The sequence below is a fragment of the Ochlerotatus camptorhynchus genome, unplaced genomic scaffold (genome assembly GCF_037179485.1).
Source record: "Ochlerotatus camptorhynchus isolate MF236.1 unplaced genomic scaffold, CSIRO-AGI_Acam_v1.1 ptg000011l, whole genome shotgun sequence".
In the NCBI taxonomy this organism is placed as follows: Eukaryota; Metazoa; Arthropoda; class Insecta; order Diptera; family Culicidae; genus Ochlerotatus; species Ochlerotatus camptorhynchus.
The window spans coordinates 146599-218687 of record NW_027040503.1 but is presented as its reverse complement, the minus strand read 5'-3'; the positions used below and the strand labels follow the sequence as shown (position 1 = coordinate 218687).

Here is a 72089-nt window from a genome sequence, read left to right as displayed (position 1 = left end):
CTTCATTGTCAACTGAATGTATTCGCTAGTTGGTGCAGGTTAAACAGAATGGTAGTGAACACAGCCAAATGCTCCGCTATTACGTTCTCGCGAAAACAACAACCGATAATATTTAGCTATGACTGCTTGGCTCGACAATCGAACGCGTGAATCAGGTGAAAGACTTGGGTGTGATCTTGGATTCGCAGCTTTCATTCAAGCAAAACATTGCATATGTTGTTGATAAGGCGTCAAGAACTTTAGGGTTCATTTTTAGGATAGCTAAAAACTTCACTGATATCTACTGCCTAAAATCTCTCTATTGTTCGCTTGTTCGATCGACGCTTGAGTATTGTTCAGCGGTTTGGAACCCAAACTACAACAACGGTGCCGAGAGAATTGAATCTGTTCAACGTCGCTTTCTTCGTTTTGCGTTGCGTAGATTGCCTTGGAATGATCCGTTTCGATTACCAAGTTACGAAAGTCGTTGTCAACTTATCGACCTAGAACTTCTCCGGACTAGAAGAGACACAAGCAGAGCCCTAACCGTGGCCAATATCCTACAAGGAAGGACAGATTGTGAGGCTATCCTGAGATAAATTGACCTGAATGTTCAACCCCGACCGCTTCGTAATAACCTTATGCTAAGACTGCCTCTACGTCGCACAAATTATGGAGCGTACGGTGCGATTTGCGGACTGCAGAGAACATTGAACAGAGTTGCATCTGTTTTCGACTTTCATCTCTCCCGTGATGCGCTTCGTCGAAAGTTTTCTTCTGTTTTTCGTCGGCAGGAGTTAAGATATTGACTATAAGATATACGTTTTTTAATGTTTTTTTTTTATGTTATGACCATGCTTGAATGTATTTTTTTTTACCATAGTTGATAAGGTTAAAATCATTGGGGCTTCATCCAGCCTGTTGATGTAAAACAACAATAAAACAATAAAACAACAACAACAAGAAGAAGAAGAAGAAGACATGATTTGTTTACTAAACATGCACAAGTTTTGAGCGAAGACTTCGAACGTGTCGTAGAACCAAATTCAAGGTCCAGCAAAGGTGTTGCTGTCTTAGAAATGACCCTTAATCTTCGGCTCGAAGGCATTCAGTTTTATGCTTAATTCAAATGTATAACGCTAAACCGGTAAAATTTTCAAATTCCAGAGAAAAATGGGAAAACCGGGAAATTGATTGTTGTTTATTGTTGTTGTTTATTGAAAAATTCAACTGACAATTACTGTCTAAATGAATAAAACTTAAACTAAATAGTTACGGTCAACGGTACGGAAAAGGCCAAGAAGCCGATGACGAAACACGTCAGCTGATACATTGAAGTCGAACATATAAAAAAAGTTGTTGAATTGCCGGCTGATTGCTCGAATTGGCTCGTGTTGTGTATAATTCCGGCTCCGTGGTTCCAAAAACAGAAAGTCGCGTTGACGAAGAGACCTCTCAGGGGCATACATATTTAGCTGTGACAGCAGTGTTGGGCAGTCAATGTCACCTGTAAGCAGCTTTCCAGCGAACATAGATTGAGCGACCGTCCGTCTCACCTCTAATGGCTCGATTCCCAGGAGACGGCAACGCTCCTCGTACGGTGGCAAGTTCGTTGGGTCACGCCAGTTGAGGAAACGAAGAGCATATCTCACAAACTTGCGTTGAACGGATTCAATTCTAGTGATCCAGCTAGCATGGAAAGGGCACCAAACAACTGAACTTGACTCCAATAAGGATCGCACAAGCGAGCAGTAAAGTGACCTGAGACATAGCGGGTCACGAAACTCGTCGGCAATTTTGAAAATAAAGCCCAATTGTCGATTAGCTCTGGAGATGATGTCATTGTAGTGGATTCTGAAAGTGAGTCTGCAGTCCAAGGTAACGCCGAGATCTTTTATGTGCTCTACACGAGCAAGACAGCGTCCGTAGAGAACATAGTGAAACATGATTGGTTCGATTTTTCGGTGATAGGAAATAATGTTACATTTTTCTATGCTTAGACTCATAAAATTTCTTGAGCACCAGTCAGCAAAAATACCTAACATATTCTGGAGATCCCAGCAGTCCGTGAGGCTTTTAATAATTTTGTAGTTTTTCGTATCGTCTGCATAGAAAACGCGGCATCCTGATGGTATCAGCAAGCCGACATCGTTTAAAAAGATCGAAAAAAGTAGCGGTCCTAGGTTACTGCCTTGCGGGACTCCCGAGTTGTTTGAGAAAACATCCGATTCCGACGCGCCAATCTTGACATGTACATAGCGATTCACCAAGTAAGATCTGAACCAATCCACAGCAGTTGACGAGATGCCAAGTATCTCCAGCTTGGCCAGCAAGATATTATGGTTCACCGTGTCAAATGCAGCTTTTAGATCCATATACGCAGCATCGACTTGCCATCCTGAATCCATGCATCGCAGACAGTTAGAAGTGAACTGCACCAGGTTCGTGGACACGGAGCGCTTCGGGTAGAAACCGTGTTGTTCTGTATCGATATAATTTTTGCAGCGTGCGAACAGTTTTGAGCAGGCACACAGGGGGGTGATTCCACGATAATTTATGACATTGCGTTTATCTCCTTTTTTGCGCACTGGGAACAGATAAGAAAGTTTCCAGCGGCAGGGGAACTCACATTGCTGTGCCGAGAGATTGAATAGCCTCGCAAGTGGAAGGCAGAGATTGGCTACACAACGTTTTAGAACGTGTTGCGGCTATCACCATGTCTTCTGAAATGCCCGGAATAACGAAACTAAACACATCACGTGGCATCCCAACAGTAGCATCCAGCACTTGTGTTGGCGAAGCGGAGAAATCGTGAAACACTTGCTTGAAATGACGAGCAAACAAGTCGCTATAAGCCGAGTCATTCCCGAGAAACATGGAACAAGGCAACCCGGATTCCTTCCGTTTGGAGTTGACAAACGACCAAAAACTTTTCGCATTCGTGCGAAGGTTCGCTTCCGTGCGTCTCTCGTGTCGATTATAGAGAAAACGATTGTATTTTCGATAACTACGACTCGCCAAAATTGAACAGTCGTTTGTAGTACGGCGAGCGAGAGTTACAATACTTTCGGAGGGCGGCAGAGCGTTGAAGTTTTAGCACGCGTAGGCGTGGGGTAGAGCATGCAGGCTTTAGCGGAGGTCGTCGAGCTGGGACAATGCGGAAAATAGCATCTTCCAGTGCAGCACTGAAAAAATCCACTGCATCATTCACGCTAGCGGCAGTTTCGATAAATTGCCAATCAATTTCCGCAAGCGCATTGTTCAATGCAACATAATCGGCCCGGCGAAAGTCCAAAGAGTAGCACTCAGATGACGGCGTAAAAAGAATCGGCTTAGGTAAACTAAATGACACGACGAGAGCGGGATGATCGGCATCTAGATCAATCAGTGGCTCAACCGGCAAGGAAACAGAAGTGCCCGGTAGTGCGGAATCATTTGCCAGGACAAGATCTAGCAAACGTCCATTTTGGTTCGGAAAAGTATTCACTTGTGTGAACCCGTAAAAGTTAAAACCGCCCAAAAGAGCACAGCAAGCAACCGGCATATGCGAAAACAGTGGATCAATTAATGGTGTGCCACTGTCTGTAAAGCGCCACTGCAAAACAGGTTGATTGTAGTCACCAAATACGAAAGCGGGAGAGCAGGGACTTAATTGTGACGAAATTGACCATATGCTGACGGATGATCGTGCAGTCGTATTTGCGGTCGGGAGGCAGGTAGATTGCGCCTACACTAAGCTTGCTTTGTGGATGTTCTAAGACAACCCACAGCTGTTCCAGTTGACTGGAAATGGGTGACGTACTTACGTAGCTGGCTAGTCTAGTAGATACTGCAATCAGGACTCCGTCACCGCGCGATTTTTGACTGTTTAGGGCAGACCGGTCAGTTCTGAAGACGGAATAGAGTGACCCGAAAAGTTGCGATGAGTAAATTCGGTCGTCCAGCCACGTTTCCGTCAGAACAATCAAATCATATTCGGCCTCCGCAACAGCCAGGAAAAACGAGTCGATGGTAGTAGATCCGGAGACCATTCGAGGAGCAATCACGGGAACTAGAAATCGATAGGACATCAGGTACCGAAAGCTCGGAATCGCTAACATACTCGCCTGAGGTTGCAGGCCGGAAGCCCCCGATACCATCACCGACCACAGGACCGGGACGATGACGATGGCGGATGTCTGCAGCAAGCGCGACTGGGTCGGGAGGTTTGGGAGGTTCGGAAGCTTCCTCAGTGCCTGTTTTAGGGTGTCCCGGATCCGAGGAAGAGCAGGTGGTGGCATAAACCTGCTGGTAGTTGGCAGGACGGATGCATGGACATGATGTGGCTAGTGTGGAGATCGCAGAACCGGAAACACAGCTAGAAGTTGAAGCGGTATCAGGCAAAGGAGAAGCTGAATCGTCAATATACTTGCCAGTAATAGCTGGTTGAAAGACCCCCGACCTACATCTACACTCAGGGCCTAGACGACTATGCAGAGCGTTGGCTGGAGTAAGCGCGACTGAGGCAGAGAAATCAGGGGCTTTTACAGTGCTATCCACGATGCGTCTCGGTGGTGATAATCGAGATTTGATGCAATGAATTCCGTGTGCGCTATCTGCTTCTCCCTCCCAGCTTGGGACTAGCATTCATCCTCAGTGTTTAAGGTGAAAGTTAATGCTTTTCTGTTGATACTGAATCAACACCCGTTCGAACCACACCCAAATTCAAAATGCACCAATACCAACAAGCATTGCAAATTAGGAAAATGAGAAATATCGCAATTTTGACCATATTCTTAAACACAATATTCTTGTATAATTATAATAATTCTACTGAATGACAACTTCAATTCAAAGATTCCAAGTTCAGGGAAGTCCTACTTATGCTCAGGGAAGTCTTGCCGTAATCTCTCTAATAAAGTTAAAAAAAAAATCTTGCCGTAGTTCAGGGAAGGCCTGCCGATCTTCAGCGAAGTCCTGATGAAGTTCAGGGAAGCCCTACCGAAAGTCCTGCCTAAGTTCAGGAAAGTCCTTCCGAAGTTCAGGGAAGTCTTGCCGAAGTTCAGGGAAGTTCTGCTGAAATTCAGAGAAGTTCTGCGGAAATTCAGAGAAGTTCTGTCGAAGCAGCGTTGCGATATTTCACGAAGTTCACCAAGGGAAAAGTTCGCGAGTCATAGTGAGTTTTGGTGAACTTTTCCAACACTGTGCCGAAGTTCATGAAAATCATTCCGAAGTTCAGGGAAGTCTTGCCAATGTTCAGTCACCTGCTGAAGTTCAGAGAATGTCTGCCGAAGTTCAGGGAAGGGCTGCTGAAGTTCAGGGAAGTCCTTTCATTTCAATTCTTGGAAATCAGGGAACTCATGCCGAAGTTCAGGGAAGGCTTGCCGAAAGTCCTGCCTAAGTTCAGGAAAGTCCTTCCGAAGTTCAGGGAAGTCTTGCCGAAGTTCAGGGAAGTCTTGCCGAAGTTCAGGGAAGTCTTGCCAGTGTTCAGGGAAGTCCTGCTGAAGTTCGGAGAATTTCTGCCGAAGTTCAGAGAATTTCTGCCGAAGTTCAGGGAAGTCCTTTCATTTCAATTCTTGGAAATCAGGAAGTCCTGATGAAGTTCAGGGAACTCATGCCGAAGTTTAGGGAAGGCCTGCTGAAAGTCCTGCCTAAGTTCAGGAAAGTCCTTCCGAAGTTTAGGGAAGTCTTGCCGAAGTTCAGGGAAGTTCTGCTGAACTTCAGGAAATTTCTGCGGAAGTCCTTCCGAAGTTCAGGGAAGTCCTCCTGAAGTTTAGAGAATTTCTGCTGAAGTTCAGGGAAGGGCTGCTGAAGTTCAGGAAAGTCCTTTCATTTCAATTCTTGCTGGTTAAAAATCTCAAAAATAAAGTTTAAAAATAAAAACTTTCTTGTTATTTATGGTCGTCTGGGAGGAAGTTCGCGTCTAGTGCTTTCCCCAGGAACCGTTCGCGGCCACCAGTTACACCCCGTCCACTCTTGGGCGTATTCAGTGAGGCATCCTTCAGATTGCTCACAATCTCCGACGCGGGCGAGAGACCAGCAGCAGAGCACTTGCTGATTCGCGGCAACGTTGGCCACCGAATCACCACCAAAACTTCGATTGTAGCCACACAATAATTAGATATGATTTACTTTACCTCCATATCATCTTCATCCCCGCTTGATTGGAACTTACATCACCGACGAACCGACATGCCACAGGAGCATTTCGTTTGTCCACAATTCGATTTATCAAACGAGCGATTCGCTCTTTCAAACGGGCGATCAGATCTATCAAACGAGGTGAGACGCAAACCATGGCAATATAAATTCTACGTGGGTTCGTGTCCTCACTCATGATATGACGCGATTGGATGAGTAGATGGCGGTAGTGTTTAACGTATTTTAAATATGGCGTCTTTGGCAAGAATTTGAATTTTGCTTGTATGAGCTGTCACGTCGGTTCGTCGGTGCTTTCATCACCAATCTCGGTCATTCAGCCAAAGGCCTACCCAAATAAAAACATTGCTAAACGACGTGTTTTGGGTATCATCCAAACCATTTGTGGAAAAGTTGAACTATTTGGGTTATCGTTCGTTTATGGTATTTGTGTATTAGGAAAGCTCAAACACTACATGATCGAACGTGTTTTCTTTATCTATTCAATGGATCTAATGGATCAACGCGTTCACAGAGGTCAAACAAAGGGAAATGTAAAAGCGTCGGTGATAACACTGTCAAAAACAAAAACTCCCAATCCCTCGAGTTCAAAACTAGTAATCCCTATATACAGAGATAAGCGGAAATATTATCAGACGACTTGGCAACGTGATTTGGTTTGTTTACAAAAGCTGCAAGCACTTGCAGCGGAGCACACTGTGTCAGCTTTCTGCGTGACTCAGTGAACTGGTCAACTATGTTTCCTTAAATTTCAAATAACATTTATGGAACATAAAGTGCATTGCCATGTTTTGCCCTAATAGCGGTCGTGGAAGAACCGACAAACCGACAGGAAACTTAAACTTAACTCTTGATCGAGAATCCATAACGGCCGATTCAAATGTACAGCGATCCCATCTGTCATAACCATAGAAATGTTTTATCTAGATAAAAATAATTTGTCCGAAATAGATTAGACACGAACCAACTCATAAATTTTGTACGCGTGTTCGTGGCTAGGATACATATTTTCCGCGAACACGGCGGCAGATATCAGTTTAGTGCTTTGATCAGAAATTTCTTTGTAATTTGTATGGTCATTCATGTCGGTTTGTCGGTGGTGGAAGTTTAACAAAGTGAGAATTTTCCTACCGTCGGATTTTTCCCTAGTTGATTCTATGCGTTTGTGCAGTGTACGTTACAATGATAATTAATTGGTGGAATCTAGTTAAAATGTACTGCTTCGAGGACCCTAATAAACAAATACTCGACCCTTGTACCATCCATTGTTACGGTACAGGAGGGAGACGGTTTAAGTTTTGGCGATTATCTGTGAAGGAACATGATCGCTTGGGTTTTCGAGGCGTTGATTTTGATTTTCCACATTGTGGCATAATCAGTAAAGGTGTCAAGGCATCGTTGGAGCTTGTTCGTAATTTCACGAGGCATCCTACCCTTGACGGCTATCGCGGTGTCATCTGCGAACAGGAAGAACACGCAACCGTCTCCTAGAGTTAGTTGGAAAGTTGGAGTTACAAAGCTTGTAAATAAGTCCGTCGTGCCAGACATTGTCAAACGCCTTTTCGACGTCTAACAAGGCCATGGCTGTGGACTTGGATACAGCTTTGTTACTTCGGATGTTATTCATCACCCGCACTAGCTGATGATTGGTGGAATGCCCCTTACGGAACCCGAACTGTTCCGGAAGAAGAATGTCATGTTCCTCCACAAACTTGTTCAGTCGGCTGAGGATCAATTTTTCGAACAGCTTGCTCAGCGCTGAGAGCAGGCTAATCGGTCTGTAGCTTGACGGTAGTGAAGGGTCTTTCCCAGGTTTGCGGATCGGGATGATCTTTGCCACCTTCCAAATGCTTGGAAAGTAGTGCAGCTCCAAGCATCTGTTGAGGATGGCAACCAGCAGCGAGTGCACCCTCGGGCTGAGATTTTTCAACGCTAGGTTGAATATTCCGTCAAACCCGGGAGCCTTCATGTTCTTACTGTATTTCAGCGCTGAGCAAATTTGTTCCTCTGTAATCCGTTCTTCTGGAGGGACGGCACAAGGGGAGGCATCTAATGTCTGGACGCACTGCGCAACCTGGTTCTCGAGTGGACTTGGGATTGTGGAGCCAAGCAAATGCGACTGGGCAATGTGCTCCCCAATCGCATTGGCCTTCTCTTCGTTGGTGATAAGCCGTTCGTCATTGACTCTAAGTGGTGGAATGGGCTTGGGGTGAGACTTCAGCACCTTGGCAACCTTCCAGAATGGTCTGGAACGGTCGTCCAGGTTCTGAACGAACCGCCCGAAACTCTCGTTCCGGATTGAGACCATTCTGGAAGCGATCTGCCGATTCAGATCGACCATTTCGTATTTACGCTGCAGATCCCCAGTCCGCTGAAACTGGCGTCTACGAACATTTCTGAGTCGAATCAAGAGTTTGGTGTGGGAATCAATTGCTTGGAACTTACCCCTCACAGGAACTCGTCGAACGCACTCTTCGTCAGCCACGGATATGGCTTGATGGAGACCCTCCAGGGCCCGGTCGATGTCCTCCACTGTGTCGAGCGGTGGGTTGTCGTCGATGTGGCGGTCGACCACGCGCCGAAACTGGACCCAGTTGACTCGATGGTAGTCCTTCCGCAGGCACGGTGCAGGGGCCACGTTGCAGCCCAGCTCGGTCAGCACCGGTTGGTGGTCCGAACTCAGGTCGTTGACGGAAACCGGCTTGGCTAATCCGGTGTTTGCCAAGAACAGGTCCAGCGTCGATGGGTTGCCCACCGGTGATGTGAAGGTTGGTTCGTCCGGAAACCAGACGGAATAGAGACCATGCTGGGAATGGTCGAATAGCAGGCGGCCGTTCTGGTTCTGCTGGTAGTTCCGCCAGGCCTCGTGCCGGGCGTTCAGGTCCCCTCCGATTACGAAGCGGACATTGGTGCGGGTTATGATGGCAAGGTCGTTCTTGAACTGCTGTGCTGTACCATTGCTAACGGTACATTGCCGGGGGCAGTAGGCGGCGATGAACCGGACGTTTCCGGTCGATGTTTCCACCTCTACGCCGACGGCCTTGATGATGGAAGAGCGATAGTGGGGTAGGGTGCAGTACTTGATGATGACCGCGACACCGCCCCCCCCCCTGGAGCTGGTGCGATCAAGCCGGACAATGCTGTGGTCGGGCAGCCAGAAGCTGTCACCGGTCTTGAGGTGGGTCTCTGTGAGAAGGCCCACGTCGATGTCGTTCTTGCGGAGGAAGTCTGCAAGCTCAATGTTTTTCGCCCCTACGGAGCGAGCGTTCCAGTTGGCGATCTTTATGGCTTCACGGTCCATAATTAGCGACGAAGGAGATGATAGCTTGGAGCTGTTGTGTTCTTGTAGCGCAGGTGCGCTTGATGATGATGGCCTGGGCCAACAGTGTGACGATCTCATCCGTTGACAGTGGAGAATCGTCTGTAGCTTCGCCGGTTGTACCGGCCAATCCCGGAGCAGGGGGATCCGTCGATGGCCCGGAGGCTTGACCGGGTACTGCAGTGGCAGCCGACTGGGCAGCAGCCAACTGTTGGTTGAGCGGAAGCGGCGGCAACACTGGAATTGGCCGTGGTTTTCCGGAACCTTCTTGCGACCGGGGCCGGATGAGGCCTTCTTCCGGATCTCGGCGTATTCGGCCCGCTTCGGACAGGCCTTACTCGTGGCCTTGTGGGCGGCACCGCAGTTGGCGCATGTGGGAGCGGCTTTCTCGATGCTGTCGATCTTGTGGTTTTTGCCGCATTTGATGCAGCGGCTGGCCATGCGGCAGTTCCTGGTGCCGTACCCGAACAATAGGCAGTTCGAGCACTGAGTGACGCCACGGTGGGTCGGCTTATACCGCTCCCACTTCACTACGATGTGGAACAGTGTGCGTGTCGTCTGGAGATCCTTCACGGTTGTGGAGTTCTTCTCAGGATGGACCAGGTAGAGCTGGTCACGATACTTGATGGCCTTGCTGCGGGTCATCTTGTGGATTTCGACCGGCTTGAGGCCGTTCGCCTTAATCTCGTCCATTAAGGTGGCGGTGTCCATGTCGTGGAGCCCGCGCAGCACCACTTTCAGCGGCTGGGTGACCTCGACGTCGTGGGAGAAGCACTCCAGCTTCATCCTGTCCAAGAGGGCCTGGACTGTGTTGTAGTGTTTTTCGGCCGGGACCATCAGTTTGTAGCCTTCCGTGCACCGTTGAATGGTGCAGCGAAGGCCCTGCTTAATGTAGAAATCCAGCTGCTCCCATAGCCCGGGAGGGAAGCCCTTCACATAGAAGGGTGGCAACTTAACTTTTTTCGGCACCGTCTCAGGGTCCGACTGCGGCTGGGCTCCGTTCTGCAGGGCGGAGAACGGATTGTTGCTCAGCAGCTTTTTTGCTGCCGATGCGGTGGCGCTGCTGTCTTCAGGTCTGGGTCGTTTAGTTCCGGGAGGCCCCGGTTGCGGGTCCGCAACGCCCGTCGGGACGGGCAATGGGGTTTTCTTCTGCTTCTTCTGGACTGGCTCGGTGGTCGCGCCGTCTCCTGGGAGAGGCTGTTTTCCCGGTAAACCGGCACTCGCGTTACCGCGCGATTTCTTACCCATGGCTGGGTCAGCGAGAGCGTCACTACACAACGCGAACGAACGAACGAACGAAACGAGAGAGAATAAAAATCGACTGGACTGCTCAACAGTCCAACGAATGAAAAAAACAAACTAATTGGCAAATCAAAGTTGGCACTCGTGGAGAATAGAAGAACTATGAGAGTGATGATGGTTTAAAATTTTTCCACGGGGAGGTATACGAGTGCAATCTTAAAATGCTTTTATTTTGCAAATGGAGCATTTTATTTAAATCCGGTTGCTGCTACAGTTGTAGAAAAGCTGAAATCTATGTCTACACATAAAAATCTGAAAAGAAATTATTTAACTATATTATAAGTCTATTAAGTAGTCCTTAAGTTTTCTACTAGCATAGCATCAACCAGATTTAAATAAAATACTCCATTTGCAAAATAAAAGCATTTTAAGATTGCACTCGTATACCTCCCCGTGGAAAAATTTTAAACCATCATCACTCTCATAGTTCTTCTATTCTCCACGAGTGCCAACTTTAATTTGCCAATAGCGAATTCGTTTATTATTCAGTTCTAACCTGGATCGGGTATCAAGATTGGGCCTGCTTGTTTTCTGACAAACGTCAGTTCGATCGTTTGTTTTCAAAACCCAGCTCAAGTTGAGGTTCGCACTGACAAAAAGTTCGGTTTCGCACTGGGTTGGAACTGGTTCCAACCCCGATAATAAACGAATTCGCCATAAGTAAATTTTTTTTTTTTTTTTTTTTTTTTTTAACTCTTTATTTGTTCCAAATTCAAAATAAATTACATTTCATTTTAACCTAGGTGCTCCAGTTACTGCAGTAACGTACCAGCCTTAATTGTTATGATATATATCTAAGTGTTTTTACATTGTTCATGTCTTGGCAATTCAGTATTTTAAACAGGTTTTTTAACCTGCATGTCAGTATAACAATTGATATCTTAAAACTAAAAACTAAAACTAAATCTTATCTAAGTATAAAGGGAATTAATCGTTGCAATTGAGGATTGCAACGATTTTTGCCTGAAATTATTAATTATTTTGTTGGACATTTGTGCTAAAGTCTCAACATTCGAAATTCTATGTACTTCGGTTGTACTGTACCAGGGAGGCAACTTCAAAATCATTTTCAGAATTTTGTTCTGAATCCTTTGAAGTGCTTTTTTCCTGGTAGTGCAGCAACTAGACCATATTGGCACAGCGTAAAGCATGGCCGGTCTAAAAACTTGTTTAAATATTAGAAGTTTATTCGTCAGGCAAAGTTTGGATTTCCTGTTTATAAGAGGATACAAACATTTTATATATTTGTTACATTTGGCTTGAATGCCCTCAATGTGATCTTTAAAAGTTAATTTATGGTCAAGTATTAATCCAAGATATTTCACTTGGGTTGACCAGGAAATTGGAACTCCGTTCATAGTGACTATGTGACTACTACTAGGTTTCAAAAAGGAAGCCCTGGGCTTATGTGGAAATATTATAAGTTGAGTTTTGGAAGCGTTGGGAGAAATCTTCCATTTTTGTAAATAAGAAGAGAAAATATCTAAACTTTTCTGAAGTCTGCTGCAAATAACACGAAGACTTCTTCCTTTAGCGGAAATGCCTGTGTCATCAGCGAACAAAGATTTGTGGCAACCCTGAGGCAAATCAGGGAGGTCCGAAGTGAAAATGTTATACAATATAGGCCCAAGAATGCTACCCTGAGGAACTCCTGCCCTAACAGGTAGTCGATTAGATTTGGAATTTTGATAATTTACTTGAAGAGTTCTGTCAGTTAAATAATTTTGAACTAATTTCATAATATAAAGTGGAAAATTAAACTTTTTCAATTTAGCAATCAAACCTTCATGCCAAACACTGTCGAATGCTTTTTCTATGTCTAGAAGAGCAACTCCAGTTGAGTGGCCTTCAGATTTGTTTGAACGAATTAAATTGGTAACTCTTAAGAGTTGATGAGTAGTTGAATGCCCATGGCGAAATCCAAACTGCTCATCTGCAAAAATTGAGTTCGTATTAATGTGAAGCATCATTCTATTCAAAATTATCTTTTCAAAAAGTTTACTTATTGAAGAAAGCAAACTTATTGGACGGTAGCTAGAAGCTTCAGCTGGATTTTTATCCGGCTTCAAAATTGGAACAACTTTTGCATTTTTCCATTTATCAGGAAAGTATGCCAAATGGAAACATCTGTTAAATAATTTTACCAAGAAAGACAAGGTACTCTCTGGGAGTTTTTTGATGAGGATATAGAAAATTCCATCATCACCTGGAGCTTTCATATTTTGAAAATTTTTAGTTATAGACCTTACTTCGTCCAAATCAGTCCCCCAGGAATCATCAAAAATATTTTCCCGAGAGAAAATATTCAGAAAATCCCGAGCAACCTGATTCTCAATAGGACTAGTAAGACCCAAACTGAAATTATGGGAACTCTCGAATTGCTTAGCAAGTTTCTGAGCTTTTTCCAAATTTGTGATCAAAATTTTACCACCTTCTTTAAGCGCTGGAATAGGCTTTTGAGGTTTTTTCAAAATTTTTGTGAGTTTCCAAAAGGGTTTGGAACTCGGGTCTAATTTAGAAATATTATTTTCAAAAGTTTTGTTCCTCAGGGCAGAGAATCGCTTTTTAATTTGTTTTTGCAAACCCCGCCAGATAACTTTCATGGCAGGATCGCGGGTTCTTTGATATTGTCTCCTACGGACATTTTTAAGACGGATCAAGAGCTGAAGATCATCGTCTATTATAATTGAATCGAATTTAACCTCGCATTTTGGTACTGAGGCAGCTCTTGCTTCAACTATAGAAGTAGTCAGAGATTCAAGAGCATAATTAATTTCATCTTTGGTTTGCAAAGGAATGTTTGGATCGAAGTTATATTCCATAAATGTTCGATACTGCTCCCAATCAGCTCTATGGTAATTGAAAGTAGAGCTGTTGGGATTACAAATTATTTCTTGGGATATTTCAAAAGTTACTGGAAGGTGATCAGAACCGAAGTCAGCATGGGTAACCAATTGGCTACAAAGTTGACATGAATCAGTTAAGACCAAATCAATAGTGGAGGGATTTCTTGCAGAAGAAAAGCATGTTGGGCTGTTTGGATATTGAATAGTGTAATAACCTGCAGAACAATCATCAAACAGAATATTACCATTGGAATTGCTTTGAGCATTATTCCATGAGCGGTGTTTTGAATTAAAATCACCAATAATGAAGAATTTAGACCTATGACGGGTAAGTTTCTGGAGGTCACCCTTGAGAAAATTCTTTTGCTGGCCTACGCATTGGAATGGCAAATAGGCAGCTATAAACGTAAGTTGTCCAAATTTTGTTTCAACAGAAACCCCCAAAGTTTCAAAAACTTTGGTTTCAAATGAAGAAAGAATTTTATGTTTGATTCGTCTATGAATAATGATGGCAACGCCACCACAGGGTCCATCAAGACGATCATTTCTATAAATCAAGTAGTTTGCGTCCTTCTTAACCTTATGGGCAGGTTTAAGGAACGTTTCAGTTATAACGGCAATATGCACGTTATGAACTCTTAAAAAGTTAAATAGCTCGTCTTCATTATCTTTAAGAGATCGAGCATTCCAATTTACAATATTTAATACTTTAAAATCCATTACTGAATTTTAAAGTCATGACAATATTATTTGCAAATTTTACTCCAGTTTGAATAGCATCAAACATGGAGTTAGATTTAAGCATATCAGAAATCATGTCAATTAATGAATTCTGTAAAAATTCCATTTTGGGGGCAGTAATGCTTCCTAAGTCAAAATTGTCAAAATTTCCATTAGAACGTTGGTTAGTATTTTGATTTCTACCCGCTGCAATAGCAGCATAGGTAGCTCCATTAACTCGCTGAACATTGTTAGCAGCGAGGGGAGTAGGTACAGATGAAACATTTGAAGCAGGGGAGATATTTGTACCTACGGGTACGAATGTAGAATTTGTTCCTCGCTGACCGTTGTTAACAGCAGAGGAATTTGTACCTGGTCGGAAACGTGGAGCGTTTCCTACCTGACGGTTAGAACGAGATTGTAGGATCGCTTTGCGAGTCTTACATTCCCAAAAATTGGATTTGTGGTTTTCACCACAATTTGAACATTTAAATTTCTTAGGATCTTCCTTCACAGGACAGTCGTCCTTTGCGTGAGAGGAATCACCACAATTCATGCATTTAGCTGGCATGTAGCAATTTTTAGTTCCGTGACCCCATCCCTGGCACTTACGGCACTGGGTGAGGTTTTGGAAATTTCCTCCAGTCTTCCTGAAGTGTTCCCACTTCACTCGGACATGGAGCATAAGGCTAGCTTTTTCTAAGGCCTTAAGGTTGTTTAGTTCACTAGACTTGAAGTGAACTAAATAAAAATCATTAGAAATCCCGTTGCGCGAATCGCCAGGACGGGATTTCATTTTCATTTTGATTACTTGGAGTGGCACAACTCCAAGTAATTTTGCCAGTTCATCTTTGATCTGATCCAGGGATTCACCACTGGGCAGTCCTTTCATGACAACCTTGAACACACGTTCAGTTTTGGTGTCGTAAGTAAAAAATTTGTGCTTCTTCTCAGTAAGATACTTGAGAAGACATTTAAATCCGTCCAAGGTTTCAGCCAATACACGGCATTCACCCCGACGTCCAATTTGTAGTGAAAACTTAACTTTCACGAAATTCAAAAGTTCCATGCGAAGAGCATGGAAATCGGTAGTGGTTATCACAATAGGGGGAATCTTTTCCTTCTTGGCATTAAGCCGGGAAAGTTTACTAGAATTTTTCTTGGATGATGGATCATTCTCATCATCCGTGAGCAAATCAAATTGATTACTCAAATTAATTTCATCAGAAGGGGGGTCAAGAGTTTGCCCCTTTCTTTTGCGTTTAGGCGCCATGGCGGCAGTAAATTTTTATCCAAATCGACTTCCAAGCAGATTACTATAAGAATCTGAAGGATCGAAGAGGAATTTTCCAAATCGATATCCAAGAAGGATTACCTCGGGTAGGGTCCAAACAAGGATCGAAGAGGAATAAGAGTTGAACAAGGTAGAAATTTTTTACAGGTTGAGCACTGAAAAGTGCTGTTAAAATTTGTTGTAGCTTTAGGTAGTAGTAACACTTCCTTCAGCAAAAAGCAAATAGATCCGCACGGCAAGAGAGCACGATGCGGACTGACCATAAGTAAATCATTTTCTTTTATACACTGCCTACTACGGTATGAGCTATATAGATCTTTTTGACCTTTAATCGTCTTTCTCTATCTAGCACACATGGATGGATGGACGGTTTGTTTTCCCACTAATCTGTTTCCCACTTGCTCGCACTCGTTCGATTTAAATGGTGCAGTAGTGTGCGCCGATTAAACGTCATAAAGCTCTATAGGTTACGTGAGGTTACGTGCATGCAAAGAAAACCAAGGCATTGTATGCACAGGTGAAACGAGAACCTTATTTGTACGATGGTGCAAACATTATCACGCATACGGTACACTACGGTATAATCCAATAATTGCACCTCCGAAGTTCCCAAGTGGAATACCGTTGAGGCCAACATCTGAGCTATTCGATTAGGTACAACACTAAATACATAGGGGAAACAGTCCTATTGTTGCGATACGTTAGAAGCGCTAGGAGCCTATTGATGTGTATGAAGACCTCCATACACAACAATAGGCTTCTAACGCTTCTAACGTACCGCAACAATAGGACTAGTTCCTCTACATAATTTTCACTGACAATGGACGAAACAAACTTTTAAAATTTTCAATCTACTTACTTGTTTTGTTCCCCGCCGCTACGCTCTAGTCTTTATCAACTGAATCAGCTTCACGTCAAATGCCTTTGCAATCATGGAGTAATCACATTTCACAAATATATATTCACTCAGTCATAAGACAAAATGCCGCCTAGCTAGAACCAATTTCTGACCGTGTAATCAGTGGGGAGATGATTCAATGCTATTTAGTTTTACTTGCTCCATAAGTAATCGGAAAGAACCAGCTCCCGAGATCTAAAGAATTATCCAAAAAAACACACACACATACATACGCAACAACTGCCAATGATTGTAACAATGGGAAGGGAGAATTATTTTAATCGTTCTAATCATGTAACACAAATGAGACTACGTTACTATTTGTACATAAACCCAAGACAAACAAAAAACTATAAAATTTCAAATCATTTCACAAGAAATAGAAATTGAAAAGGGAGATTGAGAGGTTCGAAATCGCGTTATAGCCAAATTACGTCGTAGGAGGAGGAAGAGTAAACCTGCTGCATCAGTGGGCTTGATTGAATTGCACCGTATATTCGTGGAGTTCTCGAATAGTTTAGGAAAATGAACAACAGCAACAATACGGATAGTTACGGAGTTGTAGGTCAAAGATGGTTGAGGAGAGCAATGAGCATCAGCGAATTACGACAGCGGGAGGGCAGTTAACAAGAACAAGCATGTGCCACGATCTGAATGATACTGAAGGAAGTCGTGTATACAGCACGAGCACGCATCATAGGTCGATCATTAAATTCAGTATCTGCATTACATTTAAAGTACTCTAAATTCAAGACAACTAGGTTTAAGTGGTTTAAATTAGTTAAAGGGAAATATTACAACAATTCAAATCGGTTTTAATCGAACTGAACAACATGTGAAAAAAAAGGTTAAACGATATCACTCTTACTAGGAAGTTTATTGTAACGAAGCATAAGGGAGACATCAAGAATTGAGTTGGAGGAATTTTAAACATATGAAATTACAGCAAAGAGAAAAAAAAAGACGTTCGATGATATCCAAGTTTCCAACTATAACGAGAATTGAATTATACACACAGCGTCTCATACGCAGACGAACATTTCAGTACACTCTCACACTCATTCTATTGTAATTTTCAAAAGGGACATGTGAAATAAATCTTTTTTTCTTATACAAATATACATGAACAAAAAACGAATAACGGCTCGACTGTCTTTTAATGGCTGCCTACAAGGAAAGAACCCAAATCCGCATTGTTGTCGGTAATAATTCACATCTTCTTTATTGAACAGTTGATACAATCTTATTCTCTATGTTACACTTAGGGGAACAAGGGGCAAGAAGGTCACCCTAACGATAGTGCGTTGTTATATGCGATTCCGTGAATATTTATAGGAGTTTGTGCACCGAATTGCAAGTTTATAACCTTGTCTTCTAAAAAATGCTATTGGGCAACAGGGCCATAGGTCTAAAATGAAGTAAAACTGATAAATGTTCACTTATAAACAACAAATTACCATTCTTAAGGATGGTTAAGCAACTGCTTTTATTGTTTATTCCACAAAAATATTGACTTATCCACATGGTATATATTGACCAAAAAATATAAACCATGTGCGCCAAAGAATTCAAAGGGAAACTATGTTTGAGATACTATTTTTTATACAGTTTGTTTTCCAACATTTCACGAAAACAATGTATATTGCAAACATAAATACCCCATTGTGCTAATTTCTGAACATTTTTATACAATTTTACACATAAATGTAGGGGTGGCACTCTTGCCCCGAATAAAGTTTATTTTTAGTAATATAATTTTTCATCAATTAGAGAAAATATTTAATAATTTATTGTTATGATGCCGTTGCCTATTGTTATTTTATGATGCCTTATTCTTATAAAAAAAACTAGCTTTTCAATACATCACCACAAAATGATTTTTTGCATTTTTTTTACGACTTCGATTCGGACAGAAGTTTCTGCAGAATGCTTCATAGGAATACCATGCATTGATTCATGGTAAGATAGGATTGAAATGTTTTCATTATCAAGATATATTGAGGGTGGCACTCTTGCCCCTAGTTCCCCTATCGACGTAAAACAAATTTGGCGCAGAAAGCTGTCATCTAAAATTAGCGAAAATATTTCACATTTCACTGCTTACACGGACTTACAGAGGTACCTACTGCCGAGAGCCGCAACGCATCCACACAACAGAGACCTGTCTTCTGTTCCGATCACGTACCGGACAATGATTTACTGTGACAGGTGTGGATTTGTCCTTTCTTGCGTTGCGTTCCTTTGGCAAAATTTTGGTTTAATAGTTTTTTACATTTTATAAAAATATTTACGATAATTGTACTTACAGTAACCTAACATCATTACACAGCAATATGTGCATTAAACCTTTCTTATAATCCTAACAGTATTACACAGTGACACTTAGTGTACTTGTTCGTACTCAAAAATCGCTTATTCAACTACGCAAAAAAAATAATACAGTCACGTCTTTTTCAGGTTCGGCCGGAGGCTTGGCCTCCAGGAAACCAGGACTAGTACTCTATATCTCTCTCTCTCTCTTTCTCTCGTTTTAGATCTAGTTCTAAAGCTAATCCGGCTCATCGGGAATTGGCCTTCTGCTTCTGCATGGCAAAGTAGATGATGGTGGCGCCCATGTTCGTTCCACCCCATTTGGCGCACTCGGAGATCTGTTTGTTTTTGGGACGAGAAGAAAGTAAAAGTGGGTGGTTAGAAAATGGATGCCTTTCTCCCAAGTTTTGGCGTCGGTGAATGTGAAAGCGGAAACGTTATATGCGCACAGTTACTGGGTCAGGTGGGAATTAAGCGATGTCCAGCAAACATTGTAGATGAAAGTTCAGCGGATTTTCTAGCTGACTATTCAGCTATCAATGTTTGTTGGGAGCGTGTTTTGTGGAGAGGGTTAGATTGGATACAGCCCAACGTACATTTGAAGCCGAAGGAGTTTGAGTTAAATTGTATCTACGGCGATTTAGTTCAAAGTTCATAGCGGTTATACTTTTGGTCAAAGTGCAAACGCTCATTTCGCATAAAAACATGTAACTACTTGTTAGTTACAAAGAGGTTTGAGTCATTTCCATTTGGTGAATTTTCATTTAAATTCGACAGATGGGACATTTTCCTATAATCCTGCTATTCAACCAGACTTGTTTCTGACAGACAAGGAATCAATTTTGACAAACACCTTCTCGAAAATCGGCCAATCAACAACTGAGGAATTGTCGAACGTTTTAATTTATTTTCGAAGTGTCACATTTATGTGAATTTTCACCAAATGGAACACAGCCCAAGAGTCACAATCAGCGATTTTGTGATCATTGAGTGAGTGAAAATTGATAAAATCGCTGAATACGACTCTCAGGAAGCGAAATTAACAGGTTTTATGTGTCAAACACATACTTTGCAACGTCTTCTTGTAACTTACAAATAAAACATGTATTGATTACATCTGGGGGAAGACGGGGTAAGAACACCCGGTGGAATACGGACCACAGCCAGTTCTACCCAGAGACGTTGAATAGATACAAGCATAGACTGAAGCAAGAAGAACCAAACGAACCGACAAACGCTGAACAACGTTGCCGCGCACTTCATTTTTATTCAGTTCCGGTCGAACGTTCAAATTTTCCCAACTGTATTGCCGCGCTGTATGAAAGTCATTTGAAGCAACTCGAAGAAACATGGTTGCCAGTGACATTGCCAAAAGATACCTCATAAACCGTGCTGCTGTTTGGACAGAAATTTTCTTTGCGCGTTTCTATCAACGTCTCTGGCAGTGTTGCCAGATATACCGATTTATCGGTATTTATACGAGTATTTATACCGATTTCCGAACTACCGTATGCGTGATAATGTTTGCACCATCGTACAAATACGGTTCTCGTTTCACCTGTGCATACAACCCAACTAACAATTTTAGCTGCAGATTAGCTTATACAGCCAAAAATTGGCTTATACAGTTAATTTTTGCCTGTATAAGCTAGTCTGCAACTAAAATTGTTTGTTGGGAATGCCTTGCTTTTATTTGCATGCACGTAACCTACACGGTAAGAAAAAAGTACCCAACGGCCAGTTCACTTTTACCTACTTTTGACTAGTTTGTCTCATTTTCTCCTTCTAATGTTGTCAAAAACGGAGTAGCAAAACCACCCAACAGGGGTAGTAAAGTGTGGGAACCCAACGTTGAGTATAATCATATTTACCTACTGTTGGGTACAACTAACTTACTTTTGGTTAAAAAGCCAGTGGAAAATTCCATACGAACTGCACACAAGTAAATGAAAATTAACTTGACTCGCTTTACCTACTTTTGGGTTCCTGCACTATAGTGCCGAGATGAGTGAAAAGAACTTAATTTTGGGTACTTTTTTCTAACTGTGTATAGCTCATACCGTACACGGTTAGAAAAAAGTACCCAAAAGTAAGTTCTTTTCACTCATCTCGGCACTATAGTGCAGGAACCCAAAAGTAGGTAAAGCGGGTCAAAGTAGTTTTCATTTACTTGTGTGCAATTCGTATGGAATTTTCCATTAGATTTCAACGCAAAAGTAAATTAGTTGTACCCAACAGTAGGTAAATATAATTATACTCAACGTTGGGTTCCCACACTTTACTACCCCTGTTGGGTGGTTTTGCTCCTCCGTTTTTGACAACATTAGAAGGAGAAAAGGAGACAAACTAGTCAAAAGTAGGTAAAAGTGAACTGGCCGTTGGGTACTTTTTTCTTACCGTGTAGTAGGCTGTGTATAAAAGAAAATGATTTACTTAGTTTGACAGTTGCACCATGACGAAGTGGCAGCGTATTCGTGATTTGTCCCACGCGCAAATGTCGCAAAAAGACATTTCAATCGCCGTGGGAGTGTCCCGGTGGACCGTCAAAAGGGTTTTAGACCGAGAAAAAAAGGACAACTATCCGCGAAGGTGGCCACAGGTCGTCCGAGGTCAGCTCGGGTTCTGAGGGTTATCGCTGCTATCAAAAGGAAGATTCGGGTTCGATAATAAGGAAAATGGCAAAGGAACACGGAATCAGTGACTTTACGACACGGAAGATCGTAAAGGAAGATTGCGGGGCGAAGTCGAGGGCACGGAAAAAACTCACATCATTACCAACCGCATCCGGGAGCTACGAGTCGAACGATGCAAGAAAATTTTGAACTTCCTTAAGCGAAAAAATCCGGTAAACCTGTTCACCGACGAGAGCATGTTTACCGTCGATCCCGTATCAAATTCCAGAACCGACCGGTATATTAGTTCTCTTCCGGTAAAAGACGTGGCCGACGAGCACAAGAACGTGTATCTGACCGAGCATCCTGCTAGCGTTATGGTGTTTGGATTGGTGGCTTCCGATTGCAAAAAAATGGACCCGGTGTTCGTTCCAGAAGGCGACAAGGTCAACACGGAGGTCTACATCGGGATTTTAAGTAAGTATGTTCTTGCGTGGATCAAAGGACAGTACGGTCCGAAGCCAAATGTTGTATTTCAACAAGATGGGGCTCCGTGCCACACCTCGAACCGCACTCAGAAGTGGTTGCAGGAACATTCGAGGGCCTACAACGATCATAGTTCAAAAGCTTCAATTTTGCTTTGATTAACGGCTTTCTTAGTCTTAAAACACTGCAACGACTAAGATGTAATCTGCCCGACATTTCGGCCATGGGTTGTGGCCTTTTCCAAATGAAAATATTGTTTGTCGTTATTGTCAATAGTTTAGTCGTTGATGTGGCTGATTTTCCATATTTCGGTTTAATTAAATGATATTTAATTGAAAACAACTACTTGGTCAAAATTTCAATCACCATTTGAGGACAACGATAATTTTAAAAATTAAATTAAAAAATTAAAGAGTGATTGAAGACTGAGAATGCAACAAAGCAATTGCCCGTTAAACAAAGCAATTGCCCTCAAGTCCCATTGTTAAAATTGTTGCTTTCGAAAACTGCAAAAAAATATTAATTAAATAGTTAATACCGATAAATACCGATTTTTTAATACCTTCGATACCGACAAGCTTTAAAACAATCTGGAAACGCTGGTCTCTGGTTCTACCGTGGACCTCCGTTAATCTGAACGGCACTTAGTGCAGACAACGGGGTTCCTTTTTAATTTGATCTTCTAGTAACCCTACGGCCATCAGAAAACACGAGTATCTGGTAGACCTATTGCTGTTTTGTTTTGATTTTGCGTTCCGTTTCGCATCATTCCATTCGCTTCACTGTATTCCATGTGCTAGATGAAGTTTGAGCAATTTTTAGTTTGCGGGGTTCAAACTAAAAAGTGTGCAGATTAAAATTAGGTAATCCTTAAGATTCTTGCAAATTTTCAATACAGAATAGATTAGCAATCTCCCTTATTCTGCGCCGCGAGTGAGGTGAGGTGACTATAGTCGCTATATTTATAGTCTGGCGGATAGAATTTCGATCTATCAAAAAGCGGAACCAATTGAATATATTGTAGACCAACTATTGAAAAGGTACTATCATTTTTTTTATAAAAAAAAAAAACGTTGATTATTCTTTCCTCGCCAACCGAACGCAAATTACCAGCATCATCAGATAGGGGAAACTTTCTCCAACCCAAAGATGGTGTTTGTTTTCGTAGGCGAGCCGTGATTCACGAGAAAACGGTTTCCGAAGTTTTGTTCACAATAGCTGATGTGCTCTTTTCTGTTGTTGGTCGTGATTTGCTCGATTGGTACCGCTATTTGACAGCTCAATTGGTTCCCGCAATTTTATCCACCAGACTGAATATAGCAACTATAGAGGTGACTCGCTGTCACTAGTTAGGTGACATAAGTCACCGCGAGTGAGATGACTCTCCGTTCAAATCAAATGGAGAGTCACCTCACTCACGGTGACCATTGTCACCTCACTAGTGACAGCGAGTCACCTCACCTCACTCGCGACGCACAATAGGCTTCAATATGTTTTTATCATTCTGAAACACCTTTGTAGTGCCCAATCTTACAAAACATCAAAACAATGAATCAAAACAAACTTCTCGTTCAGTGAGGCTTTTCATGAACTTATTTTTGAAAACAATTAATCTAAGGATTTTTGGTGAAAAAAACCAAGAGGTGTTCAACTCAGCACATCTCAATCTGTGCCGAGTAGATTATATGTGCCGAAAGCTGGGTCAAGCGTTGTGCCGAACGTGGCGAAGTATGACAATCAAGGTATCAGTCTCAGTATCCCATGAGTTTGGCATCCCTGCATTTATGACTTTTGAGATTTATTTGTTTACAGTTTCAAGTTCTCGCAGATGAAAAACGGAAAAAATTGAGAAAAATAAATTTCAATATTAAACGAACTCGTTGCCAGTCATCCGATTCAAGGAAGTGACACTCGAAATGCAGCCCCTTCGTGAGAAAGAGAAGTGCACTGAACGAAAACATCCGCAATACATCAACTGATTATTGTATTGCTTGAGCCCTTTAACAATATGCTGCCGAATTTCGGATGATTTCGTTATGGTTGAATTCGTCATCAACTGATGAGCATCCATATGACTGTCCTCCAAATAAAGAATGATATTTATTTGAAAATTGGATGTAAAACTACAGGGCTCAGAGGACAAGGATAGGATAGCTTGCAAATGCTTTAAATTAGATTATTAATTCGATTGTTTACATTTCCATATTGAATAGCCATGAATAGCCATTCATCATGGATACAACAATTCCTTGTTGGTTGGTAGAGGAAACTTCCTCCACCTGTAGGGTTCTACCTTAGAGTTAAATGGGTTGTCCCTCGGAAAAACTGTATTCTAGTGATGAGCAACATCGGCTGGAAATGCCATAGTTTTAAGGTGGCAAGACATTGAGAGCGTAAGTTTGTAAGACGAGGAAATTCAGACGATATTAGAATTGCTTAAATCGGGACTAACAATGGAGCTTCCCATTCCATACCGTGTCATCGCAAATGAACTCTGTGCTGTAGGAGAGGTGTTGTTGCGCGTAGATCGTCCTAAAATTAGCTCATGAGGGTCATCCTGGCAGCAGGATGATGAAAGCGCACTTGCGCATTAAGGGCCCATGCATTAATAATTATGTCACGCTAAATCGAGCAAAAAATTACCCAGTCCCCCCTATCGTGACGTTTTTCCTATACCTAATGCATTGCTTGTCACAAAATCTTAGACCCCCCCCCCCTTGACCGATCAGGATGTTGGAAGATTTGTAAAGTGCTGTCGAGGATGTTCTTTAGTGTCAGCCCCAGAAGCGCCGGAGCCAATGGAACTTAGAGAAATGCCGTCGCGACCGTGGCAAGATGTGGCTGTAGGCTATTGGATCTATTGGTGGTCGTGGACTATTATCATAGAGGTAACTCTAAGACCAGAAGGTCCCGAAGAAACGAGCTCAACTTTTTGGCTCAGCTCTGGTACTATCTTCGGTCCCAAGCTAATCGATTCACCCCTCGAAACATAAGAAAATCTACTAACCCTTCATTGTATCTGTCAAACTTTCACAGCGAATCAAAACAAACATTGGAATTTATACAAGAATGGGGTACGTTAGTCGATTTGCTTGGGACCAATAGGCTAGTCAAGTAGTGAGCCAATTTGAAATCGTTAGTTTCGTATTTATTGTTGCTATTATAGTCAATATATAGCAATGAGGTACAGAGAGAGGTGAAGCAGATCGTGAAATATGGTTGTATTAGTAAACCAAAAAATCAACGTAAATGCAATTAGTGACGTTACTAATTGCTTGTATCGTACAGGGGTTTTACTCACACACCTCAACCGACGGCTTCACCTCGGTAATCCAGCTCATTGGATATATAGAGGTTCGAGAGATGATGTTGACAAACGCAAAGGCTACAATTCAGGAATTAAGTGCTATTTTTGCTTTGTTTGGGCTACCAGTAACACTCAGAGAAGACAATGGACCACAGTTTAGCGGAGAATGCGATGGGTTCAAATCTTTTTGTCGAGATAATGGATCGATCCTTAAGCGTCTTAGAATAGCACAAGAATTAGGACACGACTGGAGAAATGCACTTAGTCGGTATTTGCTGGTGTATCACTCCACAAATCGTTCCACGACTAGGAAAGCGCCTTCTGAATTGATGTTTGGTCGGCGAATTCGTAATAAGTTACCGTCAGTTCCATTTTCACGACAAGATGACGAAGAAGTGCGTGATAAGGATACATTACAGAAGGAAAAAGGGAAGGAATATTCCGATGCTAAATGAAAGGCTCATCCTAGCGAGATAGCAGTGGGAGTTCGCGTGATGGTAAAACGAATGAAGAAGACAAATAAATTAAATGCAGATTTCCTAAATAAAGACTTCATTGTAAAGCGTAGAGAAGGAGCAGATTGTACGGTACAATCGAAGCTGTATGGGAAAGAATATCGCCGGAATGTCGCACATTTGAAGCGACTGCAACATGATGGTGAACCAGACTTGGTGTTAGGCGATAAAGAGCAAGTTGTAGAGGAGACAAACAATGGGGCGGATCCGGAATCGGTGCAACCCTTGGAGGTGCCTCATACTGTACAACTGTAGGGTCACGTAAAAGAACGTATCGAGAACCACGACATTTCGAGGATTACGGGACTTGTAGGGTTCTACCTTAGCGTAATATGGGTGTTCCCTTGGAAAAACTGTATTCTAGTGATGAGCAGTGAGACTGGCAACCCTGGAGGGTGGTAGAGTTTCAGCAGAAGAAAAGAGTTTGGCGAGACAAGGAGATAAAAACCGTGCGGAATAAAAGAGCAATGAAAGTTATTTGAAATCGGAGTTTTATTTGGGAATTTGTAAGCACTACACACCATGAAATAGACAATTTACGATTTCCACGCTTTACCACCTCTGATAGCGATGGCTATGCTTCCACCTCGTTTGTCTGCTCAAAGCAACAAATGACGTTCGATAGAATTATTTACATCATCGTTTTGAATGATTTGCGTTAAGGGGCTGCGCCAATACCAAATGCATTTCAAATTAAAATGTCTAACATTCTGCAGAGAGCATTATGCATTCCAACTGAAGGCCCTATCGCTTTTCATAACAATGGTCATCCTGGAAAATCATCTGATTTCAAAACAACCGTCATCCGGTTTCAGCTATCATTCGAAAAGGCGATTTCGATGTTTCGATTTGAATGGTCTGAGGTTTCATTCGAACAGAGGACGGTGGTTTGGTACAGTGTGTGACTTATGACCAGGGTTGCCAAAACTACAGAATAATCTGTATTTCTACAGATTTTCCGGAGATTTTTTAACTGTATTCACAGATTATACAGATTTTTTATTAAATTTAAAGTAGAAGTTCCACACCTGGAACCTACCTATCGACCCATCAACTCATGAACCGGGGACCAACGGCTTTACTTCCCTTCCGAAGGAAGGCGTTATGCCTCAGAACATCCCGGCGGCGCCGACTGGGATTGAACTCAGGCCTGCTGGGATGAGAGATCATTACGCTTACCACTACACCATAGGCGCCGCTATGATTAAACATTCAAAAAAGGATGCTTAATTTGTTAAATAACCCAACTTTTATATTTGCTTCAGTACAATTTTCATGAAAAGGGAGTGAATCAGATTGTCTCCGTTACCTGTGTGGCTACTTTTACAATTCTGTTAGAAGCATCTTTCTTATTAGTGCTGTTGCCGTCAGTGAAACGAACACCCAGTAGCGAATAAGCGTAGAAAGACTGTGAACCGGTAATACGGGATCTACTGACTCCATCAGCCTCAACAGTCATCGTTCGGCAGGATTGTTCGGCACCGGGCTGTTATTGATATCGTACATGAGCCCTGCAATCACCGTTCATAAGTTAATAAAATTCGTATGCATTAAGCTGGGTTTAGAACACAGGACTGCAACGCCTGTTATCTGCGAACAACTCGAGTGAAGCCAAATTTCTCTGGTGCTCTGGTGCTAATTTGACAGCTCCTCCTTTTCCTCTATATACCTTTTTGACGTTTAATCGTCTTTCTCTATCTAGCACACATGGATGAATGCACGGTTTGTTTTCCCACTAATCTGTTTCCTTCTTGCTCGCACTCGTTTGATTTAAATGGTGCAGTAGTGTGCGTCGATTAAACGTCAAAAAGCTCTATGATTAAGCTAACTACGTGTCGCGCCAAGTTACGGAAAATAGAAAGAGTTTTCTAGATAACGTTACAGGAAAGCATGATTCACGCAAATTGTGCTCGGCAATTCGAAAACAACTAAATCATTTATTAATTGGTTATGTAGGCATTACATTTTTTGACACCTTGACGCATTTAATGTTACATGAATGGAGCTTAAATATGTTATGGATCGCCAGCGCTGCTAATGTTTTCGGCAGTTTCAAGAACTGGATCGCATTGCAGGGGATTGGTTTAGACTAGGCAAGTCAAATGATCAACTCAGTTGAATTCAATTGGCTTGAAAAGTTGAGCCTGGTTCAACTTTTTTCAATTCATGTGAGTTGATCAAGTCAGTTGAATGTCATGGTTTACAGGATTAATTCGCATTCAAGTCACTTGAATTCATCTGACTTGATAAATTGACTTGCCCTGTCTAAACCCAGCTTTAGGGTTTTGTAATGCCCTCAAAGGCAGAACAATTATTATCGAGAAAATCTATCCAAGAAAAAATCGAATAAGTCCACGTACACAGTACCACTAAACTGTCGTCTGATTTAGGTTATCCCCGGCTGTGCAAAACCATATTAGAGGATGTTCCTGAAATATACAGTCAAACAGCACGTATTATTGTGCACAACTTCAAAGACAGCTGTTCAGCAGTGCTCCCATTTAATTGCATGAAGAATCCAATGCCTATGAGATTGTGCCCAAGCTGTGCCAAACCTACTTTCGGCACACTGTGCTGAGTGACTTACCCCTTGATTTTAGCTCAAATTTGTACACATTAAATAGAATCCAATCTAAATTGATTGATGAGCGTGTAGAATAATTGTATTCCTTTTTCGTCGGTTTTTCCTATTAATTCTACTACTTTTGTATCACTTTCACTTTCATTCTTTACTTTCACTATCACTTTGAACTATAACAGATACGTATTTCGTTTGCTACTTGCAAACTTCTTCAGTAGTCTATGACAGCCGAAGTGAATTAGTGAAAGTGAAAGTGATACAAAAGTAGTAGAGCTAAAAGGAAAAATCGACGAAAAAGGTATAGAATTCAATACGAACTTCCACATTCGGAAGTACTTTCTTTTGTAAACAAACACGTCAATCACCGATTTCTCGCGAATCAAAGGTCAATTTCCAGAACAAACTATACCAAATGATAAATGAATCATTCCTCTATCAGTTTGTGTTGTTAGTTTATTAGATTAAGTTTTTAATTTGCGAGAAATCGGTAAATTACGTTATTGTTTACAAAAGCAATGGACGGCTAAAAATATCTAAAATTAGGATTAAAAAAAATTACACCCTAATCTCCAATTTCTCCGGAACTGTTATCACACGATTCCACCCAAGGCTATCCAGTTGGAGCTAGACGAACTGAACAACAAATTCCCATACGTCAATGGCTCGTTTCCAGAAAGAAAGCTTTTGTTAAGTCGATTCTGAGAAATTGCTTATCGGTGCTATGATTTCTCATTATCGCGATATAGATAACAGCTGTATTGCTATCGCAAATGCAGCTATACTGCCCATAATTGCATATCAGTCCCATATGGATAGGAAATCAAGCAAAGATGGGACTGATATGCGATTATGGGTAGTATAATGCAACGAAAGTGACCCACTTAAATTACAAGTGGATCCTAACTGAAGATTTTTTTTTCTATTCGGAATTGAAAACCCCCACAGGTGTCGAACAAACCATGGTTCAAAGGGTTGGACATGAGCCGCGACTTTATACACCTTATGTCAAGGCTTATGTCCAATCACTGTTCGCACTTCTATCGAATTGGGCTCTCAGGTAGCAATTTATGTGCGTGTGGCAGTGGTTATCATGCTATCGAGCATGTTGTTTGGTCATGTACTCTACACCGTGTTGCCAGATCTGAGTTATCCACATCCCTTAGGGCCAGAGGAAAACAATGAGAGATGTCTTGGCTAGCCGAGATTTCGAATACATGAATTTAATGTATGTGTTTCTGAAATGGATCGATTTGAGGATTTAGTAGTTAGTGTCATCTTGTGCTCTCCCAAGTTGTTAGCTTTCCATCGGTGTACTCCAATGTTTGTCTTTTCCTCCAGTATGTCGCATAGTTCGAGATCAAGAGTACATTGCTCGACAAAACCTTGTGTTCTCAATCCCTACCCTGCCATCCGTTTGTTACAATTTTTTGCCCCTATCCTCGAGATAGCCGCGAGTAATTGGCCCCCGCTTTACTAACGTTAGTTTTAAGTAATTTTCTACTGTAAACGATAAATATCGGCTCCGCAAAGCTACGGCAAATGAGCCTGGAAAAAAATAAACAAATTATAAAAAAAATTGAAAACCCCGAATTCAATGCGTAGATTTGTATATTATTCCCATGGCATCTTTAGAAAAGTGAAGTGCGTATCCTTGCCGAATGATAGTTTTATGAGCGAAAGGCAATAAATTGTATCTAATTTTACAACCCTTCCGAAAAACATAAACCATCCCCCAATGCCAAGGGCCGCCATCCGAGGAAGGGCTCTCAGGAAGAGGCAATTAAGCCGAAATTATTACATCTCCCTCAAGGTCTATTTACATATCTGCCTGCTGGGAAATGGCGTGCCACACTGCTTTCGGATACGAAAAACAAGCGTAACGCACTGTCGAGATTAAACAGTTGTTGGCTGCCTGATTAAAACGAATTAAGAATCAAAACACACGCCGAATACATTCCCCCGCTTTTCCAAACCGCTTCTGACCGGTAATCAGCGGTCGGTATGTAAACTGGAGTACTACGCAATTCAAAGCATCCACGTATAGGTATGTAGGTACAAGTCTAAAGGTACGTAGAAGAGATAGAGCCGCTATCGGTGAACTACTTCTGCGTATGATCTTCTGTGCGAAAACAAATCTATAAAGCTAAATGTTGTTGATGGCATCCAGCTGTGCCGGCTGCTGCTAGTTCGTTGGTTCAAGTCTCGTGAGCAATCTGAATTACATGCTCTACTATCATGAATGCGAAGAAAACAATCATCGCTCACAGGTATTACGTGTTTGCAAGGGTGCGACATCAGCTATTATCGGTAGCTCCATTGGGGCTATATTTTGAATCAGATGTCACGGTCTATCACCTTGTCTCGGTGATAGGAAGTTCGTTATTATAGATATGAATTGCAGGAATTTTCCGAACTGCGGCAAAAAATTCCAGTAGCGAAAAACAAGTCCTGATTCTGGAATGTGCGGGTTTTTGATCTGTCGTCTGCACGTGTCTCCATATTTCGACCGTTGCACTTCTGATGACTGAGCGATCCGCTGTCGCGCAGTAAGTCAACAGCGCGGTACTCTGATTTATTACCTTATGTCAGGTGTGAACGGTGATTACTACAGAGTTCCCTTCGCGTGTAATTGATAACAACGAGTCTCGCACGTACATCGTTACCCACAATTGTATGCACTGCCTCCATATGCATCGATGGCGGTGGTTTGACGGTGGTGGGCGGACCAGAAAAGGATGCTACTTCAATTGCGTCGTTGGACTAATCCTCCTCCGAACGAGGGTTCTCAATTCGAACGAGCACTGGCAAGCTTATCTTATCTGAGGCCGTGGTGAGAGGTTGCTCAGCAAAAAAAAAAAGTTAATATTTGCAACAATAGTACATTTCCAAACTGACTGCCATAAATTTGATATCGTTTGATTGGAAACTGATTACAAGCCCTAGGTGGTAAATTTAGTTTGTCGGAATTTTTCCTATTTTTGAAGCTGGGTTCTATTTTCAAACATCGCCACAATCCACGCTGGGAAAAGATGTTAGCCACAGATTCGGGACAAATCCTATCGATTTTCAATCCGGACGAGTTAAAAAAGAAGGTTTCATATATAGAAGTTAGTCGAGGAAGAGCCTACGATGAAAACCGCCACCCGGGTTTAAATGTCACAGAGAAGATAGAGATCAAAAAAGAAATGTGATAAAAACCTCAATTCATGTCTGTTTGTTTGATGCGGTTCTCAAAAGTACGTCTGCGATCCATTCAGTGCCTCTTCGAGCCGTTTCAACAGTACACTTACTTGTCGCTTCCGGTTGTCCTGTGGTCGGTCACCGTACCGGCAGAATTCGGCAAAGTGCTGACTGTTGTGGAAGGCCATCTTGGTCTTCGTGGCGTATTTGATCTGTCAGAATGAAAATCGCCACTTAGGTGAGAGAAATCGACTGGTGGTGGGATAGGGTGGACAACGAACCTGTGCCAAGATGTCCTTCACGTTGTGCGCCTTCCTGGCTTTGTCGCAGAGGTTGTTGATGCGAATCTGGTAGCCCTGCTGCCACAGCTGATCCAGCGAGGCGTTGTAGATCTTCAGCCGCTTGTGGCTGTCGGACAGCTTCACCGAATATATTTTAATGTTCTCCGCCGTCGGTTTGGCCACTGAAATGAGTTGAGGATGGGAAAGATTTGGAGGAATTAGTCATGTGTCGTTTTTTTTTCTTAATTAAACATAGAATCATAAGGGCCTAACTGCGACGATCGATTTTCGTGACTAATCTATTCCGTGAAAATTATTTTTATCTAGATACAAATTTCTATTGTTTTGACAGATGGGATTTGAATGGACTGTTATGGATTCTCAATCAAGTAGTTACCTTAATTTCGGAAAATTGATTCAATCAACTTCCGTAATGCGAAGAGAAAACCGATGATGAGAATCGACCATCGCAGATAGGCCCTTTTGAGTCTGAACGCTGGAAATATGCATGTTTCAAGATGGATTTCTTTACAAATTGAACGGGACATAATTTGACCCATTCATGGAACTAAAGGGCGAACACGAAATTATTGCGACACCGAAAATGTCATGCCAATTTTCTTATAATGTTTAGAATCAAACCAAAATTTTAGGGTAGTTTTATACATATATTTACTTCAAAAATCAAAAGAAAAGTTAATCGATGGAGCCTTGAGTGTAAAATTGAACGCATTTTCGCTTGATGCCCTCCATCAAAGTCTTTACAGTGTCATCCGGTACCAGTTTCTCAGTTTTTTTTCCATTTTATTAACATGTCCTTCTCGTCTTTGACTGTCTTCTTGCTCTTCCGAAGTTCCCGCTTCATTATTGCCCAGTACTGCTCCACCGGGCGCAGCTCCGGACAGTTTGGCGGATTCATGTGCTTTGGAACAAAATGGACAGAATTGGCCTCATACCACTCCAGGACACTTTTAGAATAGTGGCATGATGCCAAATCTGGCCAAAATAGCGTAGCTTTGTCGTGCTGCTGCAAGAACGGCAAAAGGCGCTTCTCGACGAACTCAGATTTGTAGATCTCGCCATTTACTGTGCCCTTTGTCACGAAAGACTCACTCCTCAGTCCGCAAGAGCAGATGGCCTGCCAAATGAGATATTTGGAGGCGAACTTCGACATTTTCTTCTTCTTAAATTTGTCGTCCACATCGAACTTGCTCTTGCCGGTGAAAAACTCCAACCCCGGAATTTGCTTAAAATCGGCTTTTATATACGTTTCGTCGTCCATCACACAGCAGCCATATTTTGTCAGCATCTTCTCGTAGAGCTTCCGTGCCCGAGTTTTAGCCGTCGATTGTTGCCGCTCATCGCGGTTTGGGAAGTTCTGTACCTTGTATGTATGTAATCCAGCTCTCTTCTTTGCATTCTGGACGTAGCTCTGCGACATGCCGATCTTTTTAGCCAAATCACGACTTGAGACGTTGGGATTTGCTTTAATCATCCGCTTCACCTTTCCCTCCGTCTTTTTGTTCTCCGGTCCCGGTTTTCTTCCAGCTCCTTTACTGTGGTCCAACGTCAACCGCTCCTGGAACCGCTTCAACACTCTGGAGACGGTTGAATGGTGAATGTTCAACATTTTTCCCAACTGCCGGTGCAACAGGTAAGGAAATTCCAGGTGTTTGGAAAGAATTTGTTCTCTCAACTCGCGTTGGCTCACCTCCATTTTCGTTGAATCGAAAAACACGACTTCGAGTTTGACAGCATGTACACAATACACATCAATGAGAAAGTGTGCAAAATTTGGTTGATTTTTACCCAATGGTAAAAAAGTTATGCCCTGTTGAATGTGTCGCAATAATTTCGTGTTCGCCCTTTATGCCTCTAGGGGGGTTTTAAGGGATTTAGTTTGTATTTCATCAATATGGAATTAAGATGGACGCTAACAACAACAAACAATACTACCAGAAAATATAAACGCAAAAGCCTTCAAGGTTTCGCTTGCATGTGTCGGTCACAGGGAACCGAACAAGGGGCACGCACTAGTCTTTCAATACTACGCAGCCTACTGACCAGATATTTAAAAACTTGTCATTACTGCTTTTATTACTTTAAATACACTCTAAATTGCAATAAATACTTTAAATACTGACAATATTTGATTCTTAAATTATTTTCAAAACATTTAAATTATTTTCCATTAAATTAATTAACGTTAATTATATGTTGATTACTTTCAATACCGCTAAAAGCATTTAAAATCAAATGATTACTGTCCTCAAAGTATTTAAATTACTACGATGTATTTTAAATATCACGCACTCATATCTGGTAGTGCGCGCCCCTCGGAACCGAAATTTACATGACTTTTTCGTGGTGTGTACGAAACGAAAAGTTTGACAGTTGTCACAAATTGCATCAAGATGTCTAACCGACAAATACGCTTACTCAGATCGGGTTTTTCCGCTGCCGCTGCCGTTCCGCTTCCCCTGTCATTGCGCTTGGGCCTTAAGGTTCTACAAAGGGTCATTATTTTGTTTACTTCTTCTTTTTGAAATATTCTTCGATCATCATTTTCTAAATGTATTGGTAAGATTCATTGGAAGTGCATGTCCCCACGCCAAAACTGCCCATTTTTCATAAATATCAACTGGTATGGTGAGGAAAACTTAACCATCTCTTTTCTTCCTTCATTTCAATACAACAGCAAATGTGATGTCACACTATCTAGTGGATAAGAATGTAGCAGACAAAACATAAGCACTGCCAGACTGCGCTGTATGCAAGTTTGTTTACACCCCTGAGCGGGAAAGTGTATAACAGGCTACGTGCACTGCTGTCATCAACCCTGTTAGTGTTGAATTCAATCTTCTGTGACTTTTTTAATTGGACCGGTAAAATGTTTAAAATGGTCATTTATGTTTTATTTAATCAGTTTTTGATATTTATCCACCATTAAATACATCCACTCATCTATGTTAATAAGGCAGACTTCGCAATTAATTGTTTAAATAAACTTAAATTCATTGCTAGAGGCAATACATCTGGCACCGCTGTTTCAATGATACTTTCACGATTGCTAGCAAAGCAGTAAAGTAGAAATGGTTTTCTTTGTGATGAATTTTGTTCACCAAGAGTTTTGTGAAGCAGTTGTTTTGAGTTTCGTGTATTCGATTGCGTTTAATTGTGCTATACTTCGACGAACACAAGTAAGTAAATGCAGTGAATGTGTTTTACCCAGGAAATTTTCATGTTTTACCCACGAAATACATGTTTTAAATTTTCGTATTCATAATATATGAATGTATGTGTAAACTAATGATGATGATTTTATGATATTTAAAAAAGAAGAAGAACACAAAATTACTTACCTTAAAGAGAAATTCAACGTAAATAAATTGTGAATTCCAAGTTTATGCCGGCCACCGCGGTGCTATAGCCGTAGCGATGATGTACTTGAGATCATTTGTCAAATTGATACCAAATACGAACAGAAAAGTAGCGCCGAATGGTAAGTAAATCTTAAGTTTTAAATGCAAAATTATTGAGATTTCTTCAAAATGAAAAATATGTTGCTACTAGCAACAAATAATTTTTACAATGGTTTTACAGGATTCAAGCTGAGAATGCAATCTACAGGATCATTGGATTAAATCAATTAATTTTTGCAACAAAGATTTCAAAAACGAATTCCATCCAACGAACATTGTTCTCCAGTACACAACGAAAGGCTGGCCGCAAGCAGCGAGCTGCAGGCCACATGAGCGTCCATTCACCAAAGAAGGAGGAAGAAGCCGCACCGCTACTGATCGTATTCAGTAGCTCTTCGTGAGTCGCTGTGGGCACTCTATGCCAAGCGCGTCACCCTCGTTCCAAACAACATACAGCTCGCCTGCCTCATCCGTGTTGAACACCCTAATAGCATAGAGGTAACTCTAAGACTAGAAGGTCCCGAAATAACGTGCTCAACTTTTTGGCTCAGCTCTGGTACTCTCTTCGGTCCCAAGCTAATCGATTCACCCCTCGAAACATAGGAAAAACCAATAACCCCTCATTTTATCTGTCAAACTTTCATAGCGAATCAAAACAAACATTGTGAAGTACTAGAATTTCGACTAGAATCGGGAACGTTAATCGTTTGCTTGGGACCAATAGGCTAGTCAAGTAGTGAGCCAATTTAAAATCGTTAGTTTCGTATTGATTGTTGCTAATAGCTCATCATTACTCAACCATCACGACAAAACGGTTCTTTTCAGGACCACCATTGTTGTTTGAAAGTTAATACCCTGGTTAATTTTCATTTATCGTTTGCTCGCTTTGCTGCCAGCCACATCACCCCCAAAGCTCTTTGATAATGCACCCAGAAACCAAATGCACAACATTATTGAAGTGAAGAGCTTTGAGTGTGTTGGTTTATTTCCTTTTAATTCCGTTATAATTGCTTATCTTTTGACGCGTATCTGCCAAAAGATAAGTAATTATGACGGAATTAAAAGGAAATAAACCAACACACTCTAAGCTCTTTATAAAGGGATTCCGTTAAGAGGATCGACAAATTTAAAAGATTGTGAATCGGAGTGGTACATGACAATTCTCGTAATTCCGGAGAACTTTGTGATTTGGACGTAATTTCTTTTTATAAACAAACACGTCAATCACCGATTTCTCATTTTCATTTTCATTTTGCAGCGTTTGGTGGGGCAATGGGAGCGCAAGTCAATCCAAAGCCGAGGATAAAGGACGGGTAATGGCTGAATAGTCTATGCGGACCACTTGAACGCCATGGGAAAAGGAAGGGATTGAAGAGGCCGGTTATTGGGGGGTTTTGAGGAAATGACACATAGTGATGCTAAATGTAAAGAAACCGAAAATCCATTTCCCACTGATTCATCCTTTCACACATATACCAAAAAGATATTTTAAAGCAATAATCAAAATAAACACACAATACATGAAAAGGCTACTTGCCAGTTGCTTTAAGGCTCAATCCACCTCGATGCCCCCCGGAAAATTTCGAAAGAAGCCCCCCCCCCCCCCCCGACGCACTACTCCAGACTGCAAAAAGCTCGCACTACTCGATTCCTTTTGATATTTTACACAAAATGACGCGAGCCTCCCGCAATCCAAAACAACGCGCCGAAAAAAACCGCTCCCAAACCTCCAAAAAATGCATCAAAGCAAATTTAACCTTAAAGGTTAGTTGCCTCCCTAAGCGGACCCTCCGCATCCTAACTCTTCTGTTAATCCACTTAATGCTACTAGGCTGTCTAAATTTTCTTATTTAAGTTCGTTTGATGATTATGATATCTCTAGTCTAATTTAATAAATAATTGAAATCTCTAATCTACCTACCATGCTTTATATATTAAGTACATGCACTTGTCAATGTAAGCAACTATGTTCACTATGTCGCACCACAAAAATACGTATGAGAATGTCACAATAGAAGCACGCCACAGTGAAAATCCCGGGCCATAGTTCAAACACTTATCCCAAATCAAAATGAAGCACATATAAGATTAGTTGCAATACCATGTACAAAAATGGTGTTTAACATTGTTCCCTGAGTAATACCTCAATGAAAACAACAACGAAAGCTTGTCACGCAAGTAGAAGGAGCACTGTTGGGCACTTTCTGAAATATTTGAATAGTATAATTCCCTTGCAAACCCAAATAAATCTGCGTAAAAATAAATAAAATAAGAGTGATTTGCGGCAAAACCCGCCAGTATCGCACCCAACGTCAGTGCCTATACGCAAGCGTACTACAACGCGGCTTTCAAATAAAGGAGTAACAAGTGTGATACTATCACTGCTGTACTAGATCTTTGTTTTTCTCATGTAGTGGTTCATCAGAGAGGGGAAGTTTAGTAATCCTTATTGCCTGCCCATGGCGCCATTCTATCGCGGCATGAGCCAGCAACGCCAAAAATAAACCTACCGTCTCCAACACTCCACTATAAAGCATGAAATTAAGCCCGCCCACCAACAGCAAGGTGCAAAAACTAGCCAAGGGAAGGGAACAAACACGTCAATCACCGATTTCTCGCGAATTAAAGGTCAATATCGTGAACAAACTATACCAAATGATACAGGAACCATTCCTCTACCTGTTTGTGTCGTTAGTTTTTTTAGATTAAGCTTTAATTTGCGAAAAATCGGCAAATGACGTTTTTGTTTACAAAAGCAATTACGTCCTAATCTCGAAGTTCTCCGGAATTAATGAATACCACATGACCTTGTCAGTTAACCAGGGCCTCTCTTAGATCAGTCGGTTAAGGCGCAGCTACAAAGCAAGACCATGCTGGAGGTGGTTGGGTTCGATTCCCGGTCCGGTCTAGGAATTGTTCGGGTCGGAAAATTGCTCGACTTCCCTGGACATAGAGTATGATTGTACTTGTCACACAATTATACTAATGCAAAAATGGTACAGGCATCGAAAGCTCTCAACTAATAGCTGTTGAAGTGCATCTAGAATACTGAATTGAGAGCAGTCAATAAGCTAATACATATGTGATGAGCAATAAGTTTGAAATGCGAGAATGAAGATGGTCAATTAACCAGAAACACTTCGAATCAAGGTAAGGTTTTTTTTCCAGGACGCTAGAATTTATATGATTGATCACGAATATCTCTCGATTGGAAAATTTGAGCAAGAAATTCCTCCAATAAATTTTTGCTTTTTTTAATTATATATTGAATTAATCGAAAATTCCATTTTGTGCACGAAAATGCGTAATTTTGCCATCTGAAAACGAACCGTTTCCATGATGGGAAAAAGTGGTTTCCCTAACACAGTCGCCGAATATTGATACCGGGCACGTAATCCTATGTTGAATCATTGGTTATGTCTTGGATGCAACCTCTTACTTTGTTTCTGTCTGAGATTGAATCATATTTTTTATTATCTGATCCTGCTGACCAAATTAGGTTAAAAAAGGTTTTAATAAAAAAAAATGGTGGGGTTGTGTACAAGGCACGACCGCATGGTTGCCGTAGACTACGTTGAGATGTTTAGTGAACTTCTCGTACATTTTTCTTGATATTAATTTAAAATACAGTAGAAGTAACTTATTTCCTCAATTTACTCCATTTCCTCTCATTGACATGTACATTTCCTCACCCTTATTAGTTATTTTTCTGACTGCTTCTTAACTTTCCGTTAGGGATATTTCCGCATATGAAACACTTGTCTTTAATCCCCTGTTATAATTTATTCCCTGTGCACACGTCAATGTACATCCCATCTCCGTTGAACATTTGTTATGAATAACACGTTTAACCAAACGCTTGATCGCAGTGGGATACCTCCGGTGGGAAATCGATCACAAGCATTTATTGCACATCCCAGCCCAAGTAACATTGTAAGTTTTATTGAGGTTTTAAAGCACTCTACAAGTCTTAGTCATGGTCTAGAGTACCCTCATAAAACCCAAATTGTTACTTGGAAGGTAACCAATAAGCCCACTAATTTGGATTGATTCTGTTGTTGAAGCTAACATACATACTTTGGCGCATTATTAGTCGGATTGTTTCTAAGCAGACTTGTTGGTTACTTGGGACTGCCCTCTCACTTTCTTTCCATCAGCATAATCGAAAATTTGATATTCAGAGTTGTGCTTTCACAAAATTAGAAAGTTTGGTCCATGTTCAATATTGAATCATGATTTGCTACTTCAAGCAATCGAAAAAGTCCGTCCATCCAAGCAGGATCATAATTCTATATGTTCATTGGATAGCTTAACGTAGGAATTTATCCGCCTCTTAAGTACATAATTAGGAACTAGAACTACAAGTATTCAGAAATATATCTTTTAACTTTTTGCCATTCTTGGATTTACACAAAGACGCTCGAACCCATTTTCAGAGATTTAATTTTTGTTGGACCGAACTAAACACAGCACCACCCAGAAACTCGCTAATCCACTTGGTGTATGAACTTTGTAACAAACAACAATGTAAAGCTCTACTTAAAGCTGTGAATGATTTTTTACCGTCCCTCTGGATCCCACTTCAACACAGGGATGGCCAAAAATCATCAAAATTCAGTTCGCCAAGCAGAATCTACCGAACACTAGCGTGTAAATTCATGGGATTTTGACAGTTCTTACAGTAATGCATCTGTAATTTGTATACAACATCCGAAGTCTTTCCTTTTTTACATATTCTGCACAAAAACTACTTTCTAAGTCCCGCCCCTGAAAGGATTTCCCACATTTTTATGAATGGGGCGTGACAGAAAGTATCTTTTGTGCAGAATATCTAAAAAAGGATGGACTTTAGATGTTAATCTAATTAATCATTTTGTCAAGCTTCTGCATTCATGTTCCATCAGGTGTCACAGCTGTTGTTTGCGGTGACATCTATCGGAAACTAGACACAATCTGTTTTCCTATAATTGTTCACAGAGGACACTGCAGTGCAAAACATGTCTGGTACCTCTATATATGCATTTAGATTATTATTCGAAGTCCCTCCTTTTTTACACATTCTGCACACAAAATAGCTCACCCCTCACAAAATTCGCCGCCGAATTTTATGTATGGGCGGGGCATAAAGTATCTTTTGCGTAGAATATGTAAAAAAGGAGGGACTTCAAATGTTAAAGCAAATGTTTTATAGAGGAACCAGACATGTTTTGTAGTGTCAGGTACTCTACTCAGGTAATCTGTGAAAGGGAAATCACAAATCGAGTGTCAAGAAAATACATGGCATGTTGAGAGATTGAGGTCGTGAGAGCAAATTTTCCCTCTCAAATTTGAATTTTTTGGCTCTCTGGGAGCTGGTAGTAAATCAGGTAAAACTGAATGGGGAAAAATCATTTTAATTGTAGCTTGTTTAACAATAATTTCCGGGAAAAAACTGAACTACAAAGTCCCTGATTAATTTCTTTAGGTTGTCGTTCACTTTTTTTCACCTGAATATGCACCGCAAGCGAATTATTCCCACTTCTCTCAATTTCTATATGGGGATTTTTATCCCTTCCTACCAGCGTAACAGCGCCATCTCGGTGGAAAATGGTCGAACAAAATGATTAATTGCATATAGAGAGGTACCAGACATGTTTTACATTAATTTGTAGCTGTGAGAGGTACAGCATACATGACATGCAAATTTTCTCTCAACTTGAATTTTTGGCTCTTTTGGCGGGTGAAAAAATCAACTTCAATTCTTTTTAGGATGTCATTATAGGAGGAAGCGGGGGTTTGTTATATAAAAATAATATTTTTCGCGTTTCATATTATTTGAACCGAAAACAGCCTCAATAACTCTTTCTGTAAAATATGTGTGATTCTGAAAAGGACCAATTGTTCGATCTCCACAAATTCCACATCCTCTCCACTCCATCGTTGGTTGTCATCAATGTGATCACGCTGACTGCTGTTATTTCACCACACCGTCCGTCCGATGCGAAAATGAGCGGATTTTCCACAGCAGCGCTCTAGCTTGACTGCGGTAATGTTCCTCTTGCTGATTTGCTCCTGCTTCTGCTTGCCACGCCGTACGAAGCTTTAATGAGCGGAGGAATGACAGCAGAGCCCTTGTTTAGCTTTACAGGTTGAAGCAAAACGATGCGCAACCAAATGGTACTCGATTATGATGACTTGTCTGGGGAGAACGTTTATTTCATTGAAACAGTACTTGAAACTTGTACATTTTTCATCGATTTTTTTGAGAAAATTGGAAAAGCATTTATTGTAGTAAATTGTGAGTGTTATTCCCTATCGATTGGTGTATTTGGATTTCAATTCAATCTATAAATGACAAAGCTATAAGCGTTCAAAACCTTACATTTTTTCGTGACGATCACAATTTTAGATTTTCGATTTACCCCCAGTATCTTCCCGTAAGACGTAGTCTACTTCAATATTTTAGATAAGCTAAATAATATCAACGTTTTTTTTTTATATTCGATTGGCTCCAAATTAAATTTAAGTAGGTAAGTGAAAAGCAGCTGATGCTTAACTGACTGATCGACCAACTAATAAGTCGACCATTCAAACAATTGATAAAACGACTGATCGACCACACTAACCAAACGGTCATACTGGTTCGGTTGGTTAGTTGGGCTGGTCTGGCAGATTGGTTGTTTGACTGATTGATGATGGTTGGTTGGATGGTCAATTGGTTTGTTAACTGATCGGTCAGTCGAATGATTGCACAACTTGTCGCTGTGCCAGCTCACCGGACTGGTTACGGTTTCCCCAATACATTCGACACTTGTCTGCGAGCTTTTACCGATACATGGGAACAAATCCAATCTCCGAATAGAGAAGAATGACTCATGATTTCATGAACATAGCGTATTTTTTTGTTATGTGAGCTGATTACCCGCGGTTCATTTTTTAGGAACAGCAGCTCATCAGCTCACTGATATCACAAGTCTAAACCATTTAATCCATCACTCATAACGGAACTTTTCAAAAAAAGGACTCATTACTCCACTCACGCATTGAACAGTCACCGCGTAAACCAAGACGCGCGCGTAATACACCATGTGCCAACTGATCGACAGCACCAACGGTAGAAGAAAACTTTCAAGCGGCTGTTTGGGAGAGAGAGACATAGGCACATGTGCTGCACGATGTTAATTTTCTTCTGGTATTATCCAATTTATTTATGTACTCGGCTCATATTGCTGATGTTATTCCTCCAGCATATGTGCTCTCAACTCTCCTCCCATAATTCTCTGGGGGAGCCGAAGATCCGCACAAAAGCAAATAACCGAAAAGCGAAATCCAGCTCTCTAGCTTATCAGCTCAGCTCCGGATCCGAATCATCACTGGGAGCTGTTTAGCATGACAACTCTCGGACCCGTCCAGCTCTTTGGATCTTTTTTTCTCTCTCTCAATTCTTCACGATTCAGCTCCGGATCCGATGAGCTGATGATCTGGAGCTGAAGCCGAGAATAGTGAGAGAAATTCTGCTGGAGAATTAACATCAGAAATAAAATCTGTATATAGACTGGATTGCATAGCTTGAGAAAAGGCGTAACATCGTGTGCCACGATATGAATCATATCATCGCGTGTGACATAGGTGTAGCTCTTGTTCAGTTGTTGCGTTAGTGGCGTTTTCCATTGAAAAGTAGAGCCATATTGTAAGGTACGGATTTATTGGTTTAGACTACTTTTACGATTTTATGCAGTTTTAAGCACTAAACTAAAACCACTTATTAATTTTCCGATTTTGAATTTGTGTCATAATTTCTATAATTTCAATGTGAGCTGAAGAGCTGTTCAAAAGAATCGACTCCCTTCATTGAGCTGGATGGGTTTTATCCACTCAGTCAGATGAGCTGTTTTGCCCACCTCTAATTCCGATCAATAGCGGTGTGGCTTCTTCCCAGGGAAGTGGCACCCCTATCTCTACTAATAACAAGTAGCCGTAGCACATTCAAGCAAACTGTTTCAATAGTGACATTTTGAAAAATGGTAAAGTCTTAAATTTAACAGATAACGGCGCCGGTGGTGTAGTGGTAAGCGTGATTACCTCTCACCCCAGCAGGCCTGGGTTCAATCCCAGTCAGCGCCGCCGGGATGTTCTGAGGCATAACATCTCTGATCACGCCTTCCTTCGGATGGGAAGTAAAGCCGTTGGTCCCCGGTTCATGAGTTTGATGGGTCGATAGATATGGTCCAGGTGTGGGAGCTGCCTTCCTGGCACGTCGGTAGCATTGGTGCTCAGCACGGAAAACAAGATCGACGGAAAAAAACAAACCAAAGGAAAAAAAAAAAAATAAATTTAACAGATGCGTAGAAATATTTCTGATCGATTAGTGATAGAATTATTGAAATTGGTCCAAGGGCAGCTGAGTTATAAACGTTCAAAATCTTTCATAATTTTGTTACATGTTCCATTTTTGGTTTTCACATTTGGTTTTCTACCCGCATATAGAAATCACAGACGTAGTCCTACGTAAAAAAAATAGATCACGATTCAATTAAAATATTGTATGTTTAAAACTGTAACTGATTTTATGAGCTCTAAAATTGAGTTATTATTTCCAAAGACTTAAGAAATTTCCAGAATCATGAAAATTATCCATAGGCTGCTATGCTGAACGCCATGGTTAAACACGGTTGAATGTTGGAACGTGAAAGATTGTAGTAAGAAATTCTTTTAGAAACCTTGAGCTTGAAAAAAAAACTTGAGATCTAATCCAAAGGTTCTGCTCAAGAGAACTCCTAGGGAATTCTGGAAAATATGCTGAAGTAATTCCGAGGACACTAGAAAGTAATTCTGAAAATAAATTTAAATTATTAGTGAGGAAAGCTTCAGGAAAATACTTGGACAATTTAAAGGTAGTTGAGGAAATGTCCAGGGAAACTTCAAAGAATCTCTTAGAAGAACTCAAAGAGAATTCAGAGGATAAATCCGAAAAATATGCAAAATTCCACGACTCCAAATAAATTATGATAAGATTTCCGAAGTAGTGCTGACAAGGAAATCCGAAATTAATTTCAAAATATTTGTGATAAGAATTCGGAAGAAATCTATATCTGAAGTTGATTCGATCCCAAAGGAATGTTAAATGATGATGATGATGGTCCCACCTCTTACCCCTACAAAGGTTTGAGCTGGACGATTTATCTTTAAGATAATTAAATATAAACATTTTAACCAGGTTAGCAAACAAAAACGAGCTGGTTACAGTTACAGATATAAATTCCCTCTAGACTTTACAGTTGCTTCACAGCAATATACATAAATGTGAAAAAGCTTAGGCGTCCACCTCTTAGTTCGCCTTTTTGTCCACCTAGAATATTCATAAGTATTACAAGCAATCAAGAGTTAATGAACAATCAACAAAGCATCCTATACACTAGCAACCCCGCAATGATGCTATTATAATTTTCAGCAATGTCAGGAATGCTCACGAACCCCCGACATTCAGCCAGAAAACTTAATACTAACTCAAAGTATCTTCCAAATAAGCTTCAAAGTTGCATTTTTTTTTTTATCAAATGTTAAATTCAGTCCTCTATATCCGTAATACGCGCGCGAGGCTCAAACCTTTGTAGACTACTACTTTTTTTTTAACTACTACTTTAATTCAAATATAAAAAAAAATCCATCATCACCATCGTGGCGAACAAAATAGTTTTTGCAGTGCTACAATAATTATTAAAAAGTCGTTATGACAGCTATCCATACAAAATAATCCGTTATAAATAACTTCGTCAAGATACATACTTCGTCCATTCATAAAAAAAAAAAATAAAAATCACTGGATAACTGTTCAAAAGACAGTTTTAACGTGTGAAATACAATGTCTCTTGAATTCTGCTAATGTTGTTGCACGTTTAATATGTCTAGGCATCGAATTGAAAACATTTACTCCTTTAAAATACAATGAATTCTGTGAAGCGCAAGTCAAGAAATGTGGTGTTCTTATTTCATCCGCGTTTCTAGTATTATATCTATGAAAATCACTTCCTCTTTCAATTAGATCACACAAATATCGAGGCAGCAAACCATTTACTACTTTAAAAATGAACACCATAGTCAAATGAACTATTCTTTGCTTCACTGACAGCCATTTTAAAGCGTCCAGCATCAAAGTTGAGGATGTGAATCTATTACATCGCAAAATCAAACGCATTATTTTATTCTGCAAACGCTGTAATCTCGATATTTGTGTTTCATTGGCTAGAAATAAAATGGATGGGCAAAAGTCTAGATGAGGAGAGATGATTGATTTGTATAGCTGTATTTTACTGGCAATAGTTAAATCGTTTTTCAGTCGACATAGAATTCCATACTTCTTGGCAATTTTCTTGATGACATTGTCAATGTGAGAGTTGAACTTAAGTTTGTCATCAATAATCACGCCAAGATATTTAATCTCCCGAACGCGATCAATAGCCTCATCATCAATTACCACGGAGACATTATCATTTACTCGGTTCCGCGAAATTACCATGAATTTAGTTTTACTTGTATTTAATTTCAACTGCTTACACTTCAACCATCTACTTAGAGAACGCAAATCTTCATTCAAATGTGAGACGGCAACTTCTAAATCCTTAGCTGCAATGAATAACACAGTATCATCTGCAAAAAGATTAATGTCGCAAAATCGTAAAACGCGTCTCAAATCATTAATATACATAATAAATAAAAGAGGCCCTAATACACTTCCCTGGGGCACTCCAAGGTTATTCCCCACGGGACTGGAAACAGAATCATTAAAAACAGTCCGTTGAGTTCTGTCAGATAAATAGCTTTCAAACCATTTATAAGCAGTACTCGTAATTCCAAAGCGCTTGATTGTACTTAACAGTAAGGGCCTAGAAATTGTTTCAAAAGCGCGTTTCAGATCCAAAAAAACAGCAACAGTCGTATCTTTACGCTCCAAGTTGTCTTTCCACTTTGCTAACACCAAATTCAACGCAGTTTCACAGGAATGACCTTCCCGATATCCTGATTGTTCTGGTATCAACAAAGAGTTGCTATTCAAATACTCCAACAGCTGGCCTTTAACAACAAGTTCTAAAATTTTCTCTAATGTGTGCAACATGTTGATGGGACGAAACTCTTCGGCTTTAATCGTTCCAGCAACTTTTTGAATAGGAACCACTAAGGATTCCTTCCAAATTTGTGGCACATGTCCAGTCTGCAAAGATTCATTAATAAGGTCCAGCAAGATGTGGCCAATGACATGAAAGCAATCTTGAATAACTCTAGAATTAACATTATCTACTCCAGCCGATTTTCCTAATGAAAAGCAAATAACTCTAAGTTCATCTAAAGTAATTTGGTGAAAACCTTCAAATCTACAACTACTATTAACTGGCTGTTTTATTTCGTCAGGTTCATCGACCAATTCAATGGATTGATTAATCAATGAAACACTTTCGACAAAATAATCATTAAACATAGATGCAATTACTGGTTCTGACTGTTCTAATGTGCCATTAAAAGTTATGGACCGCGGTTTGCAATTACTAGGTTTTAATAAAGATTTCAAAATTTTCCATAACTCTTTGCTGTTGTTTTGATGCTGATCAATCTTCCTCTGGACATATTCACAACGAGTTTGTTTTATCGATTGTGAATATTTATTACGCGCGATTGTGTACCTATTCCAATGATTATCATTATTTGATCTGCAAAACTTTTTGTACCATTTGTCCCTCTTACGTTTAAGACGCAAAAGTTCCAAATTGTACCAGCTGTTCGAGTTTTTCAAAGAAACAAACTTTTGCTCAACTAATTGATTGGTACACGTTTTCAAAGTGTTAGTTAGAACAGCTGCAGATTCATCTAAATTACCGGCCGCGAATGGAAAATCCACGCTTCTCTCAACAAGATTTGAAACAGCCTGTTTCGAATATTTCCTCCAGCACTTCAATTTGACTAAGTCATCGTTATTATTGATATTATCTAATACATTAATCACTAAGGTCTCATGATCGGTTATTTTCAAATCAGCATCCGGAACTGAACAAATGGAATCAAAATTGGAATAAACGTGGTCAATTAAAGTTCTACTGTGCCTGGAAATACGCGTATACTCATCTACCGTTTGTTTTAAATTGAAAAAATCAGCTAAACGCTTCAAATGATTCGAATTATGGTTGTCACGCCAATTAATATTAAAATCACCAGCTAATATATTTAATTTTCTTGAATCAAGGAATGTCTCTAGCCAGTTCTCTAAAACATCAACAAAACGCTGGTCACTAGAACTGGGAGAATGATACAAAACACCATAATTACCCATCTTCATGCCACGCACAACTGTAATGCCCAAGAACCAGTTACCATCGATAACTTCGTTGATTCGAAGGTCGAATTGAATTGATTCTTTGACATAAATAGCAACACCGCCAGTGTGTCTAGAATGTGATAAACAAGCAGCAACAATATATCCCGGAATACTATACTGATCAAAAGCTTCAGTTTCTACAATATGAGTTTCAGATAATAAAACTAAAAGAGGACGTTTTTCCTCAACAATCTGACGTAATGCTACGTAGTTTGTTGACAACCCCGCAATATTCAAATATAAAAAATCGAATTGATTCACATTCCTGGAACTTGGCTGCTATTTATTGAAACGCAAGCTGCTTTTCTTCTGTTCAAAAAGTCTTTTATAGAGCAAACATTCAGGACTAAATGCGGCATGGTTGACGTCCAAGTTCATTTTACGTTCTTTATTCATTTTCAAACAATTAACACATTTCAATACAGTTGACGTACACTCCGATGTTTTGTGTTGTTGGCTGCACCTAGAGCATCTCTCACAATTTTTGCAATCCATGCTCTTGTGCCCAAATTCTCCACATTTGAAACACCTCAATACATTAATCGCGGGAACTATAGAGCACCGATCAAACCCTACATTTACTTTTTTCGCGCATAACAAACATTTATACGTATCGAAATCGACTTCAATCACAACACTGAACTTGTTGTACGTGAAGCGTGGATTTTCAAACATGTTAACTACTTTTACATCATTTATAGCGATGTCTTCATTTTGACTTTTTAAATAGTCAATGAAGACATCGGAGGAATACTGATCGCTCATGCCCACTATTTTCAATCTCGGCACCGAAGTGGGAACAACAGCACTATAGTTTTCACCCAGATTGCTTTCAATACCATTTTTGACATCACTTACATTTGCTCCTGTTGCACACTCAACAATAATGGAGCCATCTTTACCATTTCTAAAATTACTGATTTTGTGTGTTTTTGGATCCAACTGAGTTTTCAAAAACTTACGAGTGTCTTCGCAAGCTTGTTTGGACTCTTTCGGTTTAATCACAATGACCGGACGAGTCTTACGATTATCTTGTTTGTTACTGTTACTGTTATTTTTACTGTTACTGTTACTAACATGTTTACTTTTACTAGCACGACTGTCTCTTTTTACAACATCCGCAAAACTCGCATTTTCTTGAAAAACATCATCATTATCACTATTACTGATTACTAATTTACGTTTTTTGCGTCTGGTATTTTGGTCCGATTCCGACTGAATCGTCCTAGATACACTGCACTGATCATTCATTACCGCTAATTTGTTTTCCGCATCAATTTTAAAAAATGAACTTTTCATATTATCCAATTTCTCACAAATTAAATTTTCAAAACCATTTACATTTCGGCTTATATCTGCCATCCCGCTTTTAACCGCGATGTCTATCTGAGCAGCAATGTGATCTCGTATGCCAGTGATAGAGTCCGAGAGTTGAAAAACTTTCTTCATCTCTTCTTCTATCCTATTGACGCGTGAGATCAGATCATTCTGCTCGCCACAACACTGACCTGATAGACAGTTACCACAAGAGAATTTAATATTTTCGACAGCGTCAAGGAGAGGTTATTGAGCAGCAATTTTGAGTTAAATTCCATGGAAGTTGAAACTCACAACATCTCAGGATAGTGTATGAAAATTTTGAGAAGAATTCAACAGAATTAAAAAAATATTTGTAACGGAATTTTAGGAAAAGTTTGTAAGAAATTGTGATACAATTTAGTGAAAAATTCTAGAGAAATTTAGAAGGAATGAAAATAATTATGAGGATGAAAAAAAAAAAGAAGTCCGAAAAGGAATATGAAAGCCGAGGGAATCTTAATTTTATAAAAGTTTCGTGCATTCCACAAACTGAAAGCATTCTACGGGTCGCAAAACTCACTCGGCGGCCGCATTTTGGACTTTAATTTAAAATGATTTCTCTAATTCATTTTACGCGATATTTGTAGGATAGGTGAATTAATCCAAGTGGATGCAAAAACTATTAAAAGTTCATTTTTGATAAAAATGTGACTTACGCGGTTTCAAAAATAAATGATTCAAATAATGAATCACATCAATTTAACAGGGTTATCACAAATTAACAACTGATCATCAATCCGTTTAGCATGCTTTCGGTAATTGTATTAATTGGGTACTGCGACATTTTCAATATGTTTGTGCGAACTACTCAGTAATAACGAAAATAGGGTACTGTGGTATTTGGGCGTACCGGGTTGGTTTTATTCGGTACACCTCAGAATGTCTTGCACGGGTGGGAGTCTACAGGTTCCTTCCCCCCAGAAAGTGTCCGTGGTCTATGAACGGCTCCTTAAGTTAATAATTGGCGCTTTTTTAATTCCATGAAAGGTGTGTACATTGTTACTAATCATTTCAGAAAACTATGTGGCAACAGTCACGTACGCTTTTCTTAGAGACCAAAATCCACTCCAGAGCTTGTGTTCTTAAAAGCGGTTTTGGAAGTCAAAAGGGTATTTCACAATCATCCTAAATAACATTATGACACCTACACAGACACCTGTCGAATCGTGATTCATTCATAATGTTCTAATACGGCTGCTGCACGTTGCTTGTTACACAATTCTCCATCTAATCCACTGCAAACCGCTTACATTACAGACGGCCGCTGTTTTGTTTTTCCCGTTTAGAGCGAGAATGTTTTGATTTACAACTATTTATTTTCGTCTCTAGGTCAATATCTGCGGCCGTAACCGAGACACTGGCAAAGTGAGAGCGGACAAGCGCGCCCGCTCGCTTTTGTTATTATTGTGAAATTTCCGCTCCTCAGCGTGTCGCGCACGGACGATGAGAGCGACTCAAATTTGAGTTGGATTCGACTCAATTTTGAAAAAAAAAACAAACGTGAGTTGAATTTTCCTAGATTTTCCCCAAAGATCATTGGGGGAATATGGGGATAATCAACGAAAATTTCACTTAAATCCCCGTTTTGTAAAATTCAGTTGAATCCAACTCAATTTTGAGGTCGTCTCACCGTCCGTGTGCACTACACTTGCAACGTTCATTTGGCTGTACCACTGGTATGTATGTAAGTGCCTATATGTAGCCCGGGTGGAATGCACCTCGTCGAGGCGACTATCAGCTTGAAGCTGATATTTAAATTATCTCATACATTACAACCGTCACGTTCGAAAGCAAAAATGTAAACAAGCCTTCGTCGATCAACGGCGCACGTACGCACGCAATCATGTGCAGCGGTCATGATCATGCTTAAATTTAGAACTGACTTTTGTCGCTCTCGTGACTACCGTGAGAACATTCTAGTTTACACCATCTGCCTCAAACTCAAGACACACCCATTCTAAAACTATGTCAACAGCTACAACGCCAACAACAAACTTAGTTACTCACATTTCTTCAGCTCGATCGCCGTTACGCCGAACCAGCTCTCACCGGTTTCGGGATGGCGTAGTTCGACGATGAATCCGGCTTCGATCACCGCACAAAAGATTCGCTCCTCACCCCGATCGAACCACTTGGACTCGCGGAGCTTCTGAATCGCTACCGAACTGCCGAACGAACCACTCTTCACCGTGCGGGTCTTCTCCGAGTTTGGATGCCACCACTTGCTGAACGATATGTTAAAACTGTTCCTCCGCATCAACGTGTCCATGGCGGTCGCTTTGGGTTTCACTACTTTCGCCAGAATTTCACCTCACCAAAAAAATGTTTTTTGTCCAAACGATGTCTCAGGGTTCCTCGGTTATTGCCGAAGAAACAACTCACTGGAATTTTGCAACTCTTCTAACCGACTGGCGCCACTCAATAACCAATCAGTCTGCTATGCGGTGTCGACAGTCACCTATAAGAACTGCTCTACTCGTTCTAGTTTGTCCGGTACAAATTCTTGAACCCGTATCGATATGGATATTTTTTTCCAAACCAATCAACCTTTACTGCCTCTCTCTCTTCACAATAACTCACTGTTTGTTTGTTGCCCCAAGGGGGGAGATAACTTGTATGCAAAAGACGTGTGAATTACTTGGCTGCTCAGCCAGATCTGAACCGCGCGCGCTGCGACAACAACGACTTTGAGTGTCGGTCGAGGACTCATACACTAACAATAACCCTAACAACAAGACAAACAGACAGACAGCGATACCAGCAGCGCCAAGGAGGTGTGGGTAGTAGTCTAGTGGTAGTAGGCCTGTCGTAATCGATCCCGGTTGGTGGCGGTGAAATCCGTGCCTGTTCATGCCCCCTCGCTCTCTGGACACGGGACCGGCATGGACGTGGGTGATTGGTGAAGTGGGCGCATAAAGCGGAGCGGGATGGCGCCCATCAGGAGCACTTGTTTTAAATAAGTATACGCTACTATACAAACTTGTTTGGATCGGTTTGCGTGCTCGATGGACCGTTGGTTTGAGCATGTTGATTAGGGTGGGTCAAGTTTGTATGGTGGATCACAGGCCCGCTGTTTCCCATCGCTCTTCCGATGTGAGGTATCCAACAACCAGCGTTGCCAGGTCATTTTCATAAAAACCTGGAAAAACCTGGAATGCACCAAAAATCCTGTTTTTAACATAATGCTATTGAAATCAAAGTGATGTGCCAAACTCCCGTAAAAATCGGTCAGTATGATCATCTGGAATGTATTCAAAGTATCAGAATGTTTATGAATTACATGTTTAAATAAATTATATAAAACAAATAACTTGTTAGCATTGCTTAAATCGTCCAAAGGTTCAGCAAAGTATTGACACAGTGTGCCCAAAAAGTTTGAATATACATTACGCAGCATTTCAGAAAATTGAGGTAAATCAATGGTAAAATACTGCAGAAAATATTTTTAGAATTGCTTTTTAAACTGTAACTTTTTTTTTAAAGAACGAAAAGCAAAGAATCAAGCAACTTTGATGGGATGGATTTTTTAAAACTAATAGTCGATGTAGTCTTTACTTTTTGATGCAGTACCATAATATGTCTTGAAGATTTTAATAGTTCTAAATAATTATATATTACCCTGAGGTTGATTAGACTAACAATGTAATTTTTGACATCATAGTAAGCAGTATGCAATTTTATTTTAAAGTAAAATTCACCAGGCTGAAGTGGAAATCAAAGCCTAACATCGTGGTATTCACACACAGTTTACCTAAACTACAGGTTACTCACCTGTTTGCATTACTATTACGATTAATTTTATTATATAACTTAAATAAAAGTCTGAAAGCGGAATTTATATATTTCCTGGGTCCCAGATCATGAAACTTTTTGTTAGTCTGAATTTACATGGAACTCTTTACAGGATATCTTTGTCCTTTTTTCAGAGTTCCATTTGAATCATCCTAGAATTCCATCATACTTCTTCTCTGGATTCCCCTAAAATAATCATTCAAGAGATCTCTTGTTATCTCTTATAACTCACCCTCCGATTCCAAAACTCCCTCAAACTAGCAATAATTTCCAAGAATCGGCATTATTTTGTTTTCATCTTTCTCTATGAAATTCCATTAGAATATTCTTAATAATTTACTTGGCACACTCTTCAGAATGACCGTCACACTATTCTCAGACTAATATTATAATTAATTCACTTTGAGCTGCTTGGTAGGTAAGGTCAGATTTTTTTTTAAATCCTTTTCTGTATTTGCTAAGTACTCAAATACTTTGCCAGAAAGGCATTGAAAGTCTCCCAGAAATTGATTAAATTTCTTAAAATTTTATAAAAATGAATCTCCAAAGAAACATTCAACCGAATTCCATTGAAATTATTCTCACGATACGTATCAGCATACTCCTTAAGTTTCATCATAAGAACTTTCATTGATTTCTCTTCCGAGTTCTATTTTAATTCTTCACAAAATCTCTATGCAATTTTCATCAGAGTTTTTGAAAGACAATACACTGTCAATGACACTGTCTTCAACCAGAGGTTGCACAGATGAAAACTTAGCACTAGAAAACTGACAACACACCGCACCCAGTAGACCAGTAGGGAAATTTTCAGGTTGCGAAAAGTTCCACTGGTTGGAGCGGGAATCGAACCCTCACTTTGTGGCACTCACAATACGCCTGAAGGACGGGTGACACCGCACGACCACGAAGCTTACAAAGATGGATGAAACTTTTTTCAACATTACCTTAAAATACTGAAATTCAAGGGCAATTCAGAATTCTAAAGGAATTCAGACTGCAGTAACTCAATATTCACAGGTACCGTAAAACGGGGTATCTTTGATAATTTGGGTAACTTTGATAGTAAAATATAACGATTCTATTTAATCTCTGCCTTTTTTTCGAATTAGAAACATTGGTTCCATATTGTAGCTTAGGGCATTTCCCTTGATATTGCATATAGTTTTTATATAGTTCGTGTTACATATTTGCCAAACATATTGAAAAACAAATTTTCTTGCTTTTTGCTTGTTTGAAAAAGCAGTCAAACCATCACTTATGAAATGTGTTTCTGATATAGCCATCACAAATTCAATGTTGTCTTATTATTGCTTATGGTGTTTCTGATTTTATACTCATTCAAAGTTTCATATTTGTTGAACTAAATCGTTTGAGATTCACGCATGTTTGTCTACATTCATCAAGCATTATCAAAGTAACCTCAAATCAAAATGCTGATGTTCGGTCATAAGACTTAAAAAAAAAATGCAAATGAAATAATTTTCTTTAAACATATTACTAACGAAGCCGGCGCCGGTGGTGCAGTGGTAAGCGTGACTGCTTTCTCACCCCAATGCGTCTGGGTTCAATCCCAGCCGAGGTCGGTGGGATTTTTCTGAGGCATAAAAATCTCTGGTCACGTCTTCCTTCGGAAGGGAAGTAAATCCGTTGGTCCCGGCCCATATATGTGTTTGAATGGGTGCGATATTCTACGCAGGTGGGGAAGCTGCCTTCCTTGCACATTCGATTGCCGTCAATGGATGGGAATCGATGTCCGTCGGTGATTAGCACTAGATTGCGGAACAGAGACCGACGTTAAATAAAAAAAATATTACTAACGAAGTGACTCTAGGATCATCAGTACTTGTTTTAAACAAATAAAATTTGAGAAACATTAATTGATGTAAAAAATATTTAGAATATACTTTGAAAAAAAACCATCAATGTTACCCCATTTTACGGTACTTAAAAAAAAGCTAAAAATTATCAGAAGCCTTTCAAATTTTCCTTATGAATTATCCTCAAAAATCTCACTTACATACTTCAAAGTCCTGGTGGTTGTCTAGATTCAAAAGCCTTGCTAATTTTCCAAGCCTGAATTTACCGTATGCGTGATAATGTTTGCACCATTGAGCAATGTTAAAATAAAAAAAAAATCTCAAAAATTTCGTTTTTGAGTTTTTTTTTGTTTATTAAAAGGGGTGATGTTTCTCAGAGCCTTAAACTATGTTAATCATCGATCGAGTTTCCACTTGCTGTAATTTCGGCCTCCACACGCTTCCGGAATGCACGGCAGGTTCTAATAATGTAGTCTGGATTCATTTCTCTCCAGATACGGGTCAATGTTTGTCTGAGGCTTGCTGTACTCGGGTGGCGTTTAGAACAGGCCTTGGCCTTTATGACGGGCCATATTGAGTAATCCAGCGGATTAAGATCGGGGCTGGATGGCGGCCACATATCCTTCGCCCAGAACGGAAGATGTTCCTGCAACCACTTCTGAGTGCGGTTCGAGGTGTGGCACGGAGCCCCATCTTGTTGAAATACAACATTTGGTTCGGACCGTACTGTTCTTTGATCCACGGAAGAACATACTTACTTAAAATCCCGATGTAGACCTCCGTGTTGACCTTGTCGCCTTCTGGAATAAACACCGGGTCCATTTTTTTTTCCATCGGAGACCACCAATCCAAACACCATAACGCTAGCAGGATGCTTGGTCAGATACCCGTTCTTGTGCTCGTCGGCCACGTCTTTTACCGGAAGAGAACTAATATACCGGTCGGTTCTGGAATTTGATACGGGATCGACGGTAAACATGCTCTCGTCGATGAACAGGATTACCGGATTGTTCGCTTAAGGAAGTTCAAGATTTTCTTGCATCGTTCGACTCGTAGCTCCCGGATGCGGTTGGTGATGATGTGAGTTATTTTTTCGTGCCCTCGACTTCACCCCGCAGTCATTGATCCCGTGTTCCTTTGCCATTTTCCTTTTTGAACGCACTGGATTCACCCGAATCTTCCTTTTGATAGCAGCGATAACTCTCGGAACCCGAGCTGACCTCGCACGACCTGTGGCCACCTTCGCGGATAGTTATCCTTTCATTTCTCGGTCTAAAGCCCTTTTGACGGTCCACTGGGACACTCCCACGGCGATTGAAATGTCTTTTTGCGACATTTGCATGGGACAAATCACGAATACGCTGCCACTTCGTCATGGTGCAACTTTCAAACTAAGTAAATCATTTTCTTTTATACACAGCCTACTACGGTATGAGCTATAGATTACGTGCATGCAAAGAAAACCAAGGCATTGTATGCACGGGTGAAACGGGAACCTTATTTGTACGATGGTGCAAACATTATCACGCATACGGTATTGTTTTCAATCCTGAACAGTTTGCGATTGCTCCAAACTAAAAAATTATGAAAATTCCTCCATATTGAAATTTTGATTTTTTTTTTAAATAGAAAATAAATAAAAATTCTAAATAAACAGACATTCAGGACCCACTATTTTTAAAAATTGAAGTTTTTTTTTCAGCAAATAATCTTTAGAAAATGGCTCGATTTTCATGATTTTGCAACCCATTAACATGCAAACATGTTGTAGCAATTCCATGTACGATGTTGATAATTTCCAACGTTGATGGCCTTTAATAATTAAGGAAGCAGTTTTTTTTTTATTATAGTCTAAACCAATTGCAATAATATTTTTAAAGCAATATTTTTGAAAAATCTGGAAATATACGTGATCTGGCCGGATGACCGAAAATCTGGAAATTCCAGATAAATATGGAATACTGGCAACGCTGCCAACAACGGTGCCCAATTGGAACGAATTTATTTATGATATGAGCAATTTCTTAAGAATTCGCACATCGGTTTATTTTTTGATTTGGTTGAAAATTTGCGGAAACGTTCCTTATGACTGACAATGCCATTTTGCATCTTGATATCGCCATTTTGAATCCAGCCTTATTTTTAAAAAGGGCATATAGAAAAACATCAAGCTTATCTTCAGGAAATTTTTACTCGATAATTGTTTGTCCGATCGGTTTGCCCTAATAAAAATAACCATGCAAGAGAGCTTAACGATGTGTTCGGGGTATCATCCAAACTATTTGTGGGATAGTTTACCCATCCGGGATACAGTTCGTTTATGTTTTTTGTTTATTAGGGTGGTGTCTTCGGTAATATTGGAGGTAATAGATGAAACTATTTGAAAAAAAAAATGCACTCCAAAATTTTTTTTCCAACTTTTTATTAAATATGAAATAAAGCCTTAAACACATTTTTCTCCAAAAAAATAAATATTTTTTGAAGTAATGAAATTAACGGAATGCTTAAATAAAACAGCAAAAAAGGTTATCTTCCATTTAATTCCACTTAATTAATTTTGGTATCCATGACAGATACGAATTTCGACTACAATGTGCAGTCTTCATCAGTGTCATTCCCACTAAAGAACTTATCAAAATCTAACCCCTTTAAGTACTCATCTCCTAGGTATAAAAGTCAAGATCACAGGTATACAAATGAAACTACAATGTGTTGAATCGGAACCTACCTAACTAATAAAAACCAAAAATTTAAGTAAGCTAAAGGAGAAAAATCTATACAACTCTCTAATAAGGAAAATCCCATAGGCTTGGTAGTCATCATAATGAAGTAATGAAATTGGGTTTTTAGTGGAACGCTTAAATAAAACTTGACTTTTATACACTGAACGAATTTGACATATTCCTGTTATGTGGAAGTCTAATAAATTTGCGCTATAAGATAATCCATTGAAAATGATATGATTGGAAATGTGTCAGGTAAATTCTATATGAATATCTGATACATTTACAATGCTGATAATTTGGTAACTTTTATATGATCGTCATATGATAAATGAAAATCGATCAAATTATAATAATTAACTGAAATGGATTTGAAACCCATAAGCATAAGATATACTTTTCACCACAATATAATATATGTGTCATAAATCAATCAAAGTAAAGTTTATGTGAAAATCAAATGAAATTTACTTCTTCTTTTGACACATACATTTAATCGATTTCTAAAAATAAATTCGAAAAAAATAAACATCAGGCAGTGGGAGCTTTCACAGTTGTGCCTTTTTTTATTGTAGCTGATTTGGGATTCGATCAAGAACTGTTGAGGTGTGATGCTTTCGGTGTCTGTGCTCGATTCCACTGGGCCACGGCTGACTTCAAGATTGAGCTCGTTCAAATAGCATGAAGTAAGAACAACTCTCCCAACATGGAATGTAGTGCAACTTTATGCTCGTTCTGCTAGAGTGAAGACAAATAGCGCTGTTCCGTTTCGGTGGTGTGGTTTGTTCAAATCTTTCTTAATGCACCTGTGTGCAATAAATCAACGACTAAATTATATGATTTGATACAACTGGCTCATGAAGTTCGAGTACTACTTAGGGCTGGAATCTGAATTAGCCGTGTAGAAGGCTTACAATTAGAATCATAGCAAAGTAAATATTACAGTAGAATCATTATTTTTTTCAATCTCAATACATTCTTTTCTGGAACCAATTATCATATGAAACAATAACAAACAAAGATTATTCAATACAGTATCATTGTTGTTAGTAGTATTTAGTTCAACTAATCATTTTAATGAGTGTACGTTAACATCGTTGAAAATTGTTTCAATAATTTATAAAGAACAATCATGTAAGATGTATTTTATTGGGAGCGATATTCATCCCAGAAAAACATGCAAAAACAAATGCTTGCTGTTGGATTTCTTAAAAGGCATTTATATATGACTATTTAATGATTGGGATAGATCTGTTTACAATCTCTAAACCTCAAAAATCAAAGGAAGCTATTCCAATGAGATCTACATGTTTTCCTATACTGCAAAGTTAAATGACAGTCCAATAGTTTCTACATGTCTATTTACACGCGACATATCAACAAACGTCAAAAATCAGTAAAAGCAACTCCAATAAAATATACATGATTATCTTATAAGATATATATTTTAGTGAGCAATATTCATCCTGAAAACTGGTATATTTTACTGAATTTTCTCATTGTGCAAACTTATATGATTTTCCATTAGTTTCTAGATGTCTGTTCCCACCCATGACATATCAACAGTTTTTCACCATGAAATATATCAGACAATATTCATATACTTCTTACCTTCGCTAACCACGTTCGAAGCAAAGTATTATCAAGTACTAAGTATGTGAAATTACGATAGAAATCATTCCATATCGCAGTCATAGTTTTTAAGTGATAATCCAATGGAATCTATCAATCATCACATAGAATGAATAAATCTGCTGACATTGCTATGCTATAAGATGGATCCAATAAACGGTACATGTCGATTTGTTTCAGTGTACCTAGGGGATGAGTACTTAAGGGGGTTAGATTTTGATAAGTTCTTAAGTGGGAATGACACTGATGAAGACTGCAAATTGTAGTCGAAATACGTATCTGTCATGGATACCAAAATTAATTAAGTGGAATTAAATGGAAGATAACCTTTTTTGCTGTTTAATTTTATGTTTTTTTTATTTGTTGATATGTCTTAGGGGACAAAAAATGCCATCTATTGCACTATAGGTTAATCTACTTTCAAACCGCTACATCTCAAAAACGGTGCGACTTAGATAAAAATTACTTGAGTGCTTTTTTATTTTAAATTTGATGTACTGTCATTATATAAAGTCAAAACAGTAATTGGACCAAGTTTTGGATATTTTTTTTCAAAAACTTGAGTTTAAAAAAAACCAGAACTTTTTTGTCCATCATTTCTCTATCTTGACATATAGTGCAATAGATGGCATTTTTGTCACCTAAAACATATCAACAAATGAAAAAAAAATAAAAAATAAAAATGTTTTGAAGATTTTATTTTAAATAAAAAAAAAGTTGGGTAATTGTTTTTAGAGTGCATATTTTTTCCAAATAACCTCATCCATTATCTGCACTATTGCCCAAGACACCAAACCGATCGGGCAAACAGTTTTTGAGTAAAAACTTTCTGAATATAAGATTGATATTTTTCTAAAGGCCCTTTTCAAAAATAAGGCTGGATTCACATTTGCGATATGAAGATGCAAAATGGCAAAGGCGGTCATAAGTAACGTTTCTGAAAATTTTCAACCATATAAAAATATACAAAAATAAACCGATTTGTGACCTTGTAGGAAATTGCTTAATAGGAAACGGAACGAACCTATTCATTGGCTTTCCAAAACCTCAAATATTGCTAAAATTTCACCAAATCTCGAAAATAGAATGCGAATATCATGAAAAATTTAAAATTTTCCCGTAAATCGCGATTATAACCAATTTTGTTCAAATATTGTACAGTTGTTGGGAACCTCAATACGCATTGAAAGGGCAGTGGGGAACAGGGGGTTGTAAAGTTGACCCACCCTGATGCTTCTCTTTGCATCAAAACGGCTGCGAGAGACGGAGGGGAAGCAAAAAGAAACCTCTCCGTTATAGGCGATTTTTTTTTCTTTTTCGGGCGTTGATTATTACGACAATAATATGGCAATACTATCAATTAGCGCTGTTTTATTTTGAGGTTTTGTTAAGTATTTACTTGGTTCCTCTCGCTTGGGTCATCTCAAGTCATTTAAATCAAAACTCAGGGACGATTGATATAGCCGGTATAGTAAGGATTTCGTTAGAACCGTGAAATCATGGTTTGGGTGTCAAATGTCGTCCATTATCAGTGATAAGGACAGATGTTAGGTTAATAGTAGGGTACATGTCTCTAATCTGGGTTTAATAAGCAGCAATTAATTACGATTTTAATCAAATAACACTAGTCGGCAGTGTATAACGCCCCTCGAACAAATGGCAGAGAAGTGGAATCGGTGGATTATTAGGCTACCAGAGGTTGAAGAAGGGCGCGTTCCTCGATATTACTTTCAAGGTGGATGCATCGATCAGACAGAATATAACAGCTTACTGTGCAACGGCGTACCTCCGAATCGAGGCGGCTAACGGCCCGCAATGTTCACTAGTGATGGCTAGAGTCGGTGTATAATGAGTCACGCCAAGAGTGAAGCCAAGTCTACCTATTGAACTGTCAAATCGGCTACCTATCGTGCAAAGTAAATAAACATTACGATGCTATGAAAGGTCTACGAAAGGTATTGCAATGAAATATAAAATAAAATTGAAGAAATCATCATAAACACGCAGCGAGCATTAAATGGTCATGGGATACGTTTGGTTTTGATCAGTAATGAGAATTTCTACTATTTTTTGATAAGATAATTTGACAAAATCACTGATATTATGATTCACTCCAGCCGTTATTTTTGGTTCTCGCTAGAAGTCATTTAAAGTTGATGTAGAAGTCTTCTGTTGCCAAGTGAAAAGAAAGGGAATCCTTCGGAAACCGTGATGCGAGTTCAACTGTTTTTCTCTTGGCGTGACTCATTATACACCGACTCTAGTGATGGCAAGATCGAAAGTGGCACCACTGACACTGACCCGCATAAACAATAACCATAAGAAGCGCCTAACCACCAATTCGGGATATCATCCCAACTTTATGTGGGATAGTCGTACCATCTATGATATCGTTAGAGTATGGTACCCGTTTATTAGGGGAAGCATTTCTCAATTCCTCGTCTGGAGCTGCAAGCGGCAGTGCTAGAAGCTAGACTCGCTTTCCTTGGAAATTAAGCAGCGATACATCTGGAGCGATTCGAAGACCGTGCTTTCATGGATCCATTCGGACCATTGTCGGTACGAAAAGTTCGTTGGTTTCCTGATCGGCGAAATACTCAACCTTACGAAACTTGACGAATGGCGATGGGTTCCGACGAAGTGCAACGTAGAAAAAGTACAAAATGCGTTCTGATGGACCGTGGTTCCGTGCTCCAGACTGCCTCTACCAGTCGGAGCAGAAATGGCCGAAGCAAGATAGCGTCACGCCGAACGTTGCCGGAAACTTCACAATATCACGGTGACTGATACAATGGTGGATCCACAGCGATTTTCAAGATGGAAGGTCCTAGTCCAAACAGTAGCATGTGTTTACACATTCGTGACAAACTGCAGAAGGAAGCGGGATGGTCTGAGCATCGAGGTGATACCGACAACCGAAAAAGTGAAGAAACTAGTGAAGAGAAGCCTGTCAGCAAACACAGTACCATCATAGAGGTAACTCTAAGACTAGTAGATCCCGAAGAAACGTGCTCAACTTTTTGGCTCAGCTCTGGTACTCTTTCCGGGCCCAAGCTAATCGATTCACTCCTCTAAACATAAGAAAATCCACGAACCCCTCAATTTATCTGTCAAACTTTCATAGCGAATCAAAACAAACATAGTGTAGTACTAGAATTTCGACTAGAATGGGGTACGTTAATCGATTTGCTTGGGACCAATAGGCTAGTCAAGTAGTGAGTCAATTTAAAATCGTTAGTTTCCTCCGGTTGGTACCATTGAAGCGAGAGGAGTACCAGAAGGCAGAGGCGTTTCGGGGACGAAGTCAAGGTGCTTGTGAAGAACCGGGAACGTCCATGCGATGAATGGCATCGATTGGAGAAAAGCAGCTACGTCTATAGCAACCGGTGGAAACTTACGATTTTAAATTGGCTCACTACTTGACGTGCCTATTGGTCCCAAGCAAATCGATTAACGTATCCCATTATAGCTGAAATTCTAGTACTACACAATGTTTGTTTTGATTCGCTATGAAAGATTGACAGATAAAATGAGGGGTTAGTGGATTTTCCTATGTTTCGAGGGGTGAATCGATTAGCTTGGGACCGAAGATAGTACCAGAGCTGTGCCAAAAAGTTGAGCACGTTTCTTCGGGACCTACTAGTCTTAGAGTTACCTCTATGTCTATAGTCTGAGTCCATTCCTTGATGAACAAGGCGTGCTGCGGATGGAAGGCAGGGTGGCGCGAGGCTCGTCTTTGCCATTCTAGCTCAGGTTTCCGATAATCATTCCGAAGAAACATCCGGTGACCGACAAACTGCTCAAGCATTACCATCATCAGGTTGCCCACGGCAAGAAATCTGGCATTGTTTTCACATCCAGAATCTGCGAGCGGAGATGAAGCGAATTGCGAGAACTTGCGTGTGGTGCAAGGTGAAGAAATGCCAGCCGAGAAGTCCCAGAATGGCTCCACTGCTAAAGTCACGTGTTACGCCGAACTTACCGCCATTCAGCCATACTGGCGTGAACTACTGCGGACCATTTACAGTCACCGACGGACGCAGGTAAGAGAAAAGGTATGTTTGTTTGTTCATCTGCATGTCAACAAAAGCCATCCACCTTGAAGTCGCTCACAGCCTGACTACTCAAGCGTGTTTGATGGCTATACGCCGTTTCGTGTAGAGGCAAGCCACTGGAATTCTATTCCGACAATGGGACGAATTTCCAAGCAGCCAGCAAAGCCACCATGAAGCATATAGAAGTTGATATCGAAGACGCTTTCACCGACTCTAGAACACGGTGGAATTTCAATCCGCCCAGCGCACCTCACATGGGTGGAGTTTGGGAGAGACTGGTACGCTCTCACAAGGTAGCGCTGAAAGTGCTCGACGATGGACGAATGATGACAGACGAATTGCTGCTGACCACTCTTGCGGAAGCCGAAGATCTGATCAATTCGCGACCTCTAACGTACATGTCACTGGAGCCAGGAGTTGATGAAGCATTGACGCCAAATCATATTGTCCGATGCGTCGGAGCAATACGAACGAAACATTCCGCCACTAGCCCGTGGCGACCTGGTATACATCACGGATGTCACCACACGGAAGAACTTGATCCGAGACATCGTTGTCGAAACCCACCAAGGAGCGGACGGTAGAATCAGGCAGGCTGTAGTGAAGACCGCGATAGGTGAGTTCAGGCACCCAGTGGCGAAGCTGGCGGTGCTGGAGGTTCAGGGCCGTAAATCTGGAGTGGAAGGACCCCCGCCAGAATTACGGGGAGGGGGTATGTACGCACCTCCGAGCACAAATGTACACACCTTGCGACGCGACCTATCATCGAAACTAAATAACGTTGGTACTGAACGTCAGTAGCGATGGTGAGACTGCATGAGTGGTAAAGAGTGAATGAGACCAGGCGTAAACAAGAATAGTCAGTACAATAGAAGTAGAATCGTAAAGTTGTTGGCTATCTTTTATAAAAGGTGGAAAATTAATAATAAATTAATTAACAGTTATATGGTTTGGTTCGAGGAGTGTAGAATTGGAATCCTGCGTTGGAAGGGTATTCGGATTTCGATGTAAGAACGGAAAAAGATGATGTTTGAACGTTTTGAAATTATTGAAGTCGATTTAATTGTATTCTAGTGATGATCTACAAGAAGTCTTGCACTTGCGTAAGCTGGAAATAAAAGGGTTGAAAAGAAACTGTGAATGTTAGTAAAATCAAATAAGCATAAACAATTAGAAAACAAAAATAAATTATTGCAGTTTTAAGCTGCGTAAAAATAAACACTGCTAAGAAATTTTATTTCGCCATCAGGCTGGTCCGAACAATATCGATACGTGTGGGGTACGCTTTACGGTAGAAAATAGACCAATGTAACATATCCACCATTTTGAGAAAATCGAAGTTGAAGTTCGACAGATTATTATTTTAACTGTTTAAAAACAATACATTTTGCAATACTATTTTTAATGTAGTCAGTGTATAATAACGTTGAAAATTCAGAAGAAACGGTAAAATCACAATTTTACTTTGAATGTCATGATACAACATATAAAAAACCACATAGGACGTTTTGACAAGTCGAGTTGTACATCGGACATGTTACATTGGACGATTTTTCTCAATGACATAATCAATGAGTGTTACATTGGACGTTTTGTCTACACGATACTAGATTCCCTTTCACAGATTTCAGAGTATAGTACCTAACTTTAGATTGGCCCCGCCTTTGGAAAATGAGCACCAATCATGTTAGGCAGTCCGAATGACCGAAGTAACAATCATATACCCATCATTTCAAACTGTACATTGGACAATTTTTGATCAATGATTATTATAAATAAATGAAGGTAAATTTGGATTTATGTTTTTGTTTCACATAAAATGATAGAAGAGCAGTAGTTTGTATCACTTAACTCGATTTGTTTACATTTGTTACATTGGTCTATTTGAAAAGTGACGCGAGAATTCACTAAGCAATTCTCGATTAATTTTAGAATAGGTTCTATGTCCATACCTAACGGCCGGGAATCACTTTGTCATTTTCCCAAAACAAACTACAAAGCATCCTGATGACAGTGTGTGATGCGCAACAATGAGCGAGCAATCAGGCAACAGCTATAGGACAATGTTGCGGTACCACTTTTGTCATGAACGATTAGTGGCACAGACGAAGTAATGTGGAAAAGAAATCTGCGGTCCTTTTTGAATAGGTCCCATCCCAACAAACAATTTTAGCTGCAGATTAGCTTATACAGCCAAAATTTGCCTTATGCAGCTATTTTTTGTCTGTATAAGCTAAGCTGCAGCTAAAATTGTTTGCTGGGATGTCCATCGAAAAATTGATTAACTTGATTTGCTTTCTACCGCAACCAGAGCGGTATTTTCATCATGATCATACGTAATGATATGTTTAATTTAATCTTTGAACTTTTGATTGTATGCATCAATATTGCGCGGTAGAAAGCGAATCAAGTTAATTGATGTTTTGATCGACTAATGGACATGGGACCTATCCAAAAAGGATTTATTTTCCACGTTACTTCGTCTGTGCCACTCGTGCCACTAATCGTTCATGACAAAAGTGGTACCGAAACATTGTCCTATATGAGAAGCTATAGCTGTTGCTCTTATTGCTCGCTCATTGTTTCGAATCACACACTGTCATCAGGATGCTTAGTCGTTTGTTTTGGGCGAATGACAAAGTGATTCCCGGCCGTTGGGCCGAAGTACACTAGGGTAAAGTGTACTCCATTTAAATGTCGTCAAGGCCAGTTTTGTAAATATTCGATATTGACCCAAAAGGTTCCCAATCGTACGTTTCCGTGTTTGATGATGTTGTAACTTTGAAATCTAGTCTGTAGGCAAGTGTCTGATAGATTGATTTCAACCAACTTTTTAACCTTTTTCAATTGTTCGATATTGAGTTTTATGGTCTCGAGGTTGACATCAACAAGCATCAACGAATGCATTCACACATATATGTGTACATATACAATCTGAATATTCCATGCTTAGATGCTGAAACTACTAGTGTGTGTCGTCAATCAGTGCGGGAGCGAATTCTGTTTTTTTTTTGTTAAACGTCTGTAAGCTAAATGTGTTATTTTAGAGAATGAAAACAATAAAAATATATTAAGACCTGAATCAGTAGGTACGAACCACTTGAGCCCTGTTCTGTCATAAATCACTTCACAACGTCAATGGTCTTCGATCAACATTCCAATGACTCCAATAGAGCCAATGCTCAATAGGCAAACAATTCCACCGAAGATAAGCCACATTAGTGCCAAATGTACATATACCTATATTGACAGGTCTGTATGTGCGACATCAAAATCTTATCCATCATCAAACTCTAAACCCCTCCCCCCATACTGTAACTGCACGTAAATGTGCCAATCTGTGTCAATCAGGTCCGTTAACAAAAGCCGATGTTTGTTTTAAAAATACCCTCATCACTGCCCGGAGCTCGTCTGTCCGTCTCTACCCTTACCTTTGTATTATCGTCACAAGAACTGGTTACGACCGATGGCCGTTTGTTCTCGTGATTCGCAAGCTGACGTAGATTTTTGCATCCCACGCAATACGCTGCAGAGCAAATCCACGCCAACTGACGAATCGATTTTACTTTACCCTCTCCGATTTACATGAAGTGAGAGGACAATCCAGTTTCCTACCATTTTGTTTCAGACGAAATTTTTGATTAGATCAGCCGGTTTCGTGTTATGATTTGTAGATAAAATATTGAATACGCCATTTTGGAAAATTAGGCGAGAGTCAAAATGGCCGAATTCCAGCACAATCTTGGTTCATTGCCCCTATTGAATAACATAGTTGCGAGTTTTTATGGAATTCTGAGGGGTAATATTTGAAATTCGTTTATTTTCTCGCCATTTGGCGTGGACTTGCTCTGCTGCTGCCGTTGGCTTGGACGTGAAAGTTAAGATCTATCGATGACTGGGTGGTGCGGGAATGAATTCACAGACGTGTCGTGTTGGGGGTATTGTGTTTGTTTCGTTGTGCTCTCAGTAATTATGGAGCGCGCGTGTGTTGTGCGATCTAGCCGTATATAGAAGAGATTCCCTAATAAACAAATACCATAAACGAACTGTTTCCCGGATGGGCAAACTATCCGACAAATGGTTTGGATGATACCCCGAACACGTCGTTAAGCTCTCTTTTATGGTTATTTTTAATAGGGCTACCACATGAAAGAAGAAAGAACTCCCTAGGTTCGGCCCTGTACGGGTAGGCACAGAGGTCCGGCAAAAATGCCATCACGCGCGTCTGCTGGTGGTGGAAGACAGTAAAAACAAAAGGAATGATAGGTAGTTGTTGATACACATTTTTTCGATCGTGCCACGAAAATAACCAATGCCGGGCGGTGTGGCGTGAATGCACTTTTCATCGATTGTTTTCATTTCAGTAGTGAGATTGTTTTTAGAAATGAAAAGTAGTTTCCCAGCTATTTTCGATTTATTTCTATCGAATGCGATCATCTGATTAGTCTAGACTCTACACGATGCATGCTTGAGAATAGTGAATACATAGTTAGGGGTAGGATAGTCGGGCATAATGAGCAGCCTGTACTTTAGCCTCAAATTTCTAATTGATTAAAGCAAATTAATTGATAGTTGATTCAATATTAATATGATATTGAATTTACTACCAATTAATTGATTTTGAACTATTAGAAATTTAAGACTAAGGATGCTCATTATGCGCCACCGGTTTACTATGCCCCTCCTACCACTATGTATTGGATGTCCCACCATGAGACATTCGAGGAACGATGCATTTATTGTTACGGCGGAATTTCCTCCGTGCTATTTATATCGCATTGCATTTGCATTGCTCGGTGTTTTGGTATGTCATCTGTTTTTCTCATCATCTTCTTCTTCGTTTTATGGTAGTGGGACCGTTTTCGATCGTTGATCTTCAGAAACGAGCTTTTCCAATTACAGTTCACTGCGTTTATTACTCATTAACGGGCAATTTACTTTGCAGTTCTTTTTAACATTGAAAACCTAGAATTTTTATACGTACCGTAATGCGGGAGTAAATTGTTCACCGAGGGGTGAAAATGGTCATTATGGATTGTGTTTTTGGGGCCCTAATGGAGGCTCAAGCCTGGTAATGACGTTTTTACGTGTTACGCGATAGGACATGGAATGCTAAAGAAATTAATTTCCTATAGCATTTCTTGACCGGGTACGCAGTACCCAACAAACAATTCAGAGTCACAAATAAGCATATATATTGAATCAATGCTGTATAGCAGTGTAAAATGCTGAATAAAACGGGTTGTCAAATCATGCGCTGAAAACACCTCATTGAAATCGATATATGCCCCATTATCCCTAATAAAAATTGTATGGTTAATTTGCTTAACGACGTGTTCTGGGTATCATCCAAACCATTTGTGGAATGGTTCAATGATTTGGGTTATCGTTCGTTTATGGTTATTTTTTATTAGGGATTCCATTGTTTGCTATGATATGATTAATTTACTTATTTTAAAGCTTTATTGTAAACGTTGACTGTCTTCCTGATTCAGCACCAGAAGTTTGATCTAAAAACAAACTGAATAGGTGTGATTTCAATTTATTTAATAACGTGCTTTATTAGACGTCTTATATATGTTTTCTAGCTCCATTATTAGATTCCATTGCATTGCTTTACAATATTGCTGAATAAAGGTGAATATAGTCAGCATAATAGCTCTTACACTACTATGCATCCATGTTTTAATTGCATGCTTTGTAAATGCTTTATAAACGACGTTTTAGATTCATTATTCCATAACACTGGTTCAGCCTAACATCTAGACGAAATTAGTAGAATAGTGGTTACCGTTTCCGCTTAGTAGAAGGTCGCGAGTTCAACCCTTTTTATTTGTGTTCTAAATCGTAATCATCGATCAAATCACTCACGAAAACAAATTCATTAATTTAGTTTAATAAATAAACCAGCATCCTTTCCTTGAAAATTGGAGAGGTGAAGAGGTAGAATTGGTCACATGTAAAACAATGATGAATGACTTAATGGATAGGTATTCAGTTTCAAGCAAGCTTTTATTGAATATTAAGCTGTCGATTTGATGTATTCTAGAATCTCAGATGGCAAGGCAATCGGCTGGTGATCGGAAGGTACATGGTTCGAATCCCATGCAATGGACAAATGTATATGTATATGATAAATATTCTAATATCAGTGTGGTGTTCTTCAGAAATAATGCAAACAATCACTAAGGAAAATACAACTCTGTCTCTACCGTTCTTTAATTTAAATTTTCCCGCAGTTGAATAATCGTTTAATAAAGGGTGATACGGTCAAAATTTGGTCAAGGGAAAACGCGTGTAAATCGGTGAAATCGTTTATTTAAAAAATCAAATTAAATTTCTTTTTCAAGTTCAATTAGTATAAAATTCAGGAAAAATATTCAGTTAGGCTTCCGCTTTTCCAAATCCGAATTGCCGGGCCTTACGCTTGACCCCTGCCATCAGATTTTGTACAGCCACCTTGTCCACCTTCTTCGCCTCAGAAAGCCAGTTTGCCTTGAACTGCTGCTCGCCATTAGCAGTTTTTTTGGTCTTCTTTAGGTTCCGCTTGACAATAGCCCAGTATTTCTCAATTGGGCGGAGCTCTGGCGTGTTGGGAGGGTTCTTGTCCTTGGGAACCACCTGCACGTTGTTGGCGGCGTACCACTCCATGGCCTTTTTACCGTAATGGCAAGATGCCAAATCCGGCCAAAACAGTACGGAACAACCGTGTTTCTTCAGGAAAGGCAGCAGACGTTTATTCAAACACTCTTTCACGTAAATTTCTTGGTTGACAGTCCCGGAAGCTATGAAAATGCTGCTTTTCAAGCCACAGGTACAGATGGCTTGCCAAACCGGATATTTCTTTGCGAACTTTGACAGTTTCATGTGCTTGAAAACATCTGCTACCTTTCCCCTTCCTTTTGCCGTATAAAACTCCTGTCCCGGAAGCTGCTTGTAGTCGGCTTTGACGTAGGTTTCGTCGTCCATTACCACGCAGTCAAACTTCGTCAGCATCGTCGTGTACAGCCTCCGGGATCGCGCTTTGGCCGTCGTATTTTGTTTATCATCGCGATTTGGAGTCACTACCTTCTTGTAAGTCGATAGTCCGGCTCGTTTTTTGGCTCGATGCACGGTTGTAGACGATACACCCAGCTTATTTGCGGCATCTCGGAGAGAGAGGTTAGGGTTTCGCTTGAAACTACCGGAAACTCTCTTTGTCGTCTCAGCGGCTTCTGGTTTTCGATTTCCCCCCGATCCAGACTTCCTGGCTGTCGCCAAACGTTCCCCAAACACTTTATATACATTTGTAACGGTTGATTTGGCAACTTTTAGCGATTTTGCCAACTTTGCGTGCGAGTAGCTCGGATTTTCGCGATGCGCGAGCAAAATTTTGATACGCTGCTCTTCATGCTTGGACGGCATTTTGACAACTGAAGAGTGAATTCCAAAATCAAAATAGAAGCAACATTCTACACACACACACCTTCAAAATGAGGGGTGTTCAGGTTTTTTAAATGCAAAATTGAAAGAAATACGTCAAGTTGATATTGACCAAATTTTGACCGTATCACCCTTTAAATGAATAATAGTGTCTAATTTAAACGTTACTTCGCACGAAAATCAAGCGTATATATCATTGCTATTTATAGAAGCAAAGATGTGCAATAAATGCTGTTAATAACAAATTTGATCGAATGAGCTCTGCTACAACTAATGGAAGTCGAATAAAAGCATCTCGACATACCTTAACCAACACCAAGTAGTTTAATGTTGTGGTTGAATAAATTCTCTAGATTTGTGTGAACAAAGCCTGAAGAGAAGTTATTATTATAAATAGTGCAAGCATTATTCAGTATGCAGTTGAATAAAATCGTCAAGAAGTCGTTTCTCCAATAGGCGATTGTTTGTTGGGTATAGTCACTTTATTCATAGTCCAGCGGAGACAATGACGGGAGCCAATTCGACCTGTCACTTTTATTCATGTTCTATGGCTTTTTTCCTTAAAAAATGACAATTTTCTAATTCAAATATCTCAAGTTAAGAAAATGATATCTCTGCCATTTTTTTTCACCAAATATAGAACCAATTTTTTTCTTTCCATTACTTTCAATAGATTTGCAATAGGCTTGCGCGTTTTAAAGTTATATTAGTTCAGTTGTCCCACAGCTGTCTACAGCAGCAGTCGAATTTTTATTTCGGTGTGAACCACGCGATAGCCTGTTTTTGAGACTCGCTATTATATAGTTGCTCTTTGTTCGTTGCTATCAGTTTGTGCCTTTTGTTGCTACGGTGCAAGATGTGTGAAGTAAAAAACACCATCAAGTTTAGCTTCAGCCATTATGATGCTAAACCAAACATCGGAGAGATTGTAAATTTCGCCAAAGCACTCGACGCGGATCCGGCTGACATGGAAGCTGTTTATCGCATTGGTGAGGAAAGGGGAGTCTTCATAAAGTTCAAATCAGAGGAAGCGATGCTCCATGCTCTGACATACCATTCGGAGGATTTAATCTTCCATTATGCGAATGGAACGACGGCAAAGGTACGCATGTCGCATGCTGGTGAATTTATCCAGTATGTGCGTGTGTATGACTTGCCACCAGACAACGAGCTGGATAAAGTGCTGGGGAAATATTGAAAAATTAAACGCATCATCCGGGAGAAATTTCCATCTGATCTGTGCTTTGAGGTTTATACAGGGATACGCGGTATATATGGATGTGAAGAAGGAAATCCCCACGTCATTGTATTTCTTCAACCGCAAAGGAAATATATTTTATGATGGCAACAAAGATAAATGTTTTCTGTGCAAGGCGGACGGACACCGGAAGCTTTCCTGTCCCAAGCGGAAGGCTCGGAAGGAACCGGAGAAGCAACTAAAGGAAAAAGGAAAGCAAAGTGAAAGAAAACAAAACAGCAGCAGTACGTATGCTGGTGTAGTGGTGGAAGGTGCGTCGTTTGTCATTAGCGACCAGGAAACGGACACGGGGTTGGAGATGTTGAATGAAGATAACGAAATGGACGAGACGACCCCGACGACCGACGAGAGTAGCGGAGAGCATGCAACGGGAAACGATGTTCAGATGCAGCAGCAGCGATCACGTTTCGGGTTTAACGAAAATGAGGAACAAATTCGGGAAAGAAAGAAGTTGCGTGCACGGGATAAGATCGCTTTGTCGCCGCTTCGATCGCC

The 72089-nt window shown here is 40.2% G+C and overlaps 1 protein-coding gene across 2 annotated transcripts; it reads right to left on the bottom strand.

Moving 5' to 3' along the window:
• Window positions 1-18962: 18962 nt before the first annotated feature.
• Window positions 18963-51586, bottom strand: l(1)G0469 (lethal (1) G0469). Of its 2 annotated transcripts, none has more exons than XM_065221057.1 (4): window positions 50900-51586; window positions 31769-31950; window positions 31506-31699; window positions 18963-19144 (listed from the first exon to the last, which is right to left on the bottom strand). In XM_065221057.1, the coding sequence occupies exons 1-3, from the start codon at window positions 51159-51161 to the stop codon at window positions 31538-31540; spliced, it is 606 nt and encodes a 201-aa protein (XP_065077129.1). In that variant the 5' UTR covers window positions 51162-51586; the 3' UTR covers window positions 18963-19144; window positions 31506-31537. The 2 variants fall into 2 exon arrangements, with proteins under 2 accessions (XP_065077129.1, XP_065077128.1); XM_065221056.1 differs by having other exon boundaries at window positions 31598-31699; window positions 50900-51583.
• Between the last annotated feature and the right edge of the window lie 20503 nt (window positions 51587-72089).